The 72,089-nt window shown below is 33.1% G+C and overlaps 2 protein-coding genes and 1 long non-coding RNA gene across 3 annotated transcripts; all 3 read left to right on the top strand.

Annotated features, from left to right (window-relative positions):
* Positions 1-44,475: 44,475 nt before the first annotated feature.
* On the top strand, positions 44,476-45,258 carry LOC121229061 (dirigent protein 15). Its single transcript, XM_041112225.1, has one exon. The coding sequence runs from the start codon at positions 44,570-44,572 to the stop codon at positions 45,134-45,136; it is 567 nt and encodes a 188-aa protein (XP_040968159.1). The 5' UTR covers positions 44,476-44,569; the 3' UTR covers positions 45,137-45,258.
* Positions 45,259-60,635: 15,377 nt separating this feature from the next.
* On the top strand, positions 60,636-62,863 carry LOC121229060 (uncharacterized). Its single transcript, XR_005926497.1, has 3 exons — positions 60,636-61,001; positions 61,414-61,486; positions 61,617-62,863. It is a non-coding gene; the product is annotated as an uncharacterized lncRNA (long non-coding RNA).
* A 2,922-nt stretch (positions 62,864-65,785) lies between these two features.
* LOC107943849 (dirigent protein 15) lies at positions 65,786-66,566 on the top strand. Its single transcript, XM_016877665.2, has one exon. It carries the CDS (start codon positions 65,877-65,879, stop codon positions 66,441-66,443), a length of 567 nt encoding a protein of 188 aa, XP_016733154.2. The 5' UTR covers positions 65,786-65,876; the 3' UTR covers positions 66,444-66,566.
* Positions 66,567-72,089: the final 5,523 nt, after the last annotated feature.

Here is a 72,089-nt window from a genome sequence, read left to right as displayed (position 1 = left end):
CTAAGTTCAGTCCAAAATAATGGGGTACGGCATTTACGACCGTATAAAGCCTCGTAAGGTGCCATCTTAATGCTTGACTGAAAACTATTATTGTAAGCGAATTCGATCAAAGGCAGATATCTTTCCCATGAACCACAAAACTCTAAAACACAACATCTCAACATATCCTCGAGTATCTGAATTATCCGCTCAGATTGGCCATCGGTCTGAGGATGGAATGCGGTGCTAAAGTGCATCTTGGTACCCAATGCTTCTTGTAATTTCTTCCAAAATCGCGAGGTAAATCTTGGGTCTCTATCCGACGCGATGGAAATAGGTACCCCATGCAACCGAACTATTTGGGAGACATATAATTCTGCCAATTTATCGAGCGAAAAATCTGTACGGACAGGGATAAAATGAGCAGACTTGGTCAATCTATCAACAATGACCCAGACCGAGTCTTTCTTACTTTGAGTCAACGGTAACCCAGATACAAAGTCCATTGTTATTCGATCCCATTTCCATTCGAGTATCATGATTGGCTGAAGTAATCCCGATGGAACTTGATGTTCCGCTTTCACTTGTTGACATATCAAACACCTTGAAACAAATTCAGAAATGTCTCGTTTCATACCGGGCCACCAAAATTGGCGTTTCAGGTCATTGTACATTTTAGTACTACCTGGGTGGACTGACATTCGACTACTATGAGCCTCGTTCAAAATCATCGAAATAAGTTTCGAATTTCTTGGAACACATAATCGACCTCTGAACGTCAAGCAATCATTGTCGTCAATCCGGAACTCCGATTCCTTATTCGAAGCATATTCAGCTCGTTTAGTGACCAATTCAGGATCGACTTTCTGGGATTCAAGTATTTGACGAATCAATAATGGTTTGGCCTCTAATTCAGCTACTAGCACCCCATCGGGTGAGACGGATAAGTGAGCATTCACCGCTCTCAAAGCAAACAGTGCTTTCCGACTTAAAGCATCGGCAACCACGTTAGCCTTTCCCGGGTGATAATCAATAACAAGTTCGTAGTCCTTCAACAACTCAAGCCAACGTCTTTGTCATAGATTTAGATCTCTTTGAGTCATCAGATATTTTAGACTCTTGTGGTCCGAATAAATATGGCACCTTTCTCCAAACAAGTAATGTCGCCATATTTTCAAGGCGAACACTATGGCTACTAATTCAGGATCGTGGGTCGGATAGTTTCTCTCATGCGGCTTTAATTGTCTCGACGCGTAAGCCACAACTCGACCTTCTTGCATCAACACACAACCTAGCCCAAGTAAGGATGCATCACTATAAATGACAAACTCTTTGCCGGACTCCGGTTGTACTAGCACTGGAGCTTCGGTTAAACAGGTCTTTAGTCGATCGAAACTCTTCTGACAGTTTTCTGTCCATTCAAACTCAACATCTTTTTGGAGTAGTTTCGTCAACGGTGCAGCTATCATCGAGAAACCCCTTACAAACTGTCGGTAGTATCGAGCAAGTCCCAAAAAGCTCCTAACTTCAGTAATATTCCTCGGAGGTTTCCAATCGAGTATGGCCGAAATTTTGTTCGGATCCACTCTAACACCCGATGCGGACACCACGTGCCCCAAAAGCTAACCTCTCTCAACCAAAATTCACATTTACTGAATTTTGCGTATAACTGCTTGTCTCGCAAAATCTGTAATACTAACCTCAAATGCTCGGCGTGTTCGGCTTCACCTTGTGAATAAACTAAAATATCATCAATAAACACAACCACAAATCGATCCAAGTATGGCCTGAATACTCGATTCATTAAATCCATAAATACCGCAGGGGTATTAGTGAGCCCAAACGGCATCACTAAGAATTTGTAGTGACCGTACCTCGTTCTAAAAGCGGTTTTGGGTATGTCCGAGTCTCGAACCCTCAACTGATAATAACCAGATCTCAAATCTATCTTGGAAAATACTGAGGCTCCCTTTAATTGATCAAACAAATCATCAATATGTGGCAACGGGTATTTATTCTTTATGGTCACTTTATTCAACTGACGATAGTCGATGCACAATCTCATGGTGCCATCCTTCTTTTTCACAAACAATACGGGTGCGCCCCATGGAGAAAAACTTGGTCGAGCGAAACCTCTATCCATCAATTCTTGCAATTGAACTTTCAATTCCTTTAATTCCGTTAATGCCATACGATACGGGGCTATTGAGATTGGCGTGGTACCAGGTACAATCTCGATGTCGAATTCCACCTCTCGAATCGGTGGCAACCCCGGTAACTCCTCAGGAAAAACATCTGAATACTCACAAACCACTGGTACTGATTCAAGTTTCCTTTCCGTCTCTTTGCTATCAAATACATACGCAAGGTATGTTTCACACCCCTTTTTCACATATCTCTGAGCGGTCATTGAAGATATTATCGCTGGCACCCCCTTCAAATCGGTAGACTCAACTCGGACTACCTCATCATTTGCACTCCTCAAATCGATGGTTTTTCTTTTGCAGTTCACCACTGCATCATGTACGGTCAACCAATCAATACCAAGAATAACATCAAATTCGTCAAACGGCAACAGCATCAAATCGGCCAGAAAACAGGATTCTCGGATTATTAGAGGGCATCTCTTACACACTTTATCAACAAGTACGTATTGACCCAAAGGGTTTGACACTCGAATTACGAACTCAGTAGACTCAACAGGTAGAGTCTTACTGGATGCTAAGGTTTCACATACATATGAATGAGTAGAGCCAGGGTCAATCAATGCAATCAATGCAATCACCTTTTTCCTTTTTTAATTCCTTTTTATTTTAATTGTTAACTAAACAAAACATATTAAATTAGAATAAGTGGAGCTCCATCACCCCTTGGCCGGCCACTCTACTTCTTTTGGGTAAATTGACATGCAAAACCACCCTTTTTGGTACATGCACTAATAGACCATTTTAAATTAGCCTATCATATTTCACCATGTCTCATATTGATCCCTATTCAATAATTTCTCATGCAATTGGCAAAATTAGGGAATGAAACCTCCACATATGCATGTACACATATAATAAGCATAGAATATAGCAATTAATTATTTTTATGACTCGGTTTTGTGGTTCCAAAACCACTTCCCGACTGGGGTCACACTAGGGCTGTCACACCATATCATTTAAAGACCTTTAAAGTAGAGATTAGCTATGCTACGAGGATACCCAAACAAGTAATGCTCTGCAGGAGAAGAAATCTGAAAACTCTCAAGAAGCATTGAGGATATAGGATATCATTTTAAGGCAGCATACTGCGGAACAATGATGCCTGCTTGTTCACCATTTTCTCTCTCAGGATAATCAGAATAATTTCACAGACATTGGCGGTACAGGCTGACATATTGAGCACCAATATGAGATACAATCAGATCGTGGCTAAGAGTTTGTTTTAAAACTTTGGGCATTAGGGAAAGCATATTTGTAATCCATTTATATGTAAAGATATTCTTTTTCTAAATAAAGTTTTCTAAATGAGATTGAATCGAGATCGATACCTTTTTGCATTCATACATTTGCATTACATTACATCAAAGAAAAGAAGGTGTTGATTTGAAATTTGATTCCTAAACAGAATAGTTTGTCATAAGGAAATGAATTTCTTGATAAAGTAGATTATAGTGCGGTAGTCTGAATATAATCCAAATAAACGATGAGAGAAAGCTGATAGTCCATGGAGGAATACATGATGTGATTGCCAGAGATTCAAGCCAACAAAGGTTATCCAAGAGCACGACGAGAGAAAGCTAGAAGTCCACGAAGGAATACATGGCTTGATTGCCAACGAAGATTATCCAAGAGCCGACACTTTTTGATAAGTATCATGGAGATAAGTGAGCAAGAGATCGAGGCTCAGATTAAGCAGCAAGCAGCTAGCAAAGGCATCTTTTAGAGAATTTACAAGATTCGACCATGAAGAAAAGATCAGCGTTTACTTGGACTATGAAGGGCAAGACCACATATGTAATCTATTTTCATGTAAAGAAATATGCTTTCTAGAAAAGTTATTCTAATAGAATTGAATTCAAGATCAACATCTCCTTTTCTTTTGCATTCATGCATTTGCATTGCATCACATCACATGCATTTAAATCCATAAAAAAACCCTAATTAGTTAAAGTCACGGCTGAGTGAAAAAGAAGTTGAATGGGAATTAACGACGTTCCCTTACATATCCCCGACTTTTGTGTCAGGAGGGATAGCTTACCCGGAGAAGGGGGTGTTTGGAAATAAAAATCATCCCATCAATGTCATACATGAGGAAGGGACTGAACAAAGAAACCTTAAGGGCATTCGCCCTTACGAACCGGGAAGTTCTTTAAACAATTGGACTGTAGAAGAACTTCCTGTAATCTTTAGGAATTTTACGGAGTAATATTCAGAATACTCTTGTTGCTCTAAAGCCTAGGAGTAATGAGATTTCTTTTGAGAAGTGGGCTCATGTTCAGACATTTTTATTTTTAATAAAACATATTTTTATTATTTATCCGAGTAAATATTCTTTCATTCTGATTCTTTTGACCTTTAACATTCTTTATAAATTTTCATTTCATGTAAATAGTCATTCTTGAATTCATTTATTCCTTGTATATTCTTTTGTGTGCCTATTATAGATCCCTAGATATCAATGACACGGGCAACGATACTATAGATTCAGAGTTCCTTTTGAGTGCGATATGTGTTTAGAGGAATCTCAGTACTTTGAAGGTGATAAAAATTGTGACTTGGTTGTGAATTTGTTGAAAATGGTTTTTACCCCATGAAGTGGTGATAGGAAATATAGCCTTAAAGCAAGGAAAGATTGTGAAATTGGAATTAGATGAGGAGACAAAACAAGACCTTGTTGAAACTATTATAGGAATTCAAAAATGTGTCCAAAGACGCATGCAGGAGGATTTGCAATTGCCAAGATAAACATGAGATTTTGGGGCACTATTGGTCCACCATGGAAAGGGATTGCATCAGATGTACAATGAATGCCAAATTTAAAGGAGTCAAGACTTATGGGGCATGTATGTTATGGGCCCGAGCTCGTCAAAAGTTTCAAGCTGACAATGACTCATCTTTGTGGACGTCAACTACTCCATTAAGATAGGGAGATAGCTTCATATGCCAATATTACAAAGTCAAAAGTCATCTGTTTCAAAAAAAAAGATTATATATAACTGCACAATGCCAAAAGTTTGCAGTCTTTTCAAAGATAATGTGCCATACCACAGTACAACAAAAGTTGCCAAAAGAAAAAAAAGAAGAAAAAAAAATTACAGAAGATGACCGAGACTGGTAAAATTGGCATAAGAAACTACCGCCTACTCTCTATGCTTACGCTGGGGCAAACACCTTCAATTCCAGTTGTTTCAAAGGTTCCAACCATCATCCTTGGAATGGGTGCATTGTTTGGCTTTCCTGAGCAGTCTGATATGCCATCAATAGCTGCAATGGTTAGCTCCAAGCGGTGGCCATTGATTTCCAGCTATGGGGCATTAGGCCATACACAGTCTCTGAAGCTTAAAATGATAAATTCTTTCTTCAAAACCAGTCTCTGACAAAGTGGATGACGGTATCATGAAGGAAGCTCTCTTAGACTTCTATACAAGTTCAGAGAAGAGGAAACTTGATCAAATCATTATTTTCAGGGATGGGGTTAGCGAGTCTCAATTCAATCAAGTTTTGATCAAGTTGTTGAGGCTTGCAAGTTCCTTGAAGAGAAGTGGAACCTTAAAGATTGCGGTTATTGTTGTACGAAAAACCATCATACCAATTTTTTTTAGCAGGGATCTCCTGACAATGTGCTACATGGTACTATCATTGACAACAAAATATGCCATCCAAAGAACAATGATTTTTACCTTGGTACCTATGCTGGAATGATTGGAATCACGAGGCAGACCGACTATCACGTTCTTTTAGACCAGGCTGGGTTTTTGGCTGATGATCTACAAAAGTTTGTTCATTCTCTATCCTATATGTATCAAAGGAGCACCACAGCCATATTTGTTGTGGCTCCTATTTGCTATGCTCATTTGGCAGCTTCATAGTTGGGGGCAATTTATGAAGATTAGGGATGCTTCAGAAACATCATCGAGTCATGATGGGATGTATGCTCCGGAAGTAATCTCTGTACCTCAACTTTCCAAGTTGAAGGATAAAGTCAGCAACTTCATTCTTGTCTGCTGAGAATCATTGAACAATCTTTTTGTAGGGTTTGACAAATAACAGTCAGGACTGCTACTGGGGCAATCCCTTTCTCATGGGTTTATGAATCAAGATTTTTCCTCCAAGCTTTGCTGGAGTCAAGAATTGAATACCTCTAGTAAACTTAACTTGAAAGTATTCATCCTAAGCAAATGTACCAAGAATGGATGACACAGACTTATGACAAAGAAGGTTCGTCCAAAAGAATTTCATAAAGGAAACCTTATGTTGAAAGAGATCCTTCCCATGCAAAACGATGCCGAATTGGGAAAGGCCATATGTTGCGAAGAGGGCTTTCTCTAGAGGTGCACTGATTTTAACAAGAAATGGATAGGAAGAATTTATCTGATCCAGTGAATTCGGACTCGGTCAAGGAGTACTTTGTCTGAAAGAGAAGGGAAGCCCATGTGAAAACCCGCAAAGGGCACTTTGGGACTTCTATTTCAAAAAAAAATAAAAGATAAAAAGAAAAATAAAAATAAAAAAGATAAAAAAAAAAGAAAAATAGAGAGGCCAAGGTGAAAACCCGCAAAGGGCGCCTTGAGACCAAAGGGGTTTAGAGTTGAAAACCCGAAAGGGCAGCTCAAATTTAGAAAGTCACACGGTAATCTTGCTATATCTGATTCAACGAAGAGTGAGGCGCGTTGCATATCGGGGCATCGAAAAAGTACTTTGGGTCTTTTAAACACATGTTGAACTCAAGAAAGTCTTCATGGAGCTGGCATATAAACGCTCAAGCGGCGATATCTAGGGCATCTAACTTTTTTCCTATTTGCTATCTTTAGATTCTTATTCTTTTCAAAGATAGGCTTTCAGATTAATTTCCTTTGTATTTTTGACAAATTTATTCAAATCTAATTATCCTCAGGATCAATTTATTTGTCTCCCATTATTCATAAAGCATGTTGCATTGAAATAATGATAGATGAACTAAAATATCTTCACAAACGAAGTTTTGCATATTACTCTGGAAATTTCTAGATAATACAAGAAATTGAAACAAGACAATTGTTTAAGGAATTCTCATATGTATGGGTTGGGGATACTCGAGAGATTTTCTTCTTCAGTCCAAAAGGTGGTTGAACGTTTTAAGCAATATTGATCTTAAGAAAAGATCATCTTACAGATATTCTCAATGGGTCGTAGCATTTGAAGAATGATACAAGCCTACAGGCTGAGCAGGAATGATACTTTGAGAGAAGTAAAGATAAAACTTCGATGAGGGAATGAGTGATGACATCCTAAATGGGAATCATTTTCATAACATTTTGTATTATAACATGTCTAATTAGGAGAATTTGACTCACTTCGATCATAGCATCCTAATTATTAGGCATGAACTCATACGCATTCTACAGGTTATGTCTTTTATGGGACAATGTAGATCAAAGAAACAAGATTTGGCATCCCTGTGTTTATAGGGAACAGATCGAAGATAACAGATCTGACACTCCTGTGCTTACAGCGAAGCAGATCGAGGATTTCAGCATGGCATCCCTGTGTTTATAGGGAATAAGTTGAAGATAGCAAATTTGGCATCACTGTGTTTATAGGGTACAGATCGAAGATAACAGATCTGACACTCCTATACTTACAGCGAAGCAGATCGAGGATTTTAGCATGGCATCCCTGTGTTTATAGGGAACAAGTTGAAGATAGCAGATTTGGCATCTCTGTGTTTATAGGGAACAGATCGAAGATAACAGATCTGACACTCCTGTGCTTACAGCGAAGCAGATCGAAGATTTTAGCATGGTATCCCTGTGTTTATAGGGAACAAGTTGAAGACAACAGATTCAGTATCTCTGTATTGTCAGAGAGCAGATCAAAGATACCAGATTTGGCATCTCTGTATTGGCGGAGAGCAAATCGAAGACATAGCTGATTTGGCTTTCACGTGTTTACAATGAAGCAAATCTAAGATGATTTGTCATCTCTGTATTGTCAAAGAACAAATCGAAGTCTGGCATCTCTACTTCAATAGAGAGCAGATACACAGCAGATCTCACCTTCAGATGTTTATGCTGAAGCAGATCCAAGATGGTTTGGTATCCTTGTGCTTAAAAGGAACAAATCAAAGACATAGCTGATTTGGCTTTCACGTATTTACGATGAAGCAAATCTAATATAATTTGTCGTCTCTGTAGTGTCAGAGAACAAATCGAAGTCTGGCATCTCTACTTCAATAGAGAGCAGATACATAGCAGATCTCACCTTCAGATGTTTATACTGAAATAGATCCAAGATGGTTTGGCATCCTTGTGCTTACAAGGAGCAAATCGAAGACATAGCTGATTTGGCTTTCACGTGCTTACGTTAAAGCAAATCTAAGATGATTTGGCATCTCTGTATTGTCAGGGAACAAATCGAAGAAGTTAATTTGGCGTCTCTGTGTTCGATGGAGAGCAGATTGAAGATATCAACATAACAATCCTGAGTTTGCAAGGAGCAGATTGAGGACCATGAAGTCTGAAGCTGGCGAGCCCAGGCAAAATTGGTCCTTTTATAGTCTTTGCTCTATTCCTGTTACACAGCAATGAGCAAAGAGGGGCAGCTGTAGACACTCAATTTTGCCCGGCCCATTTCAGTATTTAAAATAATAAACCCCAAAAAAAAAACAAAGTCCAAGTTCAGTCCAGAATTACAAATATAATTTGGCCCGATCGGAATGGCCCATTACTTGAAAAGATTTAAGGTCCATCTACAAGCTTGACTCATATGGAAATATAATCTTCAATGATATGCAATCTTAGATGTGATATGTAATCTTAGATATGATACAATCTTAGATATGATTGCAATCTTAGATATGATATACAATCTTAGAAGATATGATTTTGTAATCTGAGAGATTTAATTTGTAGATATCCTTTAATCTTAACCGTTGATGTAATTGATCTGTACCGTTGGATTTGGGGAGGCTCAACTATAAATAGAGGCCTCTCCCTTCATTGTAAATCGCTTGAGTTTTGGGAAGCAATAAGAATTCTTGAGAGCATTCACTCAAATTTCTCTCCCTCTTGCGTTCCTACTCTCTATGGTTTGTTCTTATTTTATTCTTCGTCTATCTTAGTTTTTCAACCCTTTTTTATTTTAATTTCTTCATTTTTCAAATATGTATGTTTTTTTCCTATCTTTTATACATTTGATTATGTATTTTATATATCATAATATTTAACCTTTTTATATAGTTTATTTTCAAATATATATTTTCTATGCATGTATATATATTATATAATCATTTCATTATAAATATAAATTCTTTTACATATTTGATATTTTATACATTAGTTTTCTAAACCAATATATTTTATATTTTTTATATAATTATTATTCTTATAAATATATTTTTTATTATATATTATATTTTAAATTTATTATTAAATATCACATTTTTTTATATGCTCATTCTATTTATCAATTGTTTATATTATACATATATTTTAAAACTTATGTTTTTTTATTATTATACAATATTTGTTTTTACTTTAGAATTAATGTATTATTGTTATGTTATGTATTTCATATGTTATGTAATATCTTAGACTTTTATAATTTACTTTCAAATGCATATTTTTATATATGTACATTGATATATTGTATTATATGCATCATTTCATTTATTAATCCATTCATGTGTACATTAAATTATTGGATTGTATATTTTATATTTTATGTAGATTCTATTTATCCATTTACTATGCATATCATCTATTTTTACTCATACATATTTTACACATTAATATTTACCATGTTTTATATATTATTTAATGTTTTATTTATGATATATATTGTATATAATTAGTGCATTTATTATGCTTTCTTTTGGGTATATTCCTATTTGCTTAGCATGATTATTTTTATTATTCTATTTTACCCTCTATATAGTGATTGCATTTATATAAAGTGTTATAATACTTTGTAATATACGCTATTTGAATATTTATGTTTCGTAATATAGAATTGTCACTCTAAAAGGTCATTTAAAACAATATTTAAAAGTTTTATAAAAATAAAAAAGGCAATGCTTAGTATTTGAAAGCTTCGAGAAAAGTAGTGCCCTAACTTATTGGGTTGCAACTTTACTCATTGAGTTCGAATAGTCAAGTGCCCTTCTAAGTTTTTAAGATTTTCAAAATACGAGCAACTGTCTTGGAATTTCAAAGCGTTGTGTCCTAACTTATTGGATGTGGCGATTTGTCGTTTCGAGATAGGGATTTCCAAAAGGTTAACTTAGTGTCAATGTTTTGATACGAGTGAACCCAAATTTTCAAAATCAAAGTATTTTAAAGAGGATTACATCTTAAAATTTTTTAAATTTCTGACATTAAAGACATTTGATAATCAATTAGGTACCAATTTTTGGGCGTTACGAGGGTGTTAATCCTTCCTCGTATGTAACCGACTCCGGAACCCGTTCTTTTATTTCTTGGACCAAAACTAATGATTTTAAAACAAAATGTTTTAAAGGTGATCCAATCACACCTAAAAAGATTGGTGGCGACTCCCGTTTTCGTTTTTTAAAATCGATTCCCATTTTCCAAAACTCGATTTGAAAATGGTTTCGGCAGCTATGAAACCAAACCAACAGCAACTGTGCACACCCAATGAAGCTTCCTTCACCAGCTCTTCGACATGCACTCAAGGATCTTATCGTCTTAGCTAGAATTGCGGGTACAGGCGTGTTCTGTTTACCAAGTTGATCGAATAAATCTGTAACTGCCTCATCTATATGCCCCAACACTTTTGGGAAAATCACCATGCCATAAATATTCAGAGCTAGGACGTCGACCCTTTTCTTCACGTCTGGATGCGTAGATATCAAATCCCTCAAAATAGTCTATGGAATGCACTTACTGTCACCCTTTTGTTGCACACGAGCTAATGCCCACTGCTCACTCATCCCAGTAATCATTACCAACTTTTTCGCAAAAGTTGGAAGGCTAGCAGGCCTAACATAAGCCTTGTAACCTTGAATCCTCTGGCAACGCAGTAAAGTCATATACTCCTCTAAGGTGGGTATAAGATCAACATTACCAAATGTAAAGCAACTATAGGTAGGGTTCCAGAATTGTACCATGGCTCGAAACAAGTGCCTATCTACCTTGATGTCTAGCAAATAGGGAAGGTCTCCGTAACTCTGATAGAAGAGCTGTTTAGCCTCGTCATCCCATTGGGCCCAAATATCTCTCAACTCTTGCAACTCATTCTGCGTCGAATTAACACGAGTGAAATCCCATAACTCTGATGTATACCCCTCGGTAATACTATCTCCTTTCTCTAACTGGGTTTTCTCTGACCAGGTACAGACAGAAGCATTGTCCTCCACTTTATTAAGGTATTCATTCCTCATTACAAAACTTTCTAATCTAGAAATTGAGCCTTGAATCGACATCTTTAAATGCGAAATGACATGCAATAACAGCAAAATAAAAAAAGGTCAGTATTATATATATAAGAAAACAATAAAAAAATACTTACAAGGGTAATTTTCTAAAGGTTATCACTATTTTCCCTAGGGTAAGCACTTAAAGTTCACTATATGTATTTTAGCTCTAAAACAAGGGTACCTGAACCAGCAGATTCCTCGGTCCTCACCCATTATAGGCTCATATAGACCAAGTTCAGTTCAGGGGGACACTTTTCCCTATGGCCATACGGAGATGAAAACCTCACGAAGACATAGGTACAGTATCCTGAAAGCAATCCACTAGCTCATACGAAGGTGGAAACCTCACGAAAGCGTAGCTTCTTACTCCCACTTAAGGGTGTGACCACAACGGTCATGCAAATGCAAGGTACAGCAATAAGATAACAAACATATGCAGCAAACACATGTAAAACTGGATCAGATTTTTAAATTTTCCAAACTTCCAACACTAAGACAAAAAAAATTCAATTTCTTGGCTCGACTCTCTTATATCCCCAGTGGAGTCGCCAAGCTGTCGAAACCATTTTTAAAAGGGGTTTGAAAAACGGGGATCGACTTTTTGAAAAATGAAAATGGGAGTCGCCACCAATCTTTTAAAGTGTGATTGGATCACTATATAAAATGTTTTGGTCTACGAAATTTTGAGAAAATAGATTCGGGAGTCGGTTACGTACGAGGAAGGATTAGCACCTCGTAACGCCCAAAATTGGTACCAAATTGAATAATTTTGTCTTAATGTCAGAAATTTGAAAGAATTTAAAAAATAAGGCTTCCTTAAAACTGTAATAATTTAAATTAAAAGAATCAACACTCATTCGCTTTGAAGGAATATAAATATCACATCCAGCATAATTGGACACGATATTTTTAAACTTTCGTAGCTGAAATCGTCTTATGATCTGTAAAACTCGCTTAAAAGGAGGGCACTACTTCTCGAATTCCCAAATATCAAAACATTGCCTCACTTTTTTTTAAAATCCTTTTGAATCAAATGAGATTTCTTTTGTCTTGAAAGTAATGATGTGTTTTACATAGCACAAAGAATTAAATAAATATAATTATAATATACATGTTTTTTTTATTTCATGCAAATATAGTATAGAAAATAATAATAATGGCATAAATTACACAATATACATTATTACTTTAGGCATATATTTAAATGTTCATGCATTATTGTTACATACAAAACATAATGTAGCGCATAATGAATACAACAAATATAAATCGCAATATACACATATGATAGTATCTTATGCAAATTACCATAAATAATTAATTTCATACAGATATATAAAAACAAATGATATGTAAAATTTAACATACTATATCAAAAAAAGAGAAAACTAAAAAATAAATAAATAAATTAAAAGGTATGAAATATAAATCAAACAAAAACAAGATATTTAGACATATATTATAAGAACGATAAAAGAGAACCCTTTTTTTTAAAATGATATATATATATATAGATTATACTATAGGGTATAATAACTTATAATATAAGAAAAATAATATACTAGATATTGCAATTTTTTTAAAAAAGAAATAAAAAATAAAAAATAAATGTATATAATTAATAAATAATAATGTATACTTTGTGATAAAATAAAGGTAATATAAGGAAATATGGTAAAATATAATGTATAATATAATTTACAAATAAAATATGTAATAATATAAATCATATAGTACTAAAAATATATGGAATAATATATATATAATATAATATACAAAGAATGTATATAAAATAATAATAATCTAATGAGTATTTTCATATAAAAATATAACAAAATAATTAATACATATGGAAAAATATATAGTATGTACTAAATTTATAAATAAAATGTATAATAGTATGAACAATATAATTAATAATATATATAAATAATATATACTAAAAACATATAATATAAATATAAATAAATATATATATAATAAAATATATGATGAAAATTTTAAAATGTATAATAATATAATAGATAAATATAGTAAAATAAATAATATATATAATAAAACATTAATAAATTAGATAATAAAAATAATATGTACTACTTTATAACTAATATTAAAATATATATATAATATTTAAAATAAAAAAAGGATTAAAATTAAATTTAATTAAGGAATTTAGGGTTAATTACAAATAAATAAAGAAAACTGGGCCAAATTGAAACACGGACCAAAGCCAAGGGACTCACTGAGCAATTTGCCCTAATCCCAAAATGACATCGTTTCTCCAAAAATCTTACTATAACAACTGGGACTAAATTGAAACTAATATAAGAGATTGTGGCCAAATTAAAATAAAAATAAAATGAAATTATTAAGATTAAAAATGCAAAAGAACCTGGAAGGGAAATATCCCTTTTAATAAAATGCGCGGATCCTCCCGAGGTAAACGGGTCAACGCGCGGATCCTTTGCTTCGAAACGACGTTGTTTTTAAGCTTATTGAATTAAACTAAAACGGCATCATTTTACCGATGTTATAAAAGTAAAAAAAAAACTTTAAATCTTCATTTTAAACACTTCATAAAAAAAACAGAGAGAGAGAGCTCTAAAATTCTCTCAGAGCTCCGGCCAGTGGCCATCCTAGCTCGTCCTGGAACACCACCGCCTTTGGCCACACGCGCTTCACGCGTCACCGTCTGAACCCTCGTGTCCTGCAGTTAGGGCCTTCAAGGCCTCCATTTTTCGCAGCGAATCCAAAAGGGAACCTCTTTTTTATCTTTATAACGTATTTTGTTATATACTGTATCAAAAAGAAAATAAATAATGAAAAGAAAATTAAAATATCACCTCTGTTCTTCTGTTCTTTCCTTTGATTTCTTTTTTTTTTATATATCAGTAAAAACGTAGTTACAGATTAGAAAAAGAAGGGGTTTTTATAACCCTTTGTTACATTTTAGGAAAAGAAATCATTTGATTTCTTTCCAAATCTATTTCTTGGCTGCTGTTGGTTCTTTCTTCTCTCTTTTTTTTTTGCAGGTATCTAGCGAGGAAATCAGTAATGGATGGGCTTTTTTTTGACAGAACCGGCGTTGATTCAGCTTCAACTACAGCCAGATTTGAGGCCTGGAATCACGGCGTCGATAGTGGACAACTGAAACGACGCGACTGGGATGATACGCTGAAAGATCGCTGGAGAGGCATTGATGGGGGCACGATCAGTGGCTGAGGAGTCGGTGAGGCACTGATGGGGCGTTGAAAGGCCCTGGGACAGTGCATTGAATGACGGCTTCGATTCAGTAGCTGAGCAAATGCTCCTCGAACTTTCCCGAATCTGTTGCGGCGCTAGGATGGAAAGGCAGAAACCCTAGGGTTTCCTGCCTCTGTTGCGGCACTAGGATGGAAAGGCAGAAACCCTAGGGTTTCCTGCCTCAATGTAAAAGTTTAGGCCAATTGGGCTGATTAAGTTTTGGGTTTAGAGTATCAGGGGTAGGGTGTAAATGGGTACCAGGTAGTAGGCTAGTTGGATTTTAACTTTTGGGCTGTGGTTAGTGGGTTTGATTTAGGCTAATGGGGTATTGGGTGTTGGGCCACGAGTGTAATGGATTTATGGGATATAATTTGTCTTTTGGGCTTCATTTCTTTTGTAACATGGACTGTACAAATTGGACATTTTATTTTATTTTTTTGGTTTTCTGTTTGGTTTATTAAGCCCGGGCGAATTTGGGCTATTACATATTTGATAGTATGTTGTTGGAAAGTGAATTTTGAAGTGAATTGTTATTGAATTGAAATTGAAATTAAAATGTAAATTGATTGGAAAAGTGAAACAAATAGAATACATGATAAGTTAAGATTGGAATGGCTTTGATTTGATTATATGGAAATCAATGGATTTGAAATGTGAAAAGTGATTGGAATTGAATCAAATTGAATTGAATGTGATTATTTGAAATGTATATTGATTGAAAAGTAATTAGTGATTTTAAATTTGATTGGACAATAAATAAAAAATATGAATTGAATAAAAATAAATTAAATTATGAATATGTGTAAATATGTGAATTATGTATTAATTGGAAAGTAGTTGGAATTGAATCGAAGTATGATTGTATGTGAATATCTGAAATATGTATTGGTATTAAATTGTATATTGATTAGAAAGTGGAAAAGTGAATTTGAATTGAATTGAATTGAATTGAATGGAATGGAATTTTTATTAATTGAAATGTGTATTGGTTGGATATTGAAATATGAGAAATTGTGATTAAATTGAGAGCGAATTTGAAATAGAAAAATGATTTGAATACCCTATTAACTAGTCGGATTGAGTAGGATATAGTTGGCATGCCATAGGATTTAAAAGTGTTCAGGCACTGAGTGCCATACTGGTGTGTTTGGTTGGAATCCGTATATCCGCCAAAGTTCGAGTCTTGTTAATAGGGGTAAATATGAATATTAAGTAAAATTGAAATAAGAATTAAATTCCCTATTAACTTGTCGGGCTAGTCGGATATAATTGGCATGCCATAGGATTGCAAGAGTACGAGATTTATCGACTTTACCAATCAGGCACTTTATGTGCCTCATTTTAGGCACTTATGTGCTGGTTACTGTTACTGCTACTGCTATTGTTACCGATTTGGCACTTTGTGTGTCAATTATTGTTACTATTACCGTTATTGATTCGACACTTTATGTGTCAAATATTGTTACTGTTACTGATTTGGCACTTTGTGTGTCGAATATTATTACTGTTACCGTTACTGATTCGGCATTTTATGTGTCGAATATTGTTACTGTTACCGTTACCGATTCGGCACTTTGTGTGTTGAATACTGTTACCGTTATTATTACTGTTACTGCTACTGTTACTGATTACTGTTCTGGTACTGTGTACCGTTTTAGGCACAATGTGTTGTACTGGTGTGTTTGGGTTGGAATCCGTGTATCCGTCAAAGTCCGGATTGTTAATAGGGTGAATAACTGAAATGTAACACCCCTTACCCGGCCCAGACGTTATGGCCGGATCCGACATGCCACATCGAAGCATGCAAAACATTTCTGATCCAGAAAGAAAACTTACTAAGTGTTTTAAAAGATGATTTCATTATAGGTTAAAGTGAATGGAAGCTGTGCACCAGGTAGGAAACCGGAAAAGAGGAGGTGAGTCCATCGGACTGCTTAAGTACAAAAACTCCCTTTGGATCCAATCCTAGACATGCAAACCGCCATTGCCATACCTTAACATCATGTATATTTCTAGGAAACCGATTTGATTAAGTCCTTTTTAGGAAAAGTGATTAATTTTGGAAAATATCTTCATTGCAGAAGCTTTGCTTGTTTTCGTGTTATTTTGAAATCAATTACTATTTTTGAAAACGCGCCCTAAAGCTATCCAATTTCAACAGTTAAATATAAATATTACCTATCTTAATAAAATATATAAAAACCATCAAAAATAAATAAGCGGCCTTATTACATTTAAAAGCCCAAAACCTCAAACGTAATTAAAAGGATGTCCAGTTCAACAAAAGAAAATCAAACTTTCAGAACGGGTGGAAACTCTGAATTCCCTCACAACTCCAAGCCCACTATGGTTGGGGATTACCTGCGTGGATGAAAATAAAAGGGGTGAGTTTGGGGAAACTCAGTGTGTAAATTAACCCAACAATAGCCTATATCAGCTCAAACCACAGAAATAGAATAAGTTGGCCTTAGCCTAGAACAGAATTCAGAATAAAGCCCATAGGCCCATAATAGAACAGAACATATATTACATGTTTATACAGAAACCCAACCCAGATTCATCCATAACACCCCCATACCAGCCTTACACCATGTGGGGAGACTACTCGACCCACCCAACCGCTACACATCACAGAAATAGCAGCGAGGCTGCCAGATATTGTGACGAAGTTACCTGATACAGATATTGTGGATATGTGGCAGAGCCACCAGATCAGATAATCGTGGCATAGCCACCAGAACAGATATATGTGGCAGAGCCACCAGATCAGATAATTGTGGCATAGTCACCAGGACGCTTCCTCCATAATTTAACCCATGTCCCCATGCAACAGATATATAATCATGGCATACATCATACAGAATCAGATCGTCAGGCTTTTCAGTCAAAATTAACCCTAGGGGTATAACGATAATTTTGCACCTAGGGGTATAACAGTAATTTTCCATACATAGGGGAATTATAGTAATTTAGCTGCTTTTAGGGTTTTCATGCATATCCTAACTGTTTACGTACTATCAGAACACTTACCGCGCATACTTACTGAATTGGGCCCGTTGGCCCATGAACCCAATCTTTGGCCCATTAAGCCCAAATTATCAAAATGTACGAAATCGCGCATACTACAATTTATTACTTTAGATTACCAAATATACAAACCCAACTATCTTACGAGCATTCGCACACTCGTAAATTCCCAAAATACCGACTTTTCGGCATTTCGACTTTTTGGCTTTTGCCAATCTAGTCTATGAGAGGGTGTCAATTACACACCTGTTTGGGACGATATGCTGACGAGATCCACACACGAACCGCCTACAATTGGATTACTAACACGTTAATCTAACTATTCAAATACAAACTACGTATTAACCCCTTACAATATTCGGCCAACCACACCTACAGATCATAGTAAGCTTATAAGAAAACAATAAGCAACTCATTAACAAATTTTTGTCAATGTTTACCACATAATCATAATTTCACTGCAAGCTGTCTTCCTGAGCAACAGTCACTAAATTATTTATAACTGGTGCTACGAGACTCCAAATCAAGTGCCGTTAATTTTCCCTAAAAATAGACTAATATATCTTCTATCCATAAAATTTTCATAATTTTTGGTATGGCCAATCAATACCAGATTTTTCTTAAAGTTTCCCATGTTTCACTGTTTGACTAATCTGACCACTCTTCATTACGAATCAAATTTCTCATTGTACAGAATTCAAAATATGTTCTCGTCTATTCCATTTGAAACTAGACTCATTAAGCTTTAATTACATAATTTATACAGCTTCTAACTCATCTCCCACAATTTATGGTGATTTTCCAAAGTCACGTTACTGCTGCTGTCCCAAGCAGATTTATTACCAAATCACTCTTTCACACCTAACTTGCATGCTTGTTATTTAAACATGTATATCACCAATCAATCATCACATATCTATGATTTTACTTAAGTATAATCTTCATTTCATCATTTTAAAGCACAACATGTTAGCCGATTTTCCCCTTAGCATCTAAGGCTCATGCATGCTCATTTGTTTGGCTCAACTTCACCTATCTTCCATTTTTCATCAAAAGAACATGAAACAACAACCATTTCCTTCATTTTAATTCATCACTAAATGCTCACAACACAACTAAAAGCCAAAATATGCTTCAAGAGTTAAGGTAAAATCAAGAAGAACTCATGAACATCAAGATAGAAGCAAACTACCATGAACTTACCTTCAATTTTCTTCCCCAAGTGACCGAACATTCAAGAGCTTTCTCCTCTCCTTTCTCTTCTCTAACTTTCGGCTATGATGAACAAAGATGGACAAAACTTTGTTCTTTTCACCCCTTTTTCTTTTAATAAAATTTCATATTTCATCCATTTAATTCTTTAATACAAAAGACATGAAATGCCCATCATGGAACATTTACCTAAACCATTATCATGGAACATTTACCTAACCCATTATCATGGAATATTTACCTAATCCATTATCATGGAACATTTACCTAACCCATTATCAATTTGTACCATGAATTATGGATATCAAGTGCTCATATTGTCTACAACAACATGATGGCTGGCCACTTCATGTAAAATGGGAGGTTGTCATGCAAATCCTCCTATTTTGCACTCCTATTTATTTGGCCACTTCAATTTAGCCTATAGCATTTTCAAACATTTTCACATAGGTTCTATTTCATAATTTCACTCACAAATGACAAAATCAAAGCATGAAATTTTGCCAACATTCACAGAATTCCCGAAAATTGAGGCGTTACATGAAATGAGAAAATTAAATAAATTTGATTGATTGTACTTTAAAAAAATATGAGAAAGAAATTATGAGTTGAATTCTCAATTGAATTGAAATGTGAGATTTGGAGCTTGAACTTAAGGTTCATGAATTTTCTAAAATATCGAATTATTGATATTGAAATCAGTTGAATAAATGAAATGAGAAAGTCGAATGAATTTGATCGATTGAACTATTGAAAGTATGAAAAAAAAAGAAATTAAGAATTGAAATGTGAATTGAAATTGAGATATGAGATTGAAAGCTTGAACCAAAGGTTCATGATTTGATTAAAGATAATATAGATGATATATGATGCCATTTGATGAAAGACTATTGTTGAGATATGAAATTAAAGCATAAATTAACACATATGACTTATATTGTTACATGTTTGATGTCTATTATTTATTATAGTTTTTATAATTTGAATTATGGTAATACCACTGAGTATAGACATACTCAGCGTACGGTTGTATTAATATAATTCAAATTATTTATTATTATTAAATGTTAAATGTTAAATTATGTATATGGTAAGAGAAGTATGAGGCTGGTAGTGTTATTGTTGAATTGAATGGAAATTAAATTGAGTTGTGAATGAATTGGAAGTGAAATTGGAATTAGAAAGTGATATATGAAGTACATGATAAAGATCATTAATGAATTTTGAAATATATTACATGTATTAAAGAAAAAGAAGATATAAACATACAGGTTATTAGCACAATGATTAAATTATAAAGTATGTAAAAGCATTATGCTAAAAGTGTAAAAGTGATATGCATGAATAGTGTAATTTGCCAATGTAGATGAGATTAGATCTACTAAGATATTAGTGGTATACCATTAAGAGGCGCTAGCACATTATCCGATAATAGCACGTTGGTACTCACCAAGTGCTCTCTGATTAATAGTGCATAATAATACACTTCTATATCTATTCCGTATATCCTAAGTGTTCTATTTAGTCTTTTAGGCCTCTTATAAAAAGGTAAGCAATTTTCATTATAAGGTATGTTCGCAATATTGAATTAAAAATAAATTGTGAAATGAAAAGATAGGGAATGGATATAAATGATAAACTAGATAAATATGTGCACAAAGGAGCTATAGAATTATGGAAATAATGAAGTTCATGATCAAAAGAAAATAAGGAAATTTCTAGGACGAAATTTCTTTTAAAGGGGAGAGAAATTTAACACCCTGAAAATTTTTACAGTAAAATATTATCCTTAATATATAAAATAAAGAAATAAAGTGACAAGAAGAGGAAAAATTTGAGTTATGTCACTGGAAAGTATATTATGACATATTGATTCAAGAAAGGACTAAATTGTAAAAGTGAGAAAAATTTTGTGGCCCAAGAGTAAATACTTAAAATTTGAGGTTTGAAGTGTAAATATGAAAAATTTGAAGGACCAATAGTGCAAATATTTTAAGGGTGGAATGATCTAGGAACCAAGGAAAATTGATGAATTATGACCAAATTGAATAGGTGAAGAATTATGAGGGACTAAATTGTAATTTTACCAAATTAAGTGATGACTCAAGAATGGAATTTTAAAAGATCACAAAGAACAAAATGGTCAATTGGACGAGAGAGAAATCTAGAAAGTAATAATGATGTTGGAGATATTTTAGATTAAATAAATAAATATTAGTTTATTAATATTTTAATTTAATTTTTAAATAATATTTTATTATTTTATTAATTATTTTATTTAGTATATATAAGGAAAGAAAGATGAAGAATCATCATCATTTTTCCCATGCACCTAAACGTATGAAGAGAAAAGAAAGAAAGAAACTTCTTTTCTTTACAATTTGGTCCTTTCATCAAAAATCTACCATTTTCACTTAGAAATTAAAAGAATTTTCATAGCCATCAAGAGAGAAAGATGACAAGAAGACTATGGGGAGCCAGAATATCAAGTTAAATTCAAGAAATAGAAGCTGGAAGAGAGAGAAAATCTAGTTAAAGATTGGAAACAATAAGACAAGGTAAGAACACCAAGATTTCCATGTATTTTTAAGTTTGATATTATTGAAAAAGCATGGAAATGAAGCTAAAGTAGAGCTTTCTTATATATGGTTCTATGTTCTTGATATATTAGTGAAGAGAAAAAAGAGAAAGTGGTGGGAAATATTGCAGAGAAAGGAAATAAGGGTGTTATAAACTTAATAATTAACATTTTGCACTAAAATAGTTTTGGACAGCAGCCATAGTCTAACTTTTAAAAATCACCAAAAATTGTAGAAATTGAATTATAGAATGAATAAAATATTAAATTAAATATTATTAAGTCTAGTTTCTTATAGAAGAAACCGTGTAAGCAATGGAATTGTGAATCATGAGATATAACAAATTTTGTGAGACAAGGTTAGAAGGATTTCAGGTTCCACTATTCTGACTTCGGAAAATCATATAAAATTGGAGAAAAATAATTAGGTTCTTAAAAGTTATATGTTTAAAATATTGAATGAGTATATTTTCAATAGAAACAACAAAAACATAATCCAAATCTTATACAATGAGATAATTAATTTTTAGTAAAGAAGGGTTGGAACTATCAGACAGCAGAATAAGGGTGACTTTAAAGAATAAACTGTACTTATTGGCTAAACCAAAAATTCTAAAAATTTTATGGTAAGAATATACGTAAGTCTAGTTTCATGGAAAATTAGCGGACCAGAATTTCAAGTTCTGTATCTCAAGATGTAAATAATTTAGTGAGTATGCCATAAATGGACAGTTTTGAATATACATATATGTAAAAAGTGAAATTATTGAAAATGTTACTTATAAGCATATTATATAAATTAAGGATGTGGAATGGAGAGGAGGAGGAGGAAAATATGTATGAATATTCAGCTAGCATAGCTAAACTGCATGTTTTAGGCTCAGGGACTAAATTGAATAAAAGTAAAACTTTATGGGTAATTTTGTAAAAATGTTAGAGATGACCAATTTGCATGAAGTGGATTATTTTATTATTTAAAACTGCAAAATTGAATGAAATTATTAATTTAGCTCAAGATAGAAAAAAAACATGTTTTAAGGATTAAATTGAAAAGTGTTGAAATTATGGAAAATTCTGATATTTTATAGAATTCATGGGTTGTTATCAATTTGTATGAGAATAACGACTGGAAATAAGGATTAAATTGTAAGAATTTTATTTTTTTTAGCCTAAGGATGAAATCATCAGTAATTAAAGTTTAGATGTAAAATGGTAATTTTGTTTAGAGCATTAATTGAATGTATTAGAACATGAAATAAATGAAAACGATGATCAAATTTATTTATAAAGATCCGGATGACTCGAATATGAGACTTGAACGTGGAAAAGAAAAGATATCGGATTAATGAAATTATAAACATGAACAAGCAACTAGATAAGTTAGTGTAACTTGAATTGTATTTTTAAATGCATGAAATATCAATATAATGAATTACCTGATTTATGTTTATGGAGAAATGGCAAGAGAATGATATTTATCATGACATGTAAATATGTGATTATCTTTGATACGTTGATACAAGGAAATTAAGTAAATTGAGACGAGTAATAAATTCAAGTAAAACATATCGAGAAAAATAAGTACGTTAAGGGACAATATGTTTGATTTTAATTAATTTCAAATATGAACGTTAGATGAAATGAAATATCTGATAAATAAATCGGTAACTCCGGTAATGCTCCGTAACTCTATTCCGGTGACGGATTCGAGTTAGGGGCATTATACAATAAATCAATATAAGCTGATACATTTGGCTAATCATAACAACATCTAAGTATTTAATATACATATGACAATACTCTGGAGTTGTTGGTTTGATAGTGTGATGCTGCCTCTGACAGTCTCCAACCCCAAGCTAACCTGAGAACACTAAGGAAATGGAGAGGAGGGAGTAAGCTTAAAGCTTAGGAAGTCCATATGAAAATAATAAGCAAATTACCAACATGATTCCATGAAAATGTAATCGTAATTACACTTTTGCTGATTTTTTGGTCATGCTGTTTTCTCAAGTCATAGTTACTAATTTATATACGGAGCTACGAAACTCCAAATTAAGATCCGTTAATTTTATATGAAACTAGACTCATATATATTCTTACCATAAAATTTTCAGAAGTTTTGGTCTAGCCAATAAGTACAGTTTATTCATGAAATATACCCATGTTTCACTGTCTGACAGTTCCAACCTCTCTTCACTAAAAATTATTTATCTCATGGTACGGGACTCCAAATTGAAAATCGATAATTTTCCCAAAAAAACTAGACTCATTAAGGATTTTAATAATTTAAATTATGACACATAATTATTGTAAACACTAAATTTTTGTCCGACTAGAGTTTGTTGTTTAATTTTCAAAATTTTAAAAAAATAAAAATAAAAAAATTTCAAAAAATAAAAATTGCATTTTTACCCCTAAACTTTTCCTAAATTTCATTTTGACCCTTAAACTTTCTTTAAATTTCACTGAGACCCCTAAACTTTCCTTAAATTGCATTTTAACCTTAAAATTTCTAAAAATTACATTTAGCCCCAGAAGTTTTGCTGCATTTGTGATTTGGTCCTTCAGACAGATTACATGATTTGGGGTACCCACTTCCCAGATTTTCAGGCCACAAACATGGGTGGCTGCTCCTTCTTCACCCACTACCTGCAAATAGCATAAAAACAAGCAAAATGGGAGAAATAAAAAAAAACCACACAAAAAAGAGGAGGATTCTCCCATTTGAGAAAAAAAAGCAAAAAAAAATTCAGAAAAAAAATTTTCCAGCAAAAAAAAACAACAAAAAAGGAACATTCAGCAATCTAAGCAAGGAAAAACTCCAATATCCGGTAAACAACCAAGCAACCAAGGACTAGCCACCATTAACACCACAACCAAGCTCCCAAACTGAAACCCACTCTAAATACTCGAGCCAATCGATTATCAGCCACCCCAAAACCCAAACCTCAACTACCCGTAGCCTGATTTCATGTGGTGCATACGGTGGCTACTGGTGACGCACACAGTGGAAGGAGAGGGAGAATAGGCAGCTTGAAGTTTGGATTTTCTTTGTTTGCTGTTGGAACTTGATTGTTTTGGGGGGGTTAGTATTAAAAAAAGAAATATTTTAGTTAATGGGTTGGTTTATGTAAGGTTTGATGGGTTAAATTTAGTTTGGGTTAATTAGTGGGTTGGGTGATATGTTAAGTTAGTGGGTTGGGTTGGTTGTGTTGGATTATTAAGTTAGTGGGCTAAGGTTGGTTTGTGTTGGGTTGAAGTAATTTGGATTTTGTATCTTTTATGTAGATTATATTTGTAATTGGGCTAAACAAAAATTGGTCTAAAAAAACTACAACAATAAAAAATATTAAATTTTAAAATGGTCTGGTCAACCTGACTCTATTTGCGGCAATCTGATCCGGTGAAGATCACCAATAAAGGCCCATTTCAACAGCCCGAGAAGAAAAGAGATTAATTTCAGTAATCCATAACATTGGGGCTTCGGTATATTCTTACCCTTTTTATTATTTACCTATTCCGAATTTAATATATATATTTTTATAACTATATTATGTACATATATATATTTTGTACATATCATTATTTTATATTATTGTTGTAAAAAAATTTTATGTATATATTTTTATGTACGTTTCCTAATATTTTCTTTTATTGTAGATATTATTATTACATATATTTATTATATGCGTATATATATGTATTTTTATGTACATATTATTATTTTATATTATTATTACCAAATATATCATTTTTTCCTATTTTATTATTAGTACATGATTTGTTTTTATTTATTTATTTATTCTTTTGTAAATATCATTATTATTGTTATTCTAATATTCTAGTATTCCATGTTAATATTGTTCATTAATGATATCTTTTTTTTGTATCGTTTATCTATTTTTAATTTCTCACTTTAGGAATATTTTTTTCTCATGTTTTAATTAATTTCAAAAATAAGGCAATGTACCGATTTAACATTAAGCCATCGATTTCATCGCTATGTTGGGTGAAATTCATCGGCTCGTGTTAAAAACAGGACACCCTTTCTAAAAAATCGAAAACTAAAAATTCTCATTTTTCAATTGGATCACGAGTAAATGTCAGATTGAATTTGTACTTTTGAAAATCAAGACAACACAAGTTTAATAAGATACCAATTTTGGACGTCGCGAGGGTGCTAATACCTTCCTCGTGCGTAACCGACTCCCGAACCCTATTTTTTTCTCTGGCTTTAAACGTAGACCTAAACTCGACCTTCTTTTTATTTAAAAAATAAATTTTATTTTGAAAAAGAGGATTTATTAGGTGTCCGATCACACCTAGGAAAAAGGATCGGTGGCGATTCCCTTTTTTAATAAAATCGAAAGTCGGTTTTTAAATTTCCAATAAATCGCCTCAATTAGTGACCAAAAGAAGAAATTTTTACGTCGCTACAGCTGGCGACTCCGCTGGGGATGTCAGTTTTTGAGAGTCGAGTCACTTAAACGCGTGTTATCAAAATTTTCAAAATTCCTTGTTCGAATTAATATTTAGTCGTGATCCCAAAATTGGTTTTTTGAAGTGTTGTATATATTCTCCCAACTTGTTTTATCCGATTGTTATTCAGCTTTAAATTTTTATGGTTTTAGTTTTGGTCTAGTTTTTTAAATTAAACGTAAAGGTTTGTGAGTTTCTCCCACACACCGTGCACTTGCATTTTGCATAACATGAGCTCTCTACCCGGGCCTCGTCCGTTTAAGTGAAAGTAAACGCTACGCCTTCGTGAGTTAACTCGTCCCTCCATACAGGCTAGTGAATACTTTCGGGTTACATATGACTCATGCTTTCGTGAGTTAACTTGTCCCTCCGCATAGGCATAAGTAAATGTAACCCCTCGAATTGAACTCGTGAGCCTGTGATGGGCTATGACTGAAGCGTCGTACTAATCTTAGCAGATGACAGTACGGACAATTCGAGTACCTATCTAGAACCAAAACCGCATATAGTGAACCGTACGAGCCATTTAACTAGAGCCATGCCAAACCTCCGTCCGTTTAGTAGTCACCAAAATAAGTGCACGGGAGGAACGCCTCCTATCTTTTGTATCTTCACTTTCTATACAAGGGGACTGGGTCTGTTTAATAAATTAGATTTGGGTAGTTCGATTTGTTAAATTTTCCATGTTTTTCTGCCTATACTTAATTACTAATCAAGCTTGTTTGTCTTTGCCTTATTTTTTTTCCATCATGCATTATAGGCATTATATTAGGAAGGTGTTGACTAGAGATCGGTTGCCAAAAAACGGGTTTCTAATGGAAGAGTCAATTATACAAACAACCGAAAGGAATGCCACGGTTCGAGACTGGTCTCTAAAGACTCAGAAAGAAAGAGGGGATGTCTAGTGGAAGGATGTATTGCCAATTTGCCCGAGCACGTAACTGTGAATGTTCACCAGAATAACCTTGAAGATTTGGTTCGGGTTTAGAATCAGTGGGACTTGGACACTAGGGGTATTTTCACTGAAAGATATGGGGACATAGCCAACTTGATTACTGTCAACGTAGACGAACGATTGATCCAAGCCATGGTCAGATTTTGGGATTCGGCCTACCAATGTTTTACTTTCAATTAGGAAGACATGACCCCGACTATAGAAGAGTATGCTGCTTTGCTTCGTGTCAAAAACGTACAACCTTATAAGATATATGTGAAAGAACCTAAGCCAATGACCTTCAAGAAAAATTTAGTGAGATTGACAAACATGACTGACGCGTGGGCCAAAAAACAGATAAAGAAGAAGAATGAAACCATTTGCATTCCATGGTCTTCCCTATGATACTTGGTTCTGAACCATCCCGACATGTTGAAAAGGGTAAATCTATTCACTCTGGGCATTTACAGTTTGATCATCTTTCCGAAGGTCCTTGGACACATAGAAGTTGCGGTAGTAGATTTCTTTGAAAGGTTAAAACAAGGAATCAACCCGTCCCAACTATCCTGGCCGAAACCTTCAGATCAATAAGTAGTTGTGGGAAGAAAAGGGAAGGTCGTTTTATCGGATGCGCGCAGTTACTCAATATTTGGATTCTGAGCCACTTCTGGAAAGTAGAGCGCACACCGTTCCATATGTTTTCTAAAACATTCTCCCCGTTAGAAGCTTATCTTAAGAAAGAATGGCCGAAGGAGGTCACTGAACAACACTGGGTCTCAGTCTTTCAGAATCTTCGCGCCGATGACGTAACATGGAGAGCCCCGTGGATACGCCCGTCAATTCTGCAATACAAGGTCGGAGATCAAGATTGGGTGCCACTACTCGGGTTATGGGGAGGAGTTGGATATGCTCCGTTAATGGTCCAAAGGCAATTTTCTTCGCGACAATTCATACCTGCCATTGGAGGATTAGCACAGTCTGAGTTTGCTTTTGGGGCGAGGGATATAGGAAGAGGGTTCGAGCTATCGCAAAGTCTTGGAAAAGAATTCATCTTATGGAATTAGCTTTATACGCTGACACTCTCACCCAAGATTACGACATATGGAGAAAGCAACGGGTGAACAGTCAGCAAATCTCGTCAATGAACTACACCGTCCAGAATCCTTTCTCGGAGGAAATGCCGTCTGAGCTAGAAATGGCAAGACAAGAATTTGAAGAAGAAAAGGCCAAGATGTCTCGGGACCTTAGTGCTCTTCAAGCGAAAAACTACCAATTGAAGATCAACGTTCAGATTGAAAGATCCAGAACCGAGAAAGTGCAAAAAGAAGTTAAAGTCGCGAGAAATGACTTAAGGGGCCTCCATCTGGAAAATAAAAAGTTAAGAGGCACAATAATAAATAGTGGGCTGGGCAAGTCGTCGGCAGAATGGAAAGAAGAGATAAGCAACATTAAAGGCGGGATGGAATTTTGGAAAGGAAAAGCGAAGAAAGAGGAAGAAAAGGCTGCGCGGGCTATGATAGAATTGAGGAAGAAGAACGCCGAATATGAAGCTGTGTCTGCCGAGGTAATGACTAGTCAATCTAAACGTCAAGAACTAAAAGAAAGGATAAGAGAGTTAGAAGGTATGCTGCAAGATCGTCAACAACAACTAGATACTCTCTTGAAGGCTTTGGAAGAAAAAGACAGTCAGTATGATAGAGACGTTCGTGCTTACGAAGAGGGCCTCCAAGAAAAAGAAATGCAACTTAGCTATTTGATCAATGAAGTTCGTGGGGTAGCCATGGACGTGGTGCAATTATCGGAAGAAGCTGAAATTCTCATTTGCCAATTCCCTCCAAGTCAAAGATCAAATATATCAGAGTTCTTAGCGCGAGTAAAGAAATACAGCGATATAGCTAGGATGTTTGTGTAATAGCTGAATCGAAAACGGAAAAATATTTTGTAATGAACTCTTTTGATGAATGGAATGCCTAAAATAGGGGCTATCTTGAAATCAACACCAACTTCTTGCATTTCTTTCATGATTAACATTCATTTGACATTTATGCATTCATTCATTTATTCATTCATTGCATATCCCATAATCGTTCGCTGAGTTTAAAACATACAATTCGCAGTTGTAATACCACGAGACTGGAACCACGTCATTCGTATAGAACGCGTCGACAAGCTAGGGCAATGGAGGCTGAATTCAATGAAAGAATTGAAAGGATAGAAAGTCTTCAGAGGGAATTACAAGAGCAGTTGGCCAAGTCGCAGCAAGAGACGAGAGATTTAATGGTGAGATCTCGAGATGAATCACTTGAACAAAGGGACCAAATGGCCAAAATGATGGAAATGATGTCAGCTTTAGTTAAAGGAAATAGACCCATGCAGAGCCCTGACGTCGAGAAACCTCGGTCAAAAGTTAATCACAATCAAGATCCGCTCTATCCCCCAGGATTCACTCCGCCGCATGCCCACGCAACACAAAGAGGGTACACCCAAGGGGAACCCACAGACCTGGAGCAACGTGCGGTGCCACCTGCTCACATAGGGCAAGGAGTATTCGTATCAAACTCAAGAGCTAGTCCTGCTAATCCACTCGTTCCAGATTTGGACGATCCAGCAGAGATAGCTAGGTTGAAAATGAATGATCATGATGTTCAGGACAAATATAGGAGCTTGGAAGAAAGGCTCAAGGCGATAGAAGGTACTGAAGACTTCTCTACATTGAGCGCCAAAGAACTCAGCTTGGTGCCCGATTCGGTTCTGCCTCCAAAGTTCAAGGTGCCTGATTTTGAAAAGTACGATGGGACAAGATGTCCAAAAGCGCATCTTGTAATGTTTTGCCGAAAAATGACGGGTTACGTGAACGAAGATAAACTACTCCTACATTGCTTTCAAGATAGTCTAGTAGGATCGGCTCTTCGGTGGTATAACCAGCTTATTAGGGAAAAGATCCGATCTTGGAAGGACTTGGCATCAGCATTCTGTGAGCAATACAAGCATGTATCGGATATGGTGCCAGACCAGATGACTTTGCAAATGATGGAGAAAAAGCCGTCAGAAACTTTTAGACAGTATGCGCAGAGATGAAGGGACGTCTTAGCCCAAGTGGAACCCTCACTAACAAAAACGGAGATAACTGTTCTCTTCATCAATACTTTGAAAGCACCATTTTATGACAAATTAGTGGGAAGTGCCACGAAGGACTTTGCGGATATTGTAATATCCGGTGAGCTTATAGAGAATGTCATCAAAAGCGGTAGAATGGAAGGTCAAGAAAGTTCAAGAAGGGTAGCGCCCATGAAGAAGAAAGAACCAGAAGCCCATATGGTGGGAATGGGAAGCCGTTATACCCCTAATCCATATCCAAACCAACTCCGACCTCAAAATTATCCTCCTCCAAATTTTTATTATCCCCCTCAAACCCCTTACTACCAAGCACCACCTCCTTCCTACCCTGTATACGCCACGAACAACCAAAAACCCGTCACCACATTCCCACAAAACACGGTACCTGCTCAAAGCCAGCCCAGAAACGAACCAAGACTAGCAAGGCCTAATTCCGAAAGACCTCAATTTACTCCCATCCCTGTATCGTATGGGGAATTATACCCAAAACTTTTGGAGAAACAGCTAATTTCTCCCCATTACATGGCACCCCTTAAATCTCCATACCCAAAGTGGTACGATCCAAACGCTAGTTGCGCATACCACGCGGGGAACCAGGGGCATTCCACGGAGAATTGCCTAGCCTTTAAGAGGAGAGTTCAAGGACTCATTGACGCGGGTATCCTACGATTCGATAGTGCCAGTAACGCAACTGGGAACCCGTTCCCTAACCATACCGAAGGAAATGTGAGCACAGTGGGGAAAGAGGACGAATGGAAAGTCAGAAGATGTGTTTTAAAAATAAGGACGCCTCTGCAGAAAATCTGGGAGGTATTGGTTAAGAAAGGATTGCTTTGTCACCTCGATAGAATTCTTGGAGAAGAAGGTCAAAGTTTTTGCAATTTCCATGGAATTGTAGGACATGACATTCAGTCATGTAAGGATTTTAAAAGGTTACTTCAAGACCGGATGGATAATAAGGAAATCAAGGTCCTTAACAAGAGGGAAGAGGCCAACGAAAGAGAAATATGCGCCTCTGACAGCCAGTCATCAGGTCCTCCTTATAGCGCTAATCGACCATTAGTAATTTATTACGACGCGACGAAAGAGCCGGTGAAACCAAAAATGATAATCGAAGTACCGTCTCCTTTCCCGTACAAGGACAACAAAGCCGTACCATGGAAATACGACGTCAATATCATCACACCTGAAGATAAAGAACTCAAAGCCATAACTGGAGATGTAGGAGAGGTAGGTCATTTTACCCAAAGTGGAAGATGTTATTCGAAAGAGGTCGAACCAGTGAAGAAGAACAGTGACTGGAAGCAAAAAAGGAAAGGAGTGATGCATGAGGCTGAAGTCGAGCAAGAAATTCCACCCGTGCAAGAGACTAAAAAGCCTGTGAATGAAGAGGAAGCACAGGAGTTCATGAAATTTATCAAGCACAGTGAATACAATGTGGTGGAACAATTGAATAAGCAACCAGCACGAATCTCGGTTTTATCCCTACTGTTAAATTCAGAGCCACACCGGAACGCTTTGCTGAAAGTGTTAAATCAAGCTTATGTGGCAAACAATATATCCGTGGAGAAGCTTGACAGATGGGTGAACAACTTGAATGCGGATAATTTCATCTCTTTTAGTGCTGATGAAATACCACCCAATGGTAGCAGCTCAGTGAAAGCACTGCATGTTACGACACGCTGCAAGGGCTACATAATACTGAACGTGCTCATCGATAATGGGTCGGCACTCAACGTCATGCCTTTGACCACACTTTCCAAAATTCCGATGGATTTGTCCTATTTAAGGCCCTGTCATTCCACAATAAGGGCATTTGATGGGACAAGGCGTGAAGTTATGGGGAAGATTGAGATCCCTCTGGAAGTGGGTCCCTACATATATGATGTCGAGTTCCAAGTCATGGACATTACACCCTCATATAACTGCCTTTTGGGAAGACCCTGGATCCATTCCACTGGAGCGGTCCCATCATCCCTCCATCAAAAGTGAAATTTATCATGGATGGCTGTTTGGTCACTGTCGAGGGAGAAGAAGATATTGTCGCATCTATCTCTGCTGATGCGCCATACCTTGAAGTAAGCAAGGACGCAGTGGAATGCTCCTTCCGATCCCTTGAATTCATCAATGCCACTTTTGTCCCCGAGGGAAACAGAATTCCAGTGCCAAAACTATCGAGAAATACTAGAATGGGTGTCAAGTTGACTGTAGGAAGGGGAGCTCGAGCGAGAAGAGGTTTAGGGAGATATCTGCAAGGAATAGTTAGGGCTCTAAAGCCAGTACACCACAAGGCTCGATACGGTTTAGGGTTCCAGGCGGACATACGTCAAAGAAGAAAGTAGTGGAAGAAAGATCAGGAAAGAAGGATCGCAAGAACATTAGGCCGAGAACCAAAATGGGAGCCCATGGAATTCCCTCCTTTGTCAAGAACATTTACGTCTACGGGAATGATATACCCAGGGCAGTATAGTACACAAAGCACAATGTTAATGATCGAAGAGGGTTTTCAGAATATCAGTATAAATGTCATTGACAAAGGAGCTGACGCGAGTAAAGATGTCTCAAAGATACGCCCTTGTCCCCCGGGTTTCATGTTGAACAATTGGACTGCCGAGGATCTTCTTGTAGTTTATAAGTCTTCAGAGTAATTCTCAAACGTTAACATTCTGTTATGTCCTTAGATATAATAGAATTCTTTTGTAAGAGCTTGCATTCGCTCTTTATCATTTAAATGAATATCAATGAAGATGCATTTTGTCACAATTTTTCGCATTATCACTAATTCCATAATCATTTCATAGCCTATATTTACATTTGCCTTATGTCATACCATAACATTCAGTTTGTTGGTTTCAATACTTAGATGCCCCTCTATAGTTTCCTTTTCCATTCAACTTTCAGGTGCTCAGATATCAATTGCATGAACAAACCCGTTACGAGTCCTGAAATCGATTTTGAGAAGGCTGTTTGTTTAGGAGAATTCGAAGCTGAAGAAAATGCTGAAGACTATGTCTCGTCTCCTAACTTGCTAAGAATGGTGGAACAAGAGGATAAACAGATTTTGCCTCATCAAGAATCTGTTGAAACAATAAACTTGGGAACTGAAGAAAGGAAGCAAGAAGTGAAGATTGGGACCTCTATTTCAGGGGGTACCATGCATAATTTGATTGTTTTGCTCCGTGAGTACAAAGATGTATTCGTATGGTCATATCAGGACATGCCAGGGCTGGATGAAGATTTAGTGGTCCATAAACTCCCATTAAGGCCAGAATGCAAACCCATTCAACAAAAGCTAAGACGGATGAGACCTAAAATGTTGTTGAAAATAAAAGAGGAAGTCAAGAAACAATTTGATGCTGGCTTCCTACAAGCCTCCAAATATCCAGAGTGGGTGGCCAACATAGTTCCGGTACCAAAGAAAGACGACAAAGTACGAATGTGCATGGATTATCGTGACCTGAATCGAGCAAGTCCCAAAGATAATTTTCCCTTACCACACATTGATACGTTGGTGGATAACACAGCAAAACATTCATTGTTTTCTTTCATGGATGGATTCTCGGGGTATAATCAGATCAAGATGGCCCCTGAGGATATAGAGAAAACTACCTTCGTAACAATGTGGGGAACATTCTGCTACAAGGTGATGCCATTTGGGTTAAAAAATGCTGGGGCAACATATCAGGGGGCTATGGTGACGTTATTCCATGACATGATGCATAAAGAAATAGAGGTCTATGTCGACGATATGATTGCTAAATCCCGAGGGGAAGAAGAGCATGTAGTGAACTTGAAGAAGTTGTTCGACAGACTGAGAAAGTTTCAGCTAAAGCTCAATCCGGCCAAATGTACGTTTGGGGCTACCTCAGGAAAATTGCTTGGCTTCATTGTCAGCGAGAGAGGCATTGAAGTTGATCCAGATAAAATAAAAGCCATTCAAGAGTTACCACCTCCGCGCACACAAAAGGAAGTCAGAGGATTTTTAGGGAGATTAAACTACATCGCCCGATTTATCACTCAACTTACCAACCAATGCGACCTAATCTTTCGAATCCTTCGAAAACATAATCCCGGAGAATGGAACGAGGAGTGCCAAATGGCTTTTAACAAGATACAACAGTATTTGTCTAGTCCTCCAGTGCTAGTACCACCAATGCCGGGAAAACCATTGATAATATATTTGACTGTGTTCGAGAATTCAATGGGTTGCGTACTGGGGCAACATGACGAGTCCGGAAAGAAAGAAAAGGCGATCTACTACCTCAGCAAAAAGTTCACTGAATATGAGGCAAAGTATTTGTCCATAGAAAAATACTGTTGCGCTCTGGTTTGGGTAGCTCGGAGACTCAGGCAATATATGTTATATCATACGACATGGCTAATTTCAAAGTTGGACCCAATAAAGTACATGATGGAATCACCTGCACTCTCAGGAAGAATGGCACGATGGCAGATCTTACTATCAGAATATGATATCGTCTATGTGAGCCAAAAGTCGATAAAAGGGAGCGCAATAGCTGACTTCTTAGCAACTCGAACAACGGAGGAATACGAGCCATTGAGATTTGATTTCCCAGATGAAGACTTGATGTGCCTTACAGAAAAAGAATGTGAGTCATCAAAAGAAAAGTCATGGAAGATGAGCTTTGATGGTGCATCGAATGCATTAGGGCATGGGATTGGAGCAGTCTTAGTATCACTAGAAGGAAACCATTATTCGTTCACTGCCAGGTTGAATTTCTTCTGTACCAATAACATAGCAGAATATGAGGCCTGTAACATGGGACTTCGTGCAGCAATTGAACGAAACATCCAAACTTTAAAGGTATACGGAGACTCAGCATTGGTGATTTATCAAATTCCTGGAGATTGGGAAGTGAGGGATTCAAAATTAGTCAAATACAGTGATCTCGTGGCAGGGTTGATTAAAGAATTCAAAAAAATAACTTTTAATTACTTCCCACGAGAAGAAAACCAGTTAGCTGATGCCTTGGCCACTTTGGCTTCAATGTTTAAAGAAAACAGAGAAACAGAAATAATGTCTCTTCAAATGAGCATATATGAAGTCCCTGCACATTGTTTCAGCATTGAAAAAGAGCCAAATGGACGGCCATGGTTTCATGATATCTTAGAATACATCAAGAATCAAAGGTATCCCGAGCAAGCAAATGAAAATGACAAAAGAACAATCAGAAGAATGGCAGCGGGATTTGTTCTTGATGGGGACATCCTGTACAAAAGAGGATAAGATCAGGTACTCTTGAGATGCGTAGATGCTGTTGAAGCCAGAAAAATACTTGAAGATGTCCATGAGGGAATTTGCGGGACACATGCCAATGGTTTCACTATGGCCAGGAATATTATGAGACTCGGTTATTACTGGCTGACAATGGAAAGCGACTGCATTAATTTCACACGAAAATGCCACAAATGTCAAATTTATGGTGATAAAATTCATGTAGCCCCTTTGCCCCTTCACGTCATGACTTCTCCGTGGCCTTTTTCTATGTGGGGCATGGATGTTATAGGGCCAATTTCCCCAAAATATTCTAATGGACACCAATTCATTTTTGTGGTTATTGATTACTTCACAAAATGGATAGAAGCCACATCGTTTGCCAATGTGACGAAGACTGCAGTTTGCAGGTTTTTGAAAAAGGAAATCATTTGTCGATATGGTTTGCCTGAAAGAATCATTTCAGATAACACTTTGAATTTGAACAACAAGATGATGAAAGAAGTGTGTGAGCGATTCCAAATAAAGCATCATAACTCCTCGCCCTATCGCCTAAAGATGAACGGAGCTGTTGAAGTAGCCAACAAGAATATTAAGAAGATTATTGAGAAAATGACCGAGACGTATAAAGACTGGCACGAGAAGTTACCATTTGCTTTGTATGCATATCGCACATCTGTACGGACATCTATGGAAGAACTCCTTTCTCTCTGGTCTATGGAATAGAAGCTGTGTTACCCATCGAAGTTGAGATCCCCTCGTTACGAGTCTTAATGGAGTCGAAATTAGAGGAAGCAGAATGGGTTCGAGCTCGATATGACCCGTTAAATCTCATCGAAGAAAAACATTTGAAGGCAATTTGTCACGGGCAGATGTACCAAAAGAGAATGATCGCTGCTCATGACAAGAAGGTACGGCCAAGAGAATTCCACGAAGGAGAACTCGTGTTGAGAAAGATTCTCCCAATACAGAAGGACTTACGAGGAAAATGGGCACCAAATTAGGAAGGACCATACGTCGTAAAGAAGGCATTCTCGGGCGGAGCATTGATTCTCACTGAAATAGATGGGAAGGAGTTACCTAATCCAGTGAATTCAGATGCTATGAAGAAGTATTATGCCTAAAAAAAAGAAAAAAAAAGAAAAGAGAGATGGATCAAGGTGAAAACCCGAAAAGGGCGCCTTGATTAACAAAAAAGATTAGGATGAAAACCCGAAAGGGCGTTCTAATGAAGCAAGCACTGGCTTAAAAAGCAAGGCGTTTTGAACGGTGGGTCAAACAGAGAGACTACAGTATTTGAAGCATTTCTGAAAACTCGAAATCTCTTACGCAAGAAAGCCATGCTCGAAAAGATTCTTGATTGAGGAACGTGGAAGAGTTCATGCGTTGAATATCTAGAGCATTTGTATTTGTTGAAATGCGATCCCCTTTCTCTTTATGACACTTTTTTTTTACAATCATTGATTAACTTTCTTTGTTTGCTACATTTGAAATGAATAACTGTGAGGTATCCTTTTGTCCCTACCTAACCATTTTCATGCATCTCATTATGTGGTTCATTTACATGATAAATAGTGAAATGACATACTCTAAACACAAGAAGTGCTAAGCATTACCCGGATAAGAATTTGATAAGTACAAGAGCCTCAAAGCAAGGACAAAGTTCAACCAGGGGCAAAAGGGTGATATTTGAGAAATGTTGATTACTCATGAAGCTTGGAGACGAGTATGAGGTTTGAAGAGAAGGTCGAGAATCAAAGCAACGAATGCAGACCCTCAAAAATCGTGACGAAAAAGGACATACGACAAACATGCCTAAGGCGCATAGCATAATCATGTAGGCATAAAGGCATTTAAGATAAACATGTGCATATCATGATGACATCATGCATGACATATACAGGTACTCCAGTAGAGCAAGAGGGTGTGATGATAGCTGTACTGAATCAAAGGAAAAGACACTTGAATTCCACCAGATGACAGGATTTAGTATTTTGATGTTTTTTCTGTTTTCAAAATTCAACTCATATTGCGAGAAGTGAGTTGAGCCTCGGGGCACGCCGAGGTATTTTCAATTACTGTTTGTCAAAAAAAAAAGTCGACTCATATTGCGAAAGGTGAGTTGAGCCTCAGGACACGCTGAGGTAATTTCAATTTATGTTTTGCAATTTATATTTTGCAAAAATCAATTCATATTGCGAGAGGTGAGTTGAGCCTCAGGACACACTGAGGTATTTTTAATTTCTGTTCTTAATGACTGTTTTTAAATCAACTCATATTGCGAGAGGTGAGTTGAGCCTTAGGACACGCTAAGGTATTTTCAATTTCTGTTTTTTCCAATCTATATTTTTCAAAAATCAACTCATATTGCGAGAGGTGAATTGAGCCTCAAGACACGTTGAGGTATTTTCGATTTCCATTTTTCAATTTATGTTTTTCAAAAATCAATTCATATTACGAGAGGTGAGTTGAGCCTCGAGACACGCTGAGGTAATTTCAATTCCTGTTTTTTTTTTAAAAAAAGTCAACTCATATTGCGAGAAATGAGTTGAGCCTCAAGACACATTGAGGTATTTTCAATTTCTGTCTTTCAAAAAAATCAACTCATATTACGAGAGGTGAGTTAAGCCTCAGCTCACGCTGAGGTATTTTCAATTTTTTACTTTTTCAAAATATCAACTCATAATTCGAGAGGTGAGTTGAACTTCAGGTCGCATCCCGAGCTATTTTCAATTTTTTTTGTTTTTCAATAAAGAATGAAGATTGGACAATCGAACAAAATTTAGTGCTTTTAAGTCTTTGCACTATCCCTATTTCACAGAGATGAGCAAAGAGGGGCAACTGTAAACACTAAATTTTTGTCCGACAAGAGTTTGTTGTTTAATTTTCAAATTTTCAAAAAAATAAAAATAAAAAATTTTCAAAAAATAAAAATTACATTTTTACCCCTAAACTTTTCTTAAATTTCATTTTCACCCTTAAACTTTCTTTAAATTTCACTTAAACCCCTAAACTTTCCTTAAATTGCATTTTAACCCTAAATTTTCTAAAAATTACATTTAGCCCCAGAAGTTTTGCTGTATTTGTGATTTGGTCCTTTAGACAAATTACGTGATTTGGGGTACCCACTTCCTAGATTTTCAGGCCACAAACATGGGTGCCTGCTCCTTCTTCACCCACTATCTGCAAATAGCATAAAAACAAGCAAAATGGGAGAAATAAAAAAAAACCACACAAAAAAGAGGAGGATTCTCCCATTTGAGAAAAAAGAGCAAAAAAAAATTTCAACAAAAAAATTTTCCAGAAAAAAAAAACAATAAAAAAGGAACATTCAGCAATCTAAGCAAGAAAAAACTCCAATATCCGGCAAGCAACCAAGCAACTAAGGACTAATCACCATTAACACCACAACCAAGCTCCCAAACCGAAACCCACTCTAAATACCCGAGCCAATCGATTATCAGCCACCCCAAAACCCAAACCTCAACTACCCGTAGCCTGATTTCATGTAGTGCATACGGTGGCTTCTGGTGACGCGCACGGTGGAAGGAGAGGGAGAATAGACAGCTTGAAGTTTGGATTTTCTTTGTTTGCTGCTGGAACTTGTTTGTTTTGGGGGGGTTTAGTATTAAAAAAAAGAAATATTTTAGTTAATGGGTTGGTTTATGTAAGGTTTGATGGGTTAAATTTAGTTTGGGTTAATTAGTGGGTTGGGTGATATGTTAAGTTAGTGGGTTGCGTTTGTTGGATTATTAAGTTAGTGGGCTGAGGTTGGTTTGTGTTGGGTAAGTAATTTGGATTTTGTATCTTTTATGTAGATTATATTTGTAATTGGGCTAAACAAAAATTGGTCTAAAAAAACTACAATAATAAAAAATTTTAAATTTTAAAATGGTCGGGTCAACCTGACTCTATTTGCGGCAATCTGATCCAGTGAAGATCACCAACAAAGGCCCATTTCAACAGCCCGAGAAGAAAAGAGATTAATTTCAGTAATCCATAACATTGGGGCTTCGGTATATTCTTACCCTTTTTATTATTATTTACCTATTCTGAATTTAATATATATATTTTTATAACTATATTATGTACATATATATATATTTTGTACATATCATTATTTTATATTATTGTTGTAAAAAAATTTTATGTATATATTTTTGTGTACGTTTCCTAATATTTTCTTTTATTGTAGATATTATTATTATTATATATATTTATTATATGCATATATATATGTATTTTTATGTACATATTATTATTTTATATTATTATTACCAAATATATCATTTTTTCCTATTTTATTATTAGTACATGATTTGTTTTTATTTCTTTTTTGTTTGTAAATATCGTTATTATTGTTATTCTAATATTCTAGTATTCCATGTTAATATTTTTCATTAATGATATCTTTTTTTGTATCGTTTATCTATTTTTAATTTCTCACTTTAGGAATATTTTTTTCTCATGTTTTAATTAATTTCAAAAATAAGGCAATGTACCGATTTAACATTAAGCCATCAATTTCATCGTTATGTTGGGTGAAATTCATCGGCTCATGTTAAAAACGGGACACCCTTTCTAAAAAATCGAAAACTAAAAATTCTCATTTTTCAATTGGATCACGAGTAAATGTCAGATTGAATTTGTACTTTTGAAAATCAAGACAACACAAGTTTAATAAGATACCAATTTTGGACGTCGCGAGGGTGCTAATACCTTCCTCGTGTGTAACCGACTCCCGAACCCTATTTTTTTCTCTGGCTTTAAACGTAGACCTAAACTCGGCCTTCTTTTTGTTTAAAAAATAAATTTTCTTTTGAAAAAGAGGATTTATTAGGTGCCCGATCACACCTAGGAAAAAGGATCGGTGGCGACTCCCTTTTTTAATAAAATCAAAAGTCGGTTTTTAAATTTCCAATAAATCGCCTCAATTAGTGACCAAAAGAAGAAATTTTTACGTCGCTACAATTATTTTTTTACAATTTTCAATGATTTCCCAAAATCAGAATAAGGGATTCCAAAATCATTCTGACCCTGTCTAACAAAAATCCAATTATCACAGAATATGAAATTCTTTTTCCTTCACCGTTTCTTTTATGAGAAAATAGACTCATTAAGATTTAATTTAATATAATTCAACCTCTAATTCAATTTATACTATTTTTGGTAATTTTTCAAAGTCACACAACTGCTGCTTTCCAAATTTGTTTTATTACAAAATTTCACTTTTACATAATTTCACTTACTCCATTCTATCTTGCTAAAAGATTCGCTCAACTATCGAGCACATTGCTCAAAACTTTTCACATTGATATACTTGCACTTATTCATCACATAGTTATGTACATATGTATTTTCACTTAGTAAATTTCTCGTTGAACTCATCAGAATAATAACAGATACCCGGTGGCCTGTGCATATACCACCCTTGTAATCGAAGCTCTCTGGTACGCATAGTTGCCTGCACTTAGTACTACACACGTGACTTAACCATTTGATACACGTAGTAGCCTACACTTAGTACTACACACGTGATCGAAGTTAACGGGTACGCATAGTAGCCTGCACTTAGTACTACACACATGACTCACAACAAATCATTTGTATCTCTTCTATTCCGAAGGTTCAATCGGGCAATTCTTCACTTTTCAACATTTTACTAACTCGTTCTTAGTCAATTTCGATTTGTAGTTTACATCAATTGATCATTCTATAGGCAATCACATCTCATATAATAACAAAAGATAATAACATAAAAAGAATCGAAATATTATTTACATACAAACTTACTCATTTCAAAGAAACATCATATTTCATCAAACTTCTAAACCTTTATCAGACGTACTCGAATTGTGGATTCATTCACATAGCAATATCTCACAATCACATGGCACTGCAACATTTTCATCATAATAGCAAAACATCAAGAATAGGTTATATCATCAAAATAATCACATAATATCAAATGATTCACATATATATACTTACAACTCATGTAATATCGAAGCATTAGCATTCAAATACAATATTGCATTATTAAAATCACATGAAGTTACCTCGGGTTCGAGTACAACTATATATTTTGATTTAGTCCATAATCTCATTCATTTCCAATCTATGCCCGAACCTCATTTTCCTTGATCTATAATACCATATTTAGCTTACTAATTAGTCACATTATTCATATGGGTCCAAAAATCATACTTTTACAAATTTTTATTTTGACCCCTAAATTTTTACATATTTGCACTTTGGCTCCTAGGCTCGTAACATGATTTTTATTCAATTTCCTTGCATTTTATGTCTAGCCGAATAATTTTCATAACTGTAACAGCCCATAATTTCCAATAAATCACAACTTTATGACAAATTTTGTAACATTTACAAAACAGTCCTTTTCGACAATTTCACCGAAAATCACTTAGTAAAACTCGTTTATTACACACCGAGCATTCATATTCTACCATTAGACATCAAAACACATGCATGTCATCCATGGGTCAATTTTTAAACACAAACCGTAGCTCAAAATATGGGTAGAAATGAGTAGATCTTGTTATGAGGATTTTAAAAACGTAAAAATCATTAAAAACGGGGCTAGAACGGACTTACAATCGAGCTTGGAAGCTTGAAAAACCATAGCTATGTCTTCTTCATACAAGTTTTGGCCATGAGGTAGAAGATGGACAAAAATTGGCTTTTAATTTTGTTTTTAATTCATTTTAATTACTAGATTACCAAAATGCCCCTAACTTAAAAATATTCTATTTCACTTTTATGTCCATTTTTGTCCAAAAAATTATCCATTGATCTAACCATTTAAGGGCGTCCAATTTAAAATTTCATGACAATTAGACACCTCTAACATGTAGAACGCAACTTTTACACTTTTTACAATTTAGTCCTTTTGACGAAATTGAGTGCCCAAATGTCAAAATTTTCGAACGAAATTTTCACAAAATCATCCCATGAAATTGTAGACCATAAAAATATAATAAAAACAAATTTTATTGTGTTGGATTTTTGGTCCCGAAACCACTGTTCCGACTAGGCCCTAATTCGGGATGTTACATTAAGCATAAAACCCAAACCAAATATGATTTAAACTCGAATTAAAGACCCAAAACTCATAATTCTCATCATAATCCTGTCCAAAAATTCTACTCACGCAGTCTTCACTAAAACGGTCATAACTTGAGCTCTCGAAGTCAAAATCAAGTAATTCAAAGTGCATTTTAAACTAAGAGATAGATTTTCGAATAGCATGAATATGTCTTAACCAAGAAATGTCTAAATACCATCCAAAAAGTCATTGCAAGTCTGCTGATCCCCCAAACTTAAAAATTAGAAGCTTCTATGAATGGAATTTAAAAAAATTTAGCCATTTTATGCATGTATCATTCCTCGTTCCCTAAAAAATATTCATTCCAACATATTGTCTTTGATTGAATCTTGCTTTGATTTGCTTGGCATTTGATCTTGTTGTTGGGCCTTGAGGTAGTGGAAGCCCATCACATTTTTGAGTCTGAAATTGGGACTTAAAACTCACATCAAGAATCATGCTATATCAATTCAAAATTCTCTAAACAATCTTTAATCATCAATCATATAATCAAAAATATGTCATTTATACAGTATTGGGTTAAATCAAATTTACAGAAGCTCTAAAACAATTGAAAATGTTGTTAGAATTTCTTGTACTGATTATTTGTTGCCTCTGAAAAATTTAATAAATAAATTGCTTGTTTAATATTTACGAAGCACGGTAATTTCTACGGTTCTTCACTATGAAATCCAAAGACATATCATTGTTCTCCATTTTCCATTATAAAATTAATAAAACTAGTAAGTATATTAATTTAATTTAATTCAACATTATTTGTTATTTTTAAAGTAACCTATATGTTAGGAATTAGGCCGTGGAGTAAATTTTACTTTTGATTATCACCATATTTGAAATCACAATTTATGTCTCAATTAAATTTTCGGTTGATAATTTTTGACTTTGTATTTATCTTTATTATGAGCAGTAAAAACATGATATATTGATTTGACGCAACACATTTGAAAGACTTTAATATGACAGTTTTATTTCTAGTATGATACTTGGAGAGATCTTATCTTTATCTTCATAGCAAGCTTTGAAGAGTTCTAGTCCAAATGTAAGAGATGAAGATAAATCATGCAGATAATATAAAGGCTTGGGTAAAGGTGAGTAGAAACGAGTATTATTTTAGTATTATAAACTTAAATAATTAATTAATTTATTTAGGTCTCAAAATTATTATTTTAGAATAATTCTAAAATTTTAAATTTTTTATATATTTTTTAGAATTTTTAAATTTTTTAAAATATAAATTTTAAAATTTTTATAAATATTTTAAATTTTGAATTTTGAAAATTATTTTCGAAAATCCTTGAAAATAAATATTGGAGAAATTGTGTTTGAGAAGTCATGGAGAAAAACTTGAAGAGAAAGCTTTTGAATTAAAATAGTTTTTATCTCATTTTACTTTGAAAAAAATGTGATTTGAGCTTTATGAATTTAGAGAGAGCATATACGTTCATTCTAAGGAACTTTTATGTGAAAGGATTTTATTGTTTATTCGCCTTTGAGTGGTTAATTGATAGTCATTATAAGGAACTAATTTGGAGAGAGTTTATATTAAATATATTAGGGTGACATCACATTACTTAAAAATATTATCGTAAATTAGGTTTAATTTTCTCTTTTTTTATTAGCTTATTTTTATAAAAAGCTCTTGAAATATATTGTCCTCTTATTCATTTACAATGTATAAAATTATATATCACAAATGCATATATATATAATATTAAGAAATATGACATGATTTTAGTTTGATTTGTATTCTGTTTTGACTAATCAGTCACTCTTATGCCAATGTTGAAACACCCATTGTTATTGATCATCATCATATTGTTTATTCTAGAATTCATTTGACCTAATTTATGGAAAGAAAATGAGAGGAATATCAATTTCAGGCCTTTACAAAATAGTTTAGTATGAAAATATGGAATAAACATCCAACCCAAATTCTATATAAAGCAGTTTGTGAGGTGTATACAACAAAGAAGCAAAAAACCAAATATAATTGAGGTAAAAATATTGAGAAGAAAAATGAAGAAAGAACATAATATATTTCCATTGGCAATGTTATTTTGCCTTGCCATAGTGCCAGTCTATGGCCAATACTACTCGAAAACTGTTATGCGAGCTACTCAGCGGGCGAAAAAGATGACCCGACTCCACTTCTTCCTTCATGATACCGTCAGTGGTGAAAACCCCAGTGCAGTCGTCATAGCCCGTCCCAACATCACGCAACCATCCTCATTCGGGTTTGGCACATTGTTTGCAATTAATGACCCCCTTACCGTAGGGCCTGCACTAACATCAACGTTGATTGGAAACGCTCAAGGACTCTATGTATCATCCAGTCGAGACCCTGCTGTGTTTACTACAGTTATGTACGCTGATTTCGCATTTACGAGTGGCAGGTTCAATGGGAGCTCTTTTAGTTTAATCTCAAGGAGTTCATCTTCAGATGCAATTCGTGAATTGGCTATTGTGGGAGGGAGAGGTGCGTTTAGAATGGCCCAAGGTTTTGCTCTAACTCAAATCAATTTTGCAAATTTGACGACAGGGGATGTTATTCTTGAGTGCAATGTTACTTTGTACCATTACTAAACCAGATCGACAGTAGAATACAAATTTCAATACTGAAAAATATATATCAATAATTGTTGTAATTCAATTCCGTGAAGAATTACTGGGGGAATAAAGCTAGTGATCGAATATCATTATATTAATTATCTTGTTTTTTCCAAACTCTTTTTTTGTGTGTTTATATTATATGATATTTATTTATACCTGTCAAAAGTCTTATAAGGAAATAACCTTCTTGAATCAAAATATATAAAAGGTTTTGAAGTAGCCGGTGAAAATTGTGCCACTCAGGACTCGAATACAAAAGTGAAAATCGTTTCATGTCGCACTCTAAACTACGTAGTCAAATAATTTTATTGTTGGATAGGGAGTTACCCATTTTTATTTTACTATTATATTAATTTTTAAAATTATATTTTTTGAAGAGATCTAATTGCAATTGTATCATTTTGGGGGCAACACCTTGATTCTTGTTTTATCACTTGAGCGGTTAAATCTTGATCTTTGTGACCAACAAGTGCTTTTGCCACCTTTCAAAATGGAAAATTGTTTTCTCGATCTCTTAAAAATTTATAAAATTTTAAATTCATTGAACGGTAAAATTTTATTTTGATTCTTTAAAATTTAAAATTAATCCCTCAAAAATTTGTAAAATTTTATATTAATACAATGGTAAAATCACATATTAACTCTCTTAAGAATTCTTGATAAGAGCAGAAGGTGGTAGGGACAAAAAGGTCGGTTCACCTAAATAAGTAGAGAGCCAAAACAGGAGAGGAGTGAAAAAGGAGTAAGGTGGTTGTGAAGGCAAAAGAGACCATCTCGTGTGGTAAAATTTCTCTTCTTCATTGTTCTTCAAGGTATTTACAGGGGAAAGGTCTCTTGCTAGGTGGCGCTACTTCATCGACAGTACAAGTGGTAACCATATCGTGTGATCGACCAAGTGGCTGGTCAGTTGCCTTCAAGTGTGATACTGGTCTAACATAGGTAATATGAGATTGTTATGCTTCGGTGGTCCGTAGTGATTCTCTCTTGGTGGTAAGTAGTTCTCGCTAGAAGTGAGTGACCTGATAACTAGTGGAGTGCACAGGTGGCTGGTTACTTAATGACCAGCCGAGTGATATGGAGTGGAGAACCATCCATTGGTCTTTCTAAAATAAATTCTCGAGATGCCACGTATTTAAAAAATAGAACGATATAACAAGAATTTAGAACTCAAATTCGATATTGTAGACACTCAATTTTGCCCAAGCCCAGAAATAAGTTCAAAAAAAAAAACAAAGTCCAAGTCCAGTACAAAATTACAAACATATAATTTGGCCCAATCAAAATGGCCCATTACTTGAAAAGATTGAAGGTCCATCTATGAGCTTGACTCATATGGAAATATAATCTTTAAGGATATGCAATCTTAGATATGATATGCAATCTTGAAGATATGATCTTGTAATCTTGGAGATTTAATTTGTAGATATCCTTTAATCTTAACCGTTGATGTAATTGATCTGTACCGTTGGATTTGGGGAGACTCAACTATAAATAGAGGCCTCTCCCTTCATTGTAAATCACTTGAGTTTTGGGAAGCAATAAGAATTCTTGAGAGCATTCACTCAAATTTCTCTCCCTCTTGCGTTCTTACTCTCTGTGGATTGTTCTTATTTTATTTTTCGTCTATCTTAGTTTTTCAACCCTTTTTTTTATTTTAATTTCTTCATTTTTCAAATATGTATATTTATTCCTATCTTTTATACATTTGATTATGTATTTTATATATTATAATATTTAACCTTTTTATATCGTTTATTTTCAAATATATATTTTCTATGCATGTATATATATTATATTATCATTTCATGTATTTTGAACTATTGCATTATATTTTTATAATTTGTAAATGTTCTATTTATTCATTTTTTTAGTGTATGTCATCTATCTTATTTGTGCATAGTTTCATTTTTTTTATATGCTATGTTTAATTATTTCTTTTATATGCTATTTTATGATATATATTGTTGTATAATTTTTGCATGTATTATATTTTTCTTTTAGTTTACTCATATTTTTATTTGTTTATTATCTTATATTTACCCTAGTATGATTTTTTTCATTAAACGTATGTTCATGTTATTTAGTTTTGTCTTAATAATATTATTTATGTTTGTATGGAAATGTTAGAATATTTTGTACATCTATGCTTCATGATGCATTAATATGTCATCCTAAAACGTCATTTAAAATAAAATTCCAATGTTTTTTTTTAAAAAAGGCAATGCTTGATGTTTGAAAACTTCGAGAAAAGTAGTGCCCTAACTTACTGGGTTGCGACTTTTCTCGTTGAATTCGAATAGTCAAGCACCCTTCTAAGTGATTTTGAGTTTTCAAAACTTAAACAATTATTTCGAGATTTCAAAACATAGTGTCCTAACTTACTGGATATGGCGTTTTGTTGTTTCGAGATAGAAATTTCGAAAGACGAGCTTAGTTTCGAAGGTTTTAAAATGTTGCGTCCTAACTTACTAGATGTGATGTTTTGACTCATTTAAAATAAGTGAGCCTTAATTTTCAAAATTGAGACACTCTAATTAAAAGAGGTTTGCATCTTAAAACTTTCAAATTTCCAACATTAAAGACACTTGATAATCAATTAGGTACCAATTTTTGGGCGTTACGAGGGTGCTAACCCTTCCTCGTACGTAACCGACTCCCGAATCCATTTTCTCGACTTTCGTAGACCAAAATTAATGTTTTAAAACAAAACATTTTATAAGGTGATCCAATCACACCTAAAAAGATTGGTGGCGACTCCCGTTTTCGTTTTTCTTAAAGTTGATTCTCATTTTCCAAAACTCGATTTAAAAATGGTTTCGACAGATATCAAAAAGAAATTTACATACTGACTATTCGAATGTGCTACATGGTACTGTCATTGACAACAAAGTATGTCATCCAAAGAACAATGATTTTTACCTTGGTACCCATGCTGGAATGATTGGAATCACGAGGCAGACCCACTATCACGTTCTCTTAGACTAGGCTGGGTTTTCAGCTAATGATCTGCAATAGTTTGTTCATTATTTATCCTATATGTATCAAAGGAGCACCACAGCCATATTTGTTGTGGCTCCTATTTGCTAGGCTCATTTGGCAGCTTCACAGTTGGGGGCAATTTATGAAGATTAGGGATGCTTTAGAAACATCATCGAGTCATGGTGGGATGTATGTTCCGGGAGTAATCCCTGTACCTCAGCTTTCCAGGTTGAAGGATAAAGTCAGCAATTCATTCTTTTCTGCTGAGAATCATTGAACCATCTTTTTGTAGGGTTTGACAAACAACAGCCAGGACTGCTGCTAGGGCAATCCCTTTCTCATGGGTTTATGAATCAAGATTTTTCCTCTAAGCTTTGATGGAGTCAAGAATTGAATACCTCTAGTAAACTTAACTTGAAAGTATTCATCCTAAGCAAATGTACCAAGAATAGATGACACAGACTTATGACAAAGAAGGTTCGTCCAAAAGAATTTCATAAAGGAAACCTTGTGCTAAAAGAGATCCTTCCCATGCAAAAGGATGCCAAATTGGGAAGGGCCATATGTTGCGAAGAGGGCTTTCTCTAGAGGTGCATTGATTTTGACAAGAAATGGATAGGAAGAATTTATCTGATCCAGTGAATTCGGACTCGGTCAATGAGTACTTTGTCTGAAGGAGAAGGGAAGCCAAGGTGAAAACCCGCAAAGGGCACTTTAGGACTTCTATTTCAAAAAAAAGGAAAAAGAAAAGAAAAAGAGAAAAAAAAAAGAAAAAAGAAAAAAAATGGAGAGGCCAAGGTGAAAACCCGCAAAGGGCACCTTGAGACCAAAGGGGTTTTGAGTTGAAAACCCGAAAGGGCAGCTCAAATTTAGAAAGTCATGCAGTGACCTTGTTATACCGGATTCGACGAGAAGTGAAGTATATTACATATCGAGGTATCAACGAATTACTTTTGATCTTTTAAACACATGTTCAACTCAAGAAAGTCTTCATAGAGCTGGTGTATAGACGCTCAAACGGCGATATCTAGGGCATCTGATTTATGTCCTATTTACTATCTTTGGATTCTTTTTCTTCGCAAAGATATGTTCTCAGGTTAATCTTTTTGCATTCCTTCCAATAATTTGTCCAAATCTAATTATCCTCAGGATCAATTTATTTGTCTCCCATTATTCATAAAGCATGTTGCATTGAAATAATGATAGATGAACTAAAATATCTTCACAAACGAAGTTTTGCATATTACTCTGGAAATTTCTAAATAATACAAGAAACTGAAACAAGACAATTGTTTAAGGAATTCTCATATGTATGGGTTGGAGATATTCGAGAGATTTTCTTCTTCAGTCTAAAAGGTGGTTAGACATTTTAAGCAATATTGATCTTAAGAAATGATCATTTTATAAACATCTTCAGTGGGTCGTAACATTCGGGGAATGGTACGGTAGACCAAATTGATGGAGAAGATTCGAGGCATACGAGCAGAGTATGATTGATATGTCGAGAAGAACGAGGTGGAAAGCTCGATAGATGAATGAGTCATGACGTCCAAAATAGGAGTTATTTTCATAAACATTTTGCATCATAATATGTCTAATTAGGAACATTTGACTCATTTCGATCATAGCATCTTAATTATTTGGCATAAGCATAAATTCCAGGAAATCAATTCTACAGGTGGATTCCCCAGTGGACAATGTAGCAAGGTTGATTGAAAATTACAAAATTCAGTGCCTTAATCCCCTAAGCAGTAGGGTAACAAGTTAAATTTGCAGATCTTATCTCCTTAAGCAGTAGTGGGGCAGATCGAAGACTCGCCTTAATCCTCTAAGCAGTAGGGTAACAGGTTAAATTTGCAGATCTTATCTCCCTAAGCAGTAGTGGAGCAGATCGAAGACTCGCCTTAATCCCCTAAGCAGTAGGGTAACAGGTTAAATTTGCAGATCTTATCTCCCTAAGCAGTAGTGGAGCAGATCAAAGACCAGCCTTAATCCCCTAAGCAGTAGGGTAACAGGTTAAATTTGTAGATCTTATCTCCCTAAGCAGTAGTGGAGCATATCGAAGACTCGCCTTAATTCCCTAAGCAGTAGGGTAACAGGTTAAATTTGCAGATCTTATCTCCCTAAGCAGTAGTGGAGCAGATCGAAGACTCGCCTTAATCCCCTAAGCGGTAGGGTAACAGGTTAAATTTGCAGATCTTATCTCCCTAAGCAGTAGTGGAGCAGATCGAAGAATCGCCTTAATCCCCTAAGCAGTAGGGTAACAGGTTCGTAGATCTTATCTCCCTAAGCAGTAGCGGAGCAGATCGACGACGACTCGCCTTAATCCCCTAAGAAGTAGGGTAACAGGTTAAATTTGCAGATCTTATCTCCCTAAGCAGTAGTGGAGCAGATCGAAGACCCACCTTAATCCCCTAAGAGTAGGGTAAGAGGTTAAATTTGTAGATCTTATCCCTAAGCAGTAGCGAAGCAGATCGAAGATGATGCACCTTAACCCCCTAAGCAGTAGGGTCCAAGATGATTTGGTATCTCTGCAATGATAGGGAACAAGTCGAAGATAGCAGATCGGGCGTCTCTATATTCGACGGAGAGCAAATCGAAGACATAGTAGATTTGGCTTTCGGATGTTCTCACACTAAAGTAGATCCAAGATAACAGATCTGGCATCTCCATTTCGACGGAGAGCAGATACATAGCAGATCTAACCTTCATATGATTTTACTGAAGCAGATCCAAGATGATTTGGCATCTTTGTGTTCATAAGGAGCAAATCGAAGATATAGCAGATTTGGCTTTTACGTGTTTACGCTGAAGCAGATCTAAGATGATTTGGCCCTCTATATTGTCAGAAAAAAGATCGAAGATAACAGATTTGGCTTCTCTGTATTAGACGAGGAGTAGATCAAAGATAGCAGATATCGCCTTCCTGAGTTGCAGTGAAGCAGATTGAAGCCGTTAAGAGGCCATTTAAAGAAGATCAAGGATCAAGAACTCAAGACTCGGTGAGCCCGGGCAAAATTGGTCCTTTTATAGTCTTTGCTCTATCCCTGCTACACAGCAATGAGTAAAGACGGGCAGCTGTAGACACTCAATTTTGCCCGGGCCCAGAAATAAGTTCAAAAAAAAAAAACAAAGTCCAAGTCCAGTACAAAATTACAAACATATAATTTGGCCCAATCAAAATGACCCATTACTTGAAAAGATTGAAGGTCCATCTATGAGCTTGACTCATATAGAAATATAATCTTTAAGGATATGCAATCTCAGATATGATATGCAATATTAGATATGATACAATCTTAGATATGATATGCAATCTTGAGGATATGATCTTGTAATCTTGGAGATTTAATTTGTAGATATCCTTTAATCTTAACCGTTGATGTAATTGATCTGTACCGTTGGATTTTGGGAGGCTCAACTATAAATAGAGGTCTCTCCCTTCATTGTAAATCACTTGAGTTTTGGGAAGCAATAAGAATTCTTGAGAGCATTCACTTAAATTTCTCTCCCTCTTGCGTTCTTACTCTCTGTGGTTTGTTCTTATTTTATTTTTCGTCTATCTTAGTTTTTCAACCCTTTTTTTTATTTTAATTTCTTCATTTTTCAAATATGTATATTTATTCCTATCTTTTATACATTTGATTATGTATTTTATATATTATAATATTTAACCTTTTTATATAGTTTATTTTCAAATATATATTTTCTATGCATGTATATATATTATATTATCATTTCATGTATTTTGAACTATTGCATTATATTTTTATAATTTGTAAATGTTCTATTTATTCATTTTTAGTGTATGTCATCTACTTATTTGTGCATAGTTTCATTTTTTATATGCTATGTTTAATTATTTCTTTTATATGCTATTTTATGATATATATTGTTGTATAATTTTTGCATGTATTATGTTTTTCTTTTAGTTTACTCATATTTTATTTGTTTATTATCTTATATTTACCCTAGTATGATTTTTTTCATTAAACGTATGTTCATGTTATTTAGTTTTGTCTTAATGATATTATTTATGTTTGTATGGAAATGTTAGAATATTTTGTACATCTATGCTTCATGATGCATTAATATGTCATCCTAAAACGTCATTTAAAATAAAATTCCAATGTTTTTTTTTAAAAAAGGCAATGCTTGATGTTTGAAAACTTCGAGAAAGGTAGTGCCCTAACTTATTGGGTTGCGACTTTTCTCGTTGAATTCAAATAGTCAAGCACCTTTCTAACTGATTTTGAGTTTTCAAAACTTAAACAATTATTTCGAGATTTCAAAACATAGTGTCCTAACTTACTGGATATGGCGTTTTGTTGTTTCGAGATAGAAATTTTCGAAAGACGAGCTTAGTTTCGAAGGTTTAAAATGTTGCTTCCTAACCTACTAGATGTGATATTTTGACTCGTTTAAAATAAGTGAGCCTTAATTTTCAAAATTGAGACATTCTAATTAAAAGAGGTTTGCATCTTAAAACTTTCAAATTTTCGACATTAAAGACACTTGATAATCAATTAGGTACCAATTTTTGGGCGTTACGAGGGTGCTAACCCTTCCTCGTACTTAACCGACTCCCGAATCCGTTTTCTCGACTTTCGTAGACCAAAATTAATGTTTTAAAACAAAACATTTTATAAGGTGATCCAATCACACCTAAAAAAATTGGTGGCGACTCCCGTTTTCGTTTTTCTTAAAGTCGATTCTCATTTTCTAAAACTCGATTTAAAAATGGTTTCAACATATATCAAAAAGAAATTTACATCATTCCCTCGAACCACCAAATTATGATATAGAAATAAATTATTATAACTAAAGAAAATATATTAGAGAAATTATATTAATAATTATATAAATAGTTTAATGTACTAGAAAACTTATAGAAATAAATACAAGTAATCATGGATTCAGAAAGCTTTCGTGCATGTGGGGCTACTCAAGGCTACGGTCATTATAAATTACAGTCGTCAAATCTTTTTGTTGTTAATTTGTGTTGTGTTTTTTAAGTTAAATTTCACTTTCAATTTTAAAATAAATTTAATTTAATTTTAAAATTTTAAAAAATAGTTAAATTGTTATTTTTTAATAAAAATATCAATTAAAACACTAAATTTTTAAACATCACCCATGTATGATAATTCATATGTATTTTAATTTTTTTGAATTTTTATGACTTTTTTATATTTTATATTTTTTGAATTTTTTATATTTTTTAAATATTTTTATAATTTAAAATTATTTATTGATATGACATATAAAAAAAATAATGACATGTCAGTATGAAATATATATGGAGTACCACGTGAGTTACCACACCAACATCATTATAAAATTAATGTTCTAGTCAGCATTTCCGTTAAAAAAAAGTAATTTGACTTTTTTTGTAATATTAATGGTCAAATTTAATTTAAAACGGAATTAGAGCCAAATTGATAAAAACAAAATGTAGATGTTGATAGCTAAATTCAACATTATGACTTAAAATGAACTACCCTTAATTAAATCGGCTATTGTCAAATCTAATCCCTTTCTTTTATCGAACATTTAATATAAACCAATTATAAACATAATTTTTACCTTAAAAATTTTATAATTTTATTTGTTACCCATATCAAATTCCTGGCTTGGTCCTTGCCTATATAATAAAAACTTATTGATTTGTCTTTTACTACTCTAACATGTTGTTTATATAATAAAATGTTTCACGTCAAATCTTACTCTTTAACCCTTTTATTTTTCTTCCCTCCATCAGATTTAGCTTTTGCGTGTTTACGCTGAAGCAGATCTAAGATGATTTGGCCCTCTATATTGTCAGAGAACAGATCGAAGATAACAGATTTGGCTTCTCTGTATTAGACGAGGAGTAGATCAAAGATAGCAGATATCGCCTTCCTGAGTTGCAGTGAAGCAGATTGAAGCCGTTAAGAGGCCATTTAAAGAAGATCAAGGATCAAGAACTCAAGACTCGGTGAGCCCGGGCAAAATTGGTCCTTTTATAGTCTTTGCTCTATCCCTGCTACACAGCAATGAGTAAAGACGGGCAGCTGTAGACACTCAATTTTGCCCGGGCCCAGAAATAAGTTCAAAAAAAAAAACAAAGTCCAAGTCCAGTACAAAATTACAAACATATAATTTGGCCCAATCAAAATGACCCATTACTTGAAAAGATTGAAGGTCCATCTATGAGCTTGACTCATATAGAAATATAATCTTTAAGGATATGCAATCTTAGATATGATATGCAATATTAGATATGATACAATCTTAGATATGATATGCAATCTTGAGGATATGATCTTGTAATCTTGGAGATTTAATTTGTAGATATCCTTTAATCTTAACCGTTGATGTAATTGATCTGTACCGTTGGATTTTGGGAGGCTCACCTATAAATAGAGGTCTCTCCCTTCATTGTAAATCACTTGAGTTTTGGGAAGCAATAAGAATTCTTGAGAGCATTCACTTAAATTTCTCTCCCTCTTGCATTCTTACTCTCTCTGGTTTGTTCTTATTTTATTTTTCGTCTATCTTAGTTTTTCAACCCTTTTTTATTTTAATTTCTTCATTTTTCAAATATGTATATTTATTCCTATCTTTTATACATTTGATTATGTATTTTATATATTATAATATTTAACCTTTTTATATAGTTTATTTTCAAATATATATTTTCTATGCATGTATATATATTATATTATCATTTCATGTATTTTGAACTATTCCATTATATTTTTATAATTTGTAAATGTTCTATTTATTCATTTTTTAGTGTATGTCATCTATCTTATTTGTGCATAGTTTCATTTTTTTATATGCTATGTTTAATTATTTCTTTTATATGCTATTTTATGATATATATTGTTGTATAATTTTTGCATGTATTATGTTTTTCTTTTAGTTTACTCATATTTTTATTTGTTTATTATCTTATATTTACCCTAGTATGATTTTTTTCATTAAACGTATGTTCATGTTATTTAGTTTTGTCTTAATGATATTATTTATGTTTGTATGGAAATGTTAGAATATTTTGTACATCTATGCTTCATGATGCATTAATATGTCATCCTAAAACGTCATTTAAAATAAAATTCCAATGTTTTTTTTAAAAAAAGGCAATGCTTGATGTTTGAAAACTTCGAGAAGGTAGTGCCCTAACTTATTGGGTTGCGACTTTTCTCGTTGAATTCAAATAGTCAAGCACCTTTCTAACTGATTTTGAGTTTTCAAAACTTAAACAATTATTTCGAGATTTCAAAACATAGTGTCCTAACTTACTGGATATGGCGTTTTGTTGTTTCGAGATAGAAATTTTCGAAAGACGAGCTTAGTTTCGAAGGTTTTAAAATGTTGCGTCCTAACCTACTAGATGTGATATTTTGACTCGTTTAAAATAAGTGAGCCTTAATTTTCAAAATTGAGACATACTAATTAAAAGAGGTTTGCATCTTAAAACTTTCAAATTTTCGACATTAAAGACACTTGATAATCAATTAGGTACCAATTTTTGGGCGTTACGAGGGTGCTAACCCTTCCTCGTACTTAACCGACTCCCGAATCCGTTTTCTCGACTTTCGTAGACCAAAATTAATGTTTTAAAATAAAACATTTTATAAGGTGATCCAATCACACCTAAAAAAATTGGTGGCGACTCCCGTTTTCGTTTTTCTTAAAGTCGATTCTCATTTTCTAAAACTCGATTTAAAAATGGTTTCGACATATATCAAAAAGAAATTTACATCATTCCCTCGAACCACCAAATTATGATATAGAAATAAATTATTATAACTAAAGAAAATATATTAGAGAAATTATATTAATAATTATATAAATAGTTTAATGTACTAGAAAACTTATAGAAATAAATACAAGTAATCATGGATTCAGAAAGCTTTCGTGCATGTGGGGCTACTCAAGGCTACGGTCATTATAAATTACAGTCGTCAAATCTTTTTGTTGTTAATTTGTGTTGTGTTTTTTAAGTTAAATTTCACTTTCAATTTTAAAATAAATTTAATTTAATTTTAAAATTTTAAAAAATCGTTAAATTGTTATTTTTTAATAAAAATATCAATTAAAACACTAAATTTTTAAACATCACCCATGTATGATAATTCATATGTATTTTAATTTTTTTGAATTTTTATGACTTTTTTATATTTTATATTTTTTGAATTTTTATATTTTTAAATATTTTTATAATTTAAAATTATTTATTGATATGACATATAAAAAAATAATGACATGTCAGTATGAAATATATATGGAGTACCACGTGAGTTACCACACCAACATCATTATAAAATTAATGTTCTAGTCAGCATTTCCGTTAAAAAAAAAGTAATTTGACTTTTTTTGTAATATTAATGGTCAAATTTAATTTAAAACGGAATTAGAGCCAAATTGATAAAAACAAAATGTAGATGTTGATAGCTAAATTCAACATTATGACTTAAAATGAACTACCCTTAATTAAATCGGCTATTGTCAAATCTAATCCCTTTCTTTTATCGAACATTTAATATAAACCAATTATAAACATAATTTTTACCTTTAACCCTAAAAATTTTATAATTTTATTTGTTACCCATATCAAATTCCTGGCTTGGTCCTTGCCTATATAATAAAAACTTATTGATTTGTCTTTTACTACTCTAACATGTTGTTTATATAATAAAATGTTTCACGTCAAATCTTACTCTTTAACCCTTTTATTTTTCTTTCCTCCATCAGATTTGGCTTTTACGTGTTTACGCTGAAGCAGATCTAAGATGATTTGGCCCTCTATATTGTCAGAGAACAGATCGAAGATAATAGATTTGGCTTCTCTGTATTAGACGATGAGCAGATCAAAGATAGCAGATATCGCCTTCCTGAGTTGCAGTGAAGCAGATTGAAGCCGTTAAGAGGCCATTTAAAGAAGATCAAGGATCAAGAACTCAAGACTCGGTGAGCCCGGGCAAAATTGGTCCTTTTATAGTCTTTGCTCTATCCCTGCTACACAGCAATGAGTAAAGACGGGCAGCTGTAGACACTCAATTTTGCCCGGGCCCAGAAATAAGTTCAAAAAAAAAACAAAGTCCAAGTCCAGTACAAAATTACAAACATATAATTTGGCCCAATCAAAATGACCCATTACTTGAAAAGATTGAAGGTCCATCTATGAGCTTGACTCATATAGAAATATAATCTTTAAGGATATGCAATCTTAGATATGATATGCAATATTAGATATGATACAATCTTAGATATGATATGCAATCTTGAGGATATGATCTTGTAATCTTGGAGATTTAATTTGTAGATATCCTTTAATCTTAACCGTTGATGTAATTGATCTGTACCGTTGGATTTTGGGAGGCTCAACTATAAATAGAGGTCTCTCCCTTCATTGTAAATCACTTGAGTTTTGGGAAGCAATAAGAATTCTTGAGAGCATTCACTTAAATTTCTCTCCCTCTTTCGTTCTTACTCTCTCTGGTTTGTTCTTATTTTATTTTTCGTCTATCTTAGTTTTTCAACCCTTTTTTATTTTAATTTCTTCATTTTTCAAATATGTATATTTATTCCTATCTTTTATACATTTGATTATGTATTTTATATATTATAATATTTAACCTTTTTATATAGTTTATTTTCAAATATATATTTTCTATGCATGTATATATATTATATTATCATTTCATGTATTTTGAACTATTGCATTATATTTTTATAATTTGTAAATGTTCTATTTATTCATTTTTTAGTGTATGTCATCTATCTTATTTGTGCATAGTTTCATTTTTTTATATGCTATATTTAATTATTTCTTTTATATGCTATTTTATGATATATATTGTTGTATAATTTTTGCATGTATTATGTTTTTCTTTTAGTTTACTCATATTTTTATTTGTTTATTATCTTATATTTACCCTAGTATGATTTTTTTCATTAAACGTATGTTCATGTTATTTAGTTTTGTCTTAATGATATTATTTATGTTTGTATGGAAATGTTAGAATATTTTGTACATCTATGCTTCATGATGCATTAATATGTCATCCTAAAACGTCATTTAAAATAATATTCCAAGGTTTTTTTTTTAAAAAAAGGCAATGCTTGATGTTTGAAAACTTCGAGAAAGGTAGTGCCCTAACTTATTGGGTTGCGACTTTTCTCGTTGAATTCAAATAGTCAAGCACCTTTCTAACTGATTTTGAGTTTTCAAAACTTAAACAATTATTTCGAGATTTCAAAACATAGTGTCCTAACTTACTGGATATGGCGTTTTGTTGTTTCGAGATAGAAATTTTCGAAAGACGAGCTTAGTTTCGAAGGTTTTAAAATGTTGCGTCCTAACCTACTAGATGTGATATTTTGACTCGTTTAAAATAAGTGAGCCTTAATTTTCAAAATTGAGACATTCTAATTAAAAGAGGTTTGCATCTTAAAACTTTCAAATTTTCGACATTAAAGACACTTGATAATCAATTAGGTACCAATTTTTGGGCGTTACGAGGGTGTTAACCCTTCCTCGTACTTAACCGACTCCCGAATCCGTTTTCTCGACTTTCGTAGACCAAAATTAATGTTTTAAAACAAAACATTTTATAAGGTGATCCAATCACACCTAAAAAAATTGGTGGCGACTCCCGTTTTCGTTTTTCTTAAAGTCGATTCTCATTTTCTAAAACTCGATTTAAAAATGGTTTCGACATATATCAAAAAGAAATTTACATCATTCCCTCGAACCACCAAATTATGATATAGAAATAAATTATTATAACTAAAGAAAATATATTAGAGAAATTATATTAATAATTATATAAATAGTTTAATGTACTAGAAACCTTATAGAAATAAATACAAGTAATCATGGATTCAGAAAGCTTTCGTGCATGTGGGGCTACTCAAGGCTACGGTCATTATAAATTACAGTCGTCAAATCTTTTTGTTGTTAATTTGTGTTGTGTTTTTTAAGTTAAATTTCACTTTCAATCTTAAAATAAATTTAATTTAATTTTAAAATTTTAAAAATAGTTAAATTGTTATTTTTTAATGAAAATATCAATTAAAACACTAAATTTTTAAACATCACCCATGCATGATAATTCATATGTATTTTAATTTTTTTGAATTTTTATGACTTTTTTATATTTTTTATATTTTTGAATTTTTTTATTTTTTAAATATTTTTATAATTTAAAATTATTTATTGATATGACATAGAAGACAAATAATGATATGTCAGTATAAAGTATATATGGAGTACCACGTGAGTTACCACACCAACATCATTATAAAATTAATGTTCTAGTCAGCATTTCCGTTAAAAAAAAGTAATTTGACTTTTTTTGTAATATTAATGGTCAAATTTTATTTAGAAAGGAATTAGAGCCAAATTGATAAAAACAAAATGTAGATGTTGATAGCTAAATTCAACATTATGACTTAAAATGAACTTCCCTTGATTAAATCGGCTATTGTCAAATCTAATCCCTTTCTTTTATCGAACATTTAATATAAACCAATTATAAACATAATTTTTACCTTTAACCCTAAAAATTTTATAATTTTATTTGTTACCCATATCAAATTCCTGGCTTGGTCCTTGCCTATATAATAAAAACTTATTGATTTGTCTTTTACTACTCTAACATGTTGTTTATATAATAAAATGTTTCACGTCAAATCTTACTCTTTAACCCTTTTATTTTTCTTTCCTCCATCACATATTTTTCAAACAGACCATATAAAAGACTAGAAAATTTTCGATGTTAAGACTTAAGCCACCCTATAGCACCTTAGTTATTATCTTGACCGACACATTGGATAAATATGAAGTAACCTTTAATTTCAAATATCAAAGTCCTCATGCTTAATTTTTTTTTTTCCAAATGAGATGACCATGATGATAACGTTTTCATAGTTTGATTTTTTTTATTGTTTTAATGTAATGCTATTTCATAAATAGTTTTTGATTTTTTAAACGTATAATTATTTTTAAATTAAGTAACAACTCTTTAATCGTTAATCTATATATTTTTAGATTTAAAATTAAATATATATTTGTATATAAATAGTTTATCTTTTAAACATTGAGTAACGGCTTAAAATAAAGTTCTGTACTCATATTTTGTAATTTATCAGTACTATGATTTTATTTCTTTTGAAATAAATATTATGAAAATTAATTTCAATGAAATTTGAGAGAAAAATTGAAAAAGCACAAAAAAGAAGAGAAATGAATCAACTTTGAGAATTAACTTAACTGATAAATTTAGCCATGACCACAACCTTTGCCACTGCTTAGTTTTGTTGCAAATACCTTCTTTAAGAGTGGTAACAGCCCCTATGGAAAAGGCCTGAGTCCATTATTATTTACAATTGTTTTTACAATTGTTTTTGTCGAGGTAAGTTCGTATAATGGTTAATTCATTATTTATAGATTTATTTAAATGTGAAAAATTATATTAGTTATATCTTAAATTATTATTATGTGTTATATGTTTAATTAATGTATGTGCCATCCATGCCCTTTTAACCTAGGTATAAATGTTAATTTTACACTGAATGATCAGCTTTTTTTTTTCTATTTTTCCTGACCCTAGCCATTCCTCCCCTCCCCTATCTTCCTTGATCTTTAATTTTTCTTTCTTCTTCCATTGTTGTTGTCAACCATAACACCTAGTTTTATCATCTCTTACTTTTTATTTTTTTCCTCAAGATTGTGCATCATATCCTTTACCATATTGCTATCATTTTTCCTCAATTAAATCAGCCCCAAATCTGAAATCTTAAACTCCTAGATCAATTTCAAGCATTGCCAAGAAAGAGCTATTGCCGTCTCTCTCAACTAGCTTGTGTAAGATCTCCTTTTTCTACAATTTTGAATTAATCTTGTCAATTAAAAACCTAAATTTCTAGATCTGGAATTTGGGAGAATTTTAAAGATTTCAAAGTTATTTTTCCAACTTTTAAAAGGATTTCAAAATCGCTCTTGAATCAACCCTAATTTTGGCTACCATGGGTGGTGGTGCATGTGCCTAACTGCAAGAAAGGGGGCTTCCTAGTTAGCCTTTAATTACATATCAATTAGGGAAAAACGTTCTTGATCAATTGGCCATTCGGATCTCATAAATGGGGAAGTGTAAATGCGATTAAATGCAAACTAGTTTGTTGTTTCGACATAGTTATTGGGTAAAGGTTATATATTGATTAAATGAAGGATTTTAATCAATATTGGTTACTGATTTTCCAATATGTAAATGTGTTAGGTGCTGACTCGAACGCCCCAAATAAACCGTAAAGCCAAAAGACATTCACGCGTACAATTTGCATCAAAATAGTGTAAGAAATCGAACTAGTTTGGATTCGTAAAATAATAGTAATTGTGATGATTGGTTTGAACCCATAAGTGAGTGTTTAGGGGACTGTTTAAGAGGTGAATTAATTGAATTTATATTGATTTTTAATTTAGGTTCATTTTAAGGTTTATTAAAGAAATCGGAAGATTCGCTAGTGTGCTGCGAAAAAGCGTAAAATAAGGTGTGGGTCCTAAACTCATAAACTTGTTTGATAATGATAATTACCATATTATATTTGATGATTTAGCTTGCTGATTGGGTTGGCTTAATAGCCAAATAATTAATTTTGTAAATAGCTGAATCAGGTACATTTTGAGCCCTAAAAGATTAATGTGTTATCAAATTTGCTAGTTTGACAGTGTGATTATGTGATTGATATTGTGATGCACGATTGTGTTATTTGGTATGAGATTGGTTGTATGTATAGCTTGATTTGCTGAAATATGAGTTTATGCATGATATAACTGCATGAAAAATTTGCTATGTTATAATGGAAAAGTTGCTATACATGCACAATGGAAATTTGTAAAAGTATGTGAAATAGTGTAATGTTGAATGATACCATCTTAATGGTAAATTGAAAGTTGGAATATTGGTTCCATTCACTGAAAGTATTTGATTATGGTTGGCATGTTGAACATGTCAATTAAATGTGAAAAGTATTAAATTATGGCTATGTATAAGATTGTATGACATATTGCATGTGCATTGGGATGGAATATTTTGTGGTTGACGGAAAAGCTCCGTGAAGTATCGGCGGCATATTAAGTTTGCATTTATTCATAGTTAGTGCACTGTATTTGGAGTACCGAGGGGATGGATGATTATATCACATTATTTTTTATTTGGTAGTTTTACTGCATTATTGTTATTAAGCGGTTTTACTACATCGAGCTATGCTCACATTCGTTGGAGTTTAGCAGACGGGTTCTAGGGAACTCGTGGTGTGTAGTGGATGGTTTGGCTAGGAACCTTTTTGCATTGCATCATGGTCACGACATACTCAAATGTTATTGATTTATGCTATGTATTGTATTGTGTTGTATTGAATGGTATTAAACTTAATGATTGTTATTCAAATGAATGATGACCCATGCCCATATACCATTTAACATCGATTTGATAATGACTATGTAATGGTATGTAATTCCAATGATGGTTATGTGTTCTTCTGTTAATGCTAACATGTTTCACTATATTTAATATTTATGCCCGTTTAAATAATTGTTCAACTCACATTGAGCTTTCGTAAGCTCACCCCTCATAGTGTTTAACTTTAACCTTGAAATTAGAATCAGACTCAGCGTACGGAGAATCATCTTGGACCTTGGACTATTTTTAATAAGTATTATTCAGTCTATATTGGTTTTAGTTTGTAATTTTTAATTATTTCTGGTCTGTGGCTTGGTAACTTTTCATTTGGGGATTTTTGCATGTATGGAATACTTAAACATAATAACCAGAAAATGCATGATATCGAACTTAAGTAAAATTTGACATTGTTCCCTAGTTTCCGCTACATTGCAAAGGAGTTATTTATAAAGAACAAATCTATAAGGTAGCTAGGTTTCCAAAAATGACTTGAAAATTTGTATTTTCTGTTGCATTAGTTTAACATCGAGTTTTTACAAAGATAAGCGGCAAACAAATAGTTTTTCTAAAATAATACTATCAATAATAAAATGAATCTTAAGTGCAGTTGACCTAATAAATGAATGTTTTAAACTAACACAAAAGTATAACTACGGTTTTTCTTTAAAATGAGTTTATTTAAAGTCTTCAAAGGTAACATAAGTTAACTTAACCATTTCGGTGACTCATGTAATTTTATCAATCTAGCCCAACGTCTAGGCTAGGTTCAAGAAATTAGAGGAGAGGTGTGTTTAGGTTGGCAAGAGGGTTTGCTCTAACTCAGCTCAATTTTATAAAAATGACGACAAGGGATGTTATTCTCGAATGCAATGTTACTTTGTACCATTACGGAATCAGATTGATTGCCTAATACAAAAATCTAATAATAAGACTAAAAAATAAATATTAATAATTGTTGTAATTCATCCCGAATTCATCCCGCGAAGGGAGTAAAGCTGGTGATCCGATATCAATTATACTATTTATCATGTTTTTCCAAACTCTTGTACTGTTAGTATATATATTTAACTTTTATTTATCCTTTCCGAAAATTTTGGAACTCAAAACTCAATGAAAAAAGCGAGAATAGTTTCATATTATTCTCTTCAAAATAACATCGAATGTTTATAACTTTCAAAATGTATGGAATAAATTTTTTATTTATAATTATATAGATAGGTTAATGAATGTAACAAAAAGTTGTTATAAATAAATACAAATAATCATGGCATTAGGCCTTGGACACGAGGGGGCTGTTGTCACAGTGAAGGAACCATTTGCAACAAAAGTAGGGGCAAAGACTGCGGTCATGGCTACCACGACAGCAGCCCACCTGGGATGGCGGAAAATTGAACTGGATGGTCAACAAAGTATCTGAATATTGACACCAGTATTTCAATTTAATTTATTTTTTATTACTTATTTCAAAAGAAAAGTTTAAAGTTGGAAATCTTGTTAGAATTTCTTGTACTTATTATTTGTTGCCTCTGAAAAATTTAATAAATAAATTGCTTGTTTAATATTTACCAACCACGGTTATTTCTACGATTTTTCACTATGAAATCCAAAAACATATCATTGTTCTCCATTTTCCATTATAAAATTAATTAAACTAGTAAGTATGTTAATTTAATTTAATTCAAAATTATTTGTTATTTTTAAAATAATCTCTGTGTTAGGAATCAAGTTATAGAGTAAATTTTACTTTCGATTGTGACCATATTTAAAATCACAACTTATGTCCCAATTAAATCTTCGGTTGATAATTTTTGACTTAGTATTTATTTTTATTATAAGCAGTAAAAACATAATAAGACTTTAATATGACAGTTTTATTTTGAGTATGATACTTGAAGAGCTTTATCTAGCTTTGAAGAGTCCTAGTCTAAATGTAAGACATTAAGATAAAACATGGAGATAATATAAAGGCTGGGATAGGGGTGAGTGTTCGAGTCGAATCGATTGAAATTGTTTGAGATAAATTAAAAAATTAAATATGTCAAATTAAAATCTTGTTATGGTGTAACTAATTTCATGTTAGAACACAAAATTTTGAAATCATATATGTTAGAAAAAAATTTTCAAATCAAAATAATAAAAAATACGATACTTTAGTATCATAAACTTGAATAATTAATTATCTTATTTAGCTTCCAAAATTATTATTTTAGAATAATTTCAAAATTTTAATTTTCTTTATATATTTTTTATATTTTTAAAATTTTTTAAAAATATAAAGTTTGGAATTTTTATAAATATTTTAAAATTTGAAAGTCATTTTGGAAAATCGTTGAAAATAAATATTGGAGATATTGTGTTTGAAAAGTCATGGAGAAAAACTTGAAGAGAAAGTTTTTGAATTTAAATTTTTTTTATCTCATTTTACTTAGAAAAAAATGTGATTTAAGTTTTATGAATACGTTCATTCCAAGGAACTTTTCTGTGAAATAATTTTATTGTTTATTCACCTTTGAGCGGTTAATTGATAGTTATTTATAAAGAACGTAGTTTGGAGAGAGCTCATATTAAATATATTAGGGTTACATCACATTTCCTAAAAGATTATGGTAAATTAAGTTTAATTTTATCTCTTTTCTTTATTAGTTTATTTTTATAAAAAGCTCTTGAAATATGTTGTCCTCTTATTTACTTACTTGTGGCAAGAGGATGAGTGTCAATTTGATGTCACTTATCATGGTAAAATTGGAATAACGGTTGATTTGGCTAAAGCAGATTTGGAGCTTATTGGTAACTTTGTTTTGATTCTATTGTTGCGTTCAATTTTGGCTTGATTGGCTGCTGTTTTTTCTTATTTGATCTGGTATGGGTCGGGTGTTCCCAGCTTTTTTTATTGTAATCATTTGACTGAGAAAAAAAAAATACTTACAATGTATAAAATTATATATCACAAATGCATATATATATATATATAATTAATAAATATGACATTATTTTAGTTTGATTTGTATTCTGTTTTGACTAATCAGTCACTTTTATGCCAATGTCGAAACACCCATTGTTATATCTTTGATCATTATCATATTGTTTATTCTAGAATTCATTTGACCTAATTTATGGAAAGAAAATGAGAGGAATATCAATTTCAGCCTTCACAAAATAGTCTAGTATGAAAAGATGGAATAAACATCCAACCCAAATTCTATATAAAGGAGTTTGTGAGGTGTATACAACAAAGAAGCAAAAACCCAAATATAATTGAGGTAAAAATATTGAGAAGAAAAATGGAGAAGGAACACAATATACTTGCACTGGCAATGATATTTTGCCTTACTATAGCGCCAGTCTATGGCCAATACTACTCAAGAACTATTACACGAGTTGCTCAGCGGGCAGAAAAGATGACCCGACTCCACTTCTTCCTTCATGATACCGTCAGTGGTGAAAACCCCAGTGCAGTCGTCATAGCCCGTCCCAACATCACACAAGCATCCCCATTCGGGTTTGGCACATTGTTTGCAATTAATGACCCTCTTACTGTAGGGCCTGAACCAACATCAATGTTGATTGGAAACGCTCAAGGACTCTATGTATCGTCCAGTCGAGACCCTGCCGTGTTTATTTCAGTTATGTACGCTGATTTCGCATTTACGAGTGGTAGGTTCAATGGGAGCTCTTTTAGTTTAATCTCAAGGAGTTCATCCTCAGATGCAATTCGTGAATTGGCTATTGTAGGAGGGAGAGGTGCGTTTAGAATGGCCCAAGGATTTGCCCTAACTCAAATCAATTTTGCAAATTTGACGACAGGGGATGTTATTCTCGAGTACAATGTTACTTTGTACCATTACTAAACCAGATCAATAGTAGAATACAAATTTCAATCCAAAAAAATGGACCTCAATAATTGTTGTAATTCAATTCCGTGAAGAATTACTGGGGGAATAAAGCTAGTGATCGAATATTAATTATATTAATTATCTTGTTTTTTCCAAACTTTTTTTTTGTGTTTATATTATATGATATTTATTTATACCTGTCAAAAGTCTTATAAGGAAATAACCGTCTTGAATCAAAATATATAAAAGGTTTTGAAGTAGCTGGTGAAAATTGTGCCACTCAGGACTCGAATACAAAAGTGAAAATCGTTTCATGTTGCACTCTTTAATAAACTACGTAGTCAAATAATTTTATTGTTAGATAGGGAGTTACCCATTTTTATTTTACTATTATATTAATTTTTAAAATTATAATTTTTGAAGGGATCTAATTGCAATTGTATCATTTTGGGGGCAACACCTTGATTCTTGTTTTATCACTTGAGCGGTTAAATCTTGATCTTTGTGACCAACAAGTGCCTTTGCCTCCTGTCAAAATGGAAAATTGTTTTCTCGATCTCTTAAAAATTTATAATATTTTAAATTGATTGAACGGTAAAATTTTATTTTGATTCTTTTAAAATTTAAAATTCAATTATGCCCCTTTAAGAATGAAAAGTTAATAGTTTAATCCCTCAAAAATTTGTAAAATTTTATATTAATACAATGGTAAAATCACATATTAACTCTCTTAAGAATTCTTGATACAATAAGGAGCAGAAGGTGGTGGGGACAAAAAGGTCGGTTCACCTAAATAAGTAGAGAGCCAAAACAGGAGAGGAGTGGAAAAGGAGTACGGTGGTTGTGAAGGCAAAGGAGACCATCTCGTGTGGTCAAAATTCCCTTCTTCATTGTTCTTCAAGGTATTTACAGGGGAAGGGTCTCTTGCTTGGTGGCGCTACTTCATCGACAGTACAGGTGGTAACCATCTCGTGTAGTCAACCAAGTGTGATACTGCTCTAACATAAGTAATATGAGATTGTTATGCTTCAGTGGTCCCTAGAAACGAATGACCTAATAACAAGCGGAGTACACAGGTGGCTGGTTACTTAATGACCAGCCTAGTGATATGGAATGGAGAACCATCCATTGGTCTTTCTCAAATAATTTCTCGAGATGCCATGTATTTAAAAAATAGAACGATATAACAAGAATTTATAACTCAAATTCGATATCAAAAAGAAATTTCCGTCATTCCCTCGAACCACCAAATTATGATATAGAAATAAATTATTATAACTAAAGAAAATATATTACAGAAATTATATATAATAATTATATAAATAGTTTAATGTACTAGAAAACTTATAGAAATAAATACAAGTAATCATGATTCAGAAAGCTTTCGTGCATGTGGGGCTACTCAAGTCTACGGTCATTATAAATTACAGTCGTCAAATCTTTTTGTTGTTAATTTGTGTTGTGTTTTTTAAGTTAAATTTCACTTTCAATTTTAAAATAAATTTAATTTAATTTTAAAATTTTAAAAAATAGTTAAATTGTTATTTTTAATAAAAATATCAATTAAAACACTAAATTTTTAAACATCACCCATGTATGATAATTCATATGTATTTTAATTTTTTTGAATTTTTATGACTTTTTTATATTTTATATTTTTTTGAATTTTTTTTTATTTTTTAAATATTTTTATAATTTAAAATTATTTATTGATATAACATATAAAAAAAATAATGACATGTCAGTATGAAATATATATGGAGTATCACGTGAGTTACCACACCAACATCATTATAAAATTAATGTTCTAGTCAGCATTTCCGTTAAAAAAAAGTAATTTGACTTTTTTTGTAATATTAATGGTCAAATTTAATTTAAAACGGAATTAGAGCCAAATTGATAAAAACAAAATGTAGATGTTTGATAGCTAAATTCAACATTATGACTTAAAATGAACTACCCTTGATTAAATCGGCTATTGTCAAATCTAATCCCTTTCTTTTATCGAACATTTAATATAAACCAATTATAAACATAATTTTTACCTTTAACCCTAAAAATTTTATAATTTTATTTGTTACCCATATCAAATTCCTGGCTTGGTCCTTGCCTATATAATAAAAACTTATTGATTTGTCTTTTACTACTCTAACATGTTGTTTATATATAATAAAATGTTTCACGTCAAATCTTACTCTTTAACCCTTTTATTTTTCTTTCCTCCATCACATATTTTTCAAACAGACCATATAAAAGACTAGAAAATTTTCGATGTTAAGACTTAGGCCACCCTATAGCACCTTAGTTATTATCTTGACCGACACATTGGATAAATTTGAAGTAACCTTTAATTTCAAATATCAAAGTCCTCATGCTTGATTTTTTTTTTTTCAAATGAGATGACCATGATGATAACGTTTTCATAGTTTGATTTTTTTTATTGTTTTAATGTAATGCTATTTTATAAATAGTTTTTGATTTTTTAAACGTATAATTATTTTTAAATTAAGTAACAACGCTTTAATCGTTAATCTGTATATTTTTAGATTTAAAATTAAATGTATATTTGTATATAAATAGTTTATCTTTTAAACATTGAGTAACGACTTAAAATAAAGTTTTGTACTCATATTTTGTAATTTATCAGTACTATGATTTTATTTCTTTTGAAATAAATATTATGAAAATTAATTTCAATGAAATTTAAGAAAAAAATTGAAAAAGCACAAAAAAGAAGAGAAATGAATCAACTTTGAGAATTAACTTAACTGATAAATTTAGCCATGACCACAACCTTTGCCACTACTCTTTGTTGCAAATACCTTCTTAAGAGTGGTAACTGCCCCTATGGACAATGTCTGAGTCCATGATTATTTTTATAAAAATATTTTGATACATTAACCTATCTATATAATCATATATAATCATATATGAAAAAAATTATTTGATATATCTTGCAAGTTATAAACATCCGAGTATTTTCTAAGAGTGTAATAAAAAAATATTTTTGCTTTTTCATTGAGTTCTAATTTCAAAATTTTCTTTAATCACCAATATTATAAAGTATAATCTTTATTAACTGTCTGTAAGGGTAGCACACTTTAAATCCTTTTGAGCTCTTGTGCACCAACTCCAAAATAAAATAAAATAAAATAAAATAAAGCATCAAGAGCTTTTTGAGTTGCCACTAACAGGCTTTTCTTCCTTTGTTTTGATAGCCTTTACACATGAAACATTAGTAGAAGGAGATTCCGAACTTGTGATGATAAAACGCCAAGCTTTATCGTTGATGGGGTATGGTTACTAAATCACCTTCTATCTCGCACAAAATCAACAACAGGATCAAACATTAATTTTGTTTGGAAGCTATTCATTCAATTCTATTCTAGATTGTTATAGGCCAATTTTAGTCCGATTATATTTAAATTCAGGAGCTTAATTATCCATTGACCCCATTTACAACATAAGCCTACTTACCCATTTACCATAACCCATTAAAACTAAACCTACCCAATACACAAGACCCATTAAACCCAAACCAACAAACCAAATTCCCTAATCCAAATACCACCAGCCCAATATCCAACTAAACTAAACTAGCCCAACATCAGAAAAAAACAAAACAAACAATAAGAAACCCTACCCTTCTAAAGCTGTCAGCCACTGACCTAACCCCCACTTGCCTCTGCTAAAGTCGGCCAACTGCTCCACCGCCTGCAGCACTGCCACTGTCTCCATCAACAACTTGCACCTGCAAGCAATTGAAAAAGAAAAGACAGAAAGCAAGAAAAAAAACATTGTATGGCTATAAAAGCCAAATCTAAACATTTTGTAAAAGGTTCGGCAGTTGAGATAAATAAAAACACTTGATTTTTAAACACAAAAAAAAGAATAAGCGATTCCAACAACACCAAAACAGATATCCAAAAGCAAAATCAAATAAAAAATCAAAGGTGATTTTTTAGTTCTTTTTTTGAATCGGTCTTTTTCTTCTTTTTTCTATTTTTCTTCTTTTCTACTTATACACATACATATACATATATTATCAAAATACAAAAAAAAAGAAATAAAAAAAACCTTTTTCAATTTTTTGGCCACTGTGTACGATGGCCGGCAACGGCGGCCCTTCTGGCCGGAGCTGGACTGGTCCAGAGAGAAATTCTCTCCCTCTCTTTTTTTTTTCTTTCCCCTGCTGCAAAGTGATTTTTTTTGAAAAAATTTGGCCTTTTATAGCCTCCCAAAACAACGTCATTTTGGGGGCTGCCTTTTAACCCCAAAACGACGTCGTTTTGGGCTGACCCGACCCGACCCGCCTCAGGATCCGCGTGTTTTTGGAAAAGGGGGAATTTACTCGTGCGGTCCTTTCGCTTTTTCAAGCTTTTGCAATCAAGTTTTTTTTATTTTAAAATTTGCCTCGTGAAGTTGTCGCGGATTTCGTTTTAGTCCCGTACCAGGTGCTGCGTTTTGAAGGGAAGGGAAAATTTCCTTTTTGGTCCTCCTCTATTTTTGCGCATTGCAATAAGGCCCTGTTTCCCATTTTTATTTCTAATTGCACCCCAAGAACTCTGTTTTGATTCCGATTTCATCCTTTTTACCATTTTTATTTTTAAATATTGTTTGTAATATTATATTTTTGCTATCATCTATTATTATCATATTTATTATTATTTTCCATCCTATATATTTATATATTTTCTTTTTAGTATCAATTATATTGTTATTATTACTTTCCTTTTATTATTATCTTTACATATCGTTATTCTTTTAATATTATTATTAATTATTATATTATATTTAATAATCTTTTGATGTTCTTCTAAAATCGTGTATATATATATATTTTTATCCGCTATTATTATTTACTACTTTATATTAATATTATTATATCATATTTGTTTTTGTATTTTATTATTATTAGTATTACTATTATTATTATTATTGTTAATATTAATGTATATTTTTATATGTATATACTATTACTATATATCTATTTATGTAGCATTATTAATGGTTGTTTTTACTATTATTATTATTCATAATATATATATTATGTATACATTTTTTAAATACTGTATTATATATATTTTTAATACCATATTATGTACATATTATTATTATATCTATTTTTACCCCTATTATATTTATTATTAATATTAGTATATATTTTATTATACATGTATATATATACTTTTTATATATATTATTATTTTTATATATCATTATATTTATTATTATACTTATTATTTTCACTATTGTTACTTATTATTTTATTTTAATATTATTATGTATTATTTGGTATACATATATCTTTTTGTACATATTGTTATTTTTTACACATACATTATTTTATTATGGTATTAATACATTTTTACTTTTTTCTTTCTTTGTAAATATTATTTATTATTACTCTAATATCCTAATATTAAATTATAATATTTTATTAATCACCTCATTATTTTGCATCGTTTATTTACTTATGAATTTTTGTTACAATAACATCGTCAGTTTTTTTATCATTATTTTAGAAACATTTTTTATTTTAATAAATAAGACAACGTACCGATTTTAACATTAAGTCTGTCATTTCATCGTTATGTTGGGTGAATCACGTTGGCTCATGTTAAAAACGGGACATCCTTAAAAAAAACCAAAAACTTGAAA

The sequence above is a fragment of the Gossypium hirsutum genome, chromosome A01 (genome assembly GCF_007990345.1).
Source record: "Gossypium hirsutum isolate 1008001.06 chromosome A01, Gossypium_hirsutum_v2.1, whole genome shotgun sequence".
Taxonomy (NCBI): Eukaryota; Viridiplantae; Streptophyta; class Magnoliopsida; order Malvales; family Malvaceae; genus Gossypium; species Gossypium hirsutum.
This window is presented reverse-complemented; position numbering and strand designations above follow the sequence as displayed.

What these genes read in the sequence shown, in the direction of transcription:
- LOC121229061 (XM_041112225.1), top strand. Translation starts at nt 44,570, where the DNA reads ATGAAGAAAGAACATAATATATTTCCATTGGCAATGTTATTTTGCCTT.
- LOC107943849 (XM_016877665.2), top strand. Translation starts at nt 65,877, where the DNA reads ATGGAGAAGGAACACAATATACTTGCACTGGCAATGATATTTTGCCTT.